We start from the raw sequence: 59,624 nt of genomic DNA, 5'->3' as shown, positions 1-59,624 counted from the left end.
GGCTGTTTCGCTTCCAAAGGCCCTGTTAACCTTGTTAGGGTGCATGGCATCATGAATGCTTTGAAATACCAGGACATTTTAAATCAAAATCTGTTGCCCTCTGCCCAAAAGCTGAAGATGGGGTGTCACTGGGTCTTTCAGCAAGACAATGACCCTAAACATATTGCCAAATCTACACAGAAATGGTTCACCAGACACAAAATCAAGCTTCTCCCACGGCCATCTCAGTCCCCAGACCTTGTTTTGTTGGCAAAAGGGGGTTGTACAAAGTATTAACACCAGGGGTGCTAATAATTGTGACACATATTATTTGAAGTCAAATAATCATTTCTTTATGTGGGATTTTTTCCCCACTGAATAAATGCACTTGTATTGAAGTTTGGATTTTTCTCTTTTTTTCCCATTAAGGTCCCATATTATTTGAATAAAAAAAATATTACAAGCTAAAAAACACATCTTAACCAGGGGTGCCAATAATTATGGAGGGCACTGCATGTGTGCACTATTTAACAATTGGAAGTGTGGTTGAGTTCAGAATCAACTAAATACCTACAAGGGTCTTTGCAAATGTCTTATGTGTATGTTTATATTCTATTGTGCAAGGAAAGGAAGACTCAAGGTACAACAAAGTTTTTTTAATTGTGCACAAGCAAGGTCTTGCTCTACTGAACACAGTTTCACTTCCCTTCCATACAATACGGTAAATATTCAATCAATACAGCATGTACAGATTTTGAGATACAGTAAGTACAGGAAATCTTCAAGTGAATCCCATTGCAGGGAAACTATGCAATCAACTAATCGGGCAAACTTGAAACCATGAAATTTCTGAACTCCTCTTTGAATGCCAGGGTTGTACCAAGTAGAATACAGTGATCCCTCAATTATTGCTGTTACCAGGGGACCGGAACCAACCACGTAAAGTGAAAATCCGCAAAGTAGTGCCGCCCCCACCATCATTTTTCACATCCATTTTTTCATGTACCGTATTATTCTGACAATAAATTGGAGCTTTTTCCATAGTTTGGCCTTGGTGCGACTCATACGGTGGAGCGACTTATGTCTGAAAATGTTTAAGACATTATTATATCATTTCACATGTTATTTTCACACTAAACCGCAAGAAGGCGCTCAAGGCCTGTGTTTCAACATTGGCGATAACTTAGAAAAACAACTGAGAAGGGCCGAACAAAAGGGCACTAAAAAGGAAATTATATTTAGCAGATTACAACCTGCAAGTAGTGAAATATGCAGGCCAAATCGGACTCGTTTTCAGTTCGTTGTTTATGCGTCATGTAACGTTAGCATACCGTTCACTTATTCAGCCTGTTGTTCTCGATTCTATTTTTATTTGAAATTGCCATTCAAGATATGTCTGTTCTTGGTGTTGGATTTGTATAAAACTCTATGAATGCAGTTTTATCATTGGAATATTATAGTTTGAAACATTTAAATAAATTTAAATGACATACATAAAATAATGTATAAATAATATAAATACGTACTGTACATTCATTGCCTCCTATGATGTGTGTGTGTGACTGTGTAAGTGTACATACATACATAGATGTAAATAAAGTGTACATAAATGTTTTTAGAACTCCTTTATGTAATACTTGTAGTACAGCCATACTACTTGTGGTGGGTTTTTGGGGCCAAGGTTTGTTAAATCGACACATAAGAAACCTCGAAATCACGGCTCCCAGCTTTTTTTTTTTTTTTTTTTTTTTAAATGTACCGTATGTTGGATGGACTTATGGAGTAGTATGACCCGGTGTTGCTAAGGTGAAAAAGTGAAAATTGGCCTTTTCTATGCTCATTATTGGAGTTTGGAATGAAATTTCCGCAGTAAATGGAGACCTACAGAGATCAAACCCATCTAAGAACATTCCCAGACACATAAAGTACAACTGCGTAAAATTTCGTCAAAATCTGAACAGCCGTTTCGGTGTCCATAAAACACGAACACACAGACACAAATTCGCCTTTGTTTAGATTACGATATCCAGCCAAAATTAATCTGTTATTAATATTCCGGAAGTACATTTGTTTTATATCTAGTGTCTTGTTGTGGAGTGCTTTAAGCCACAATGTATAATCACAGCATATTCAAATTTCTACATGAAAATGTAATTTGAAAGCCAACTGCGACATTGCAATCGCAAAAGACGCATTTTGCCCAAGAGATGGCGCTGTCGCCTCCACAATCAGGGATTTTCTATGCAAATTTTTAAAGTTTCTAATGAACACTAAATGGAGGCCTACTGAAATATTGCGTATTTGGCGCACAGAAAGAAAAAAATGAGCATTATCAGGCTAATCCTTCCCTTCAATTTTTTACGACTGCATAAAAGCAGAGTTCAAGCTAGGCGCTAACACTAATGCACAGCTACATCGCTGTCCTCCCTGCCGCTCTTGCTCTTTGCTGACGTAATTGCTGCATGAATTCCGATTTGGAAGACTTGACAGTTCAGACCGCCGCCACATTCTAGAAAAACGTGTCCCAGATCGGATTTAAATCACATACGAAAGTGACCCAGATCAGATTGGAAATGGTCCACTTGTCCTGTTCAGACGTCAAGTTAATGCCTCACTCGAGTCGGAAAAACAAATTAAGACTTGCTGTCTGAATCCGCCCATTGAGTACAACTGTGCAAAATTTAGTCCGAACAGCTGTTTCGGAGTCCATAGGGAACAAACACACACGCACACACAGATTCCATTTATAAATAAGTATTAGGGATTGATTTTTTAAAAAATCCGAGATGCACTGAGGGCACAAAAGTTGCTCCGTAAAGTAGTGAAGGTTCACTGTATTGTCTAAAGGATGACACATGTTATGGCTTCCCTTAAGAAATGATGACATCTTGGATTCTTTCTTCAGTGAGCAAATGATTTGAGATTGAATCAAAAAATCCCGCTATTTAGCCTTAATTAGGCAATCTTAGGCCTGTTGCTAAACAAATTTTAGTGTGCGATAATTTATCTCATAAATTATTGCGATATGCGATATTATTGCGCCCCCCCAATTAAAAAAAAAAAAACAATTTACAATAACAGTGAGAATACAGTATATATTAATAGATCAAGTACACCCATTTAAACGCGATAAGAAATCCCAACTAAAAACAATAGACCATGCCTCTTAAGTAAAAGACAACAATATTAATACCACACCGAAACACAGAATAAATAAAATGTGTTTTTCAAGAGAAAAAAAATACAATTGCAGTTAATAACTTAAGCATTTAGGCAAATGAAAACTTTTCCCCTCATAGCTTCTGCAATGGTGTTCCACAGGGATGCAACGACACGGTTAAGTCACGGTTCGGTACGATTTTCGATACGGGGGACACGATTTTCGATCCGATTCAATACATTTAATGCTCTGAAAAAAAAAAAAAAAAATTTTTTTTTTTTTTTTTTTTGCAAACGAGCAAAAATTAAATTGCCGTCATACAAACATGCATTTTAGTGCATAATATCTAAGGGCTTACTTCTTACTGATCCGAAGAAATTTAGTATAAAAGTGCTGAGAACAATCTTTACTGTTTGTAAAGTGAGGCGGGGCACACTGTTGATTGCGACAGCTCTCTTAGCAGCGAGGTTTACTACATGAGCAAGTTATCCTATTTTTGGTCCGAATCCATCTGTGTCACGTACTGAATTACCAATATTTGCAGCATTATCTATAGTCACTGGTATGGATTGATTTGGCCTTCTTAACTTCCATTCAGTCATTGCGGTTTATAATTCATCGATGTAGTATATGGACTACGTGTCCCACAATCACTCTGGGCTCACGTAGCCAATGGCATGGGACATAGCGCATCTAGTTTGCTATTTCATGATATCTAGTGTGTGCGCGCATTAAATTTAGCAAACGCCACATAAGCCACGTCTGCTCATTACTGCACAACAAAAGCATATGACAATCGACTTTTATAAACAGGACGAGTTTGAAGCACAGCGCTCTTAATTTGCCACTCAAATATCTGGTGTTGTGCCGAAAAATAGCCGGCCCGCATGAAATGTCATCGCTGATGGGAGCGCCCACACGTCAACAACACCGGCACGCCAGAGATGGTCCGCAGTCAATCCGGAGCTCTGATGCGGCCGGTATATGTTACACACTAGGATATAATGGGAACAATTGGATCTGGCGCTATTTTTTGCCGGACCTGGAGCGAAGATGCATTTTGTGCAGTTGGTAACAAGGAATCCGAACTTATGACAGCATGTCTGCTGCACGCGCGCACGCACGTGCACGCGAGGCAATAAATCGCAGCGGAAAAATTACCGCCTTCATTTTTATTAATCGTGCGATAAATGGAATTATTTGATATTGCGACAGGCCTAGGCAATCTACTTAAAAAAAAATCTAATAATCGATTATTACAGTATTGGCCCGAATATAAGACTGCCCTGATTATAAGAGACCCCCTCTTTTTCAATACTCAAGTTTGAAAAAATACTTTTTGAACACCAGATTAATTTTTACACAGAAAATAATTACACTACATCTGAAACAAATGATTATAACCAGGGGTGCACATAAGTGGTCCGCATGCGCGCATGTGTACTGGACGTAGACAAACGCGCTGGCCCTCAACGGGTTCCATACGCTTTTGCGTACAGATGGCTGACCACTGTATTTGCGGCGGACACGAGAAAATAACTTCTCAAAATGTCGATGAGGCAGGCCACACTGAGTAATTACTTCCGTGTTCCCCCACCCCCGTCAAAAGACAGACAGACGACAGAGACGTCACCGGAGCTACCGAAAAAAGGACTTTTGCTGAAAAGTGGCTGCAGGAGGTACCGTGGCTAGAAGTAAAGGATGCTCGCACGGAAATGCGGTACAAAATGTGCCGTGAGAATCCCAATGTCGCCGATAAGAGCAGCGCATTTTATGTAGGGTCAAAGAATTTCAGCCATCCAAACTTTGAAAAGCACGAAAAAACAGAGAGCATGTGGCAATTAAGCAAACTATCAATGTCAGACAGCACCGTACTCGCCCTATGGACAAGTGGCGGAATAAAGGTAATGAAAACAGCGCCATGCACTGACAAACGTGTTTTTGCTCGCATTTTACAAAGCTAAACATGCACGTTCAATGAGGTCTTATGAGGAGGACATCCCACTTTTAAAAAGGCTTGGAGTTAATGTGGGAGCCGCATAATGCCCTTTATTTTGAATTGGTGCGTTTATGTTTATTTCTTTACATTTCACTTCAAAGTAATGGCAATTTTGTTGTGCCAGTTGATGTTAATCAGGCATTCATTGTTAATATAATTAATTAAAGTTAATTGGCTCTAAGTAAAGGTTGTCATAAATTTATCGCAATAGGCGGGTCGGTCTCAAGCTCAATGAGGACCAAGTCACATCTCCAGGTCCTCCTCTGAGAACCTGGGCAAAAAAATTATGTGCACCCCTGATTATAACAATATATTTGAGAGAAAAGGCTTGTTATTTTGCCTCATTCAAATCTTAATATCTGAACATTTAAATATGTAAACTAAAGTGCAATCACATTTGTAAATGAATGGCTTCTGTTTTTTTAAAAAAAAATGTAAATAAACCAATCTATTGTGATAAAACAACAAAATTGCAATAACTGCATTAACCATCAAAGTGAGGTCTAACTGTAACTGTAGTCTTAAACAATTCTGAATAAGGAAAAACATTGCAATAAAATATTGCAAACTGGTTAAACTTGAGAGTAGCTGAGATCTGTCATGACAGAACATGACTCAAGTTCAGCATTCGCTTCAATGATATCTGGCGCCATCTAGCGTCGTGAATCGGTATAATGTCTAGACCCCGAATATAAGACGACTACCACTTTTTCAGTCCTATTTCAGTGCAAAAAAACACCGTCTTATATTCGGGCCAATACGGTTTATGGTTCCCTAGTGCGATTATGTTGAGTTTGTGTTATAATTTTCAGCTTGTTTTAGTTGGTTTGAAACTCATGGGCTTGGAAAAAGGTGCAAAGATGATGTCATGACTCTGAACACATTTGAACGATCATTGCCGTGCACCTTCTAGGGATAAATATTTGTATGATTCAGATACTGTATATTAAGTTTTTTTTTAGTGGTTGTTCTATTCCGGGTGGCAGGTGAATTGTAGTAAACGTACCAATGCTGACACGAAGTGAGAGGCAGGGAATACATTTTGGATGGTCACCAACCAATCGCTGACCACCTACAGACAAAAAAGCCTTCACATGGACACTTTTGCATGTCTTCAGAATTGAAAACTCATGCAAGAACAAAGAGTCCAACTCCGAACCTCAGAACTGTAAGACTAACCCTAAGGCAAAATGCAGATATTTCAATTTACACTTTGCTTCCTCTAAAGGGAATGGAAATGAAGACCACTTTCTAAAAAGTAGGCTGTCATTTCATGCAAGTGGAAGACCAAAATATTTGATCTTCGAATATCATAATGTATGAGGTCCTGAGGAAGTCCACATAGTTCTGAATACTCTTCTTGTGTCTTTCACACTTCTCCAGGCTCAACTGCAAATCTTTCACACGTGTCTGCAACTGCTTCTCCGACTAAACAGACACAGACAACAACACATGGTAGAATTTAAACGACATTAGCAGTGCAGAGGCTAGCGGGAGTTCGGTACTCACCGCCATCCTGGTCTGACGGAGAACCCTCAGCTCTTTGACGCTGGTCTCAAGGGCCACTTCTTTGGACAAAACTTTCTCATTGGCATTTTTCACCTGAAGATGTCACCATATATATTAATAAATTGGATGGATAGAAGTAATGTACAAGTATTTGAACACCCTGCTACAGTATTTTGCAAGTTCTCCCACTTAGAAAATCAAGGAGGAGTCTGAAATTTTCATCGTAGGTGCATGTCCACTGTCACAAATCCGCAAATCACAATGCAGGATTTTTTTAACAATTTATTTGTGTGATACAGCTGCAAATAAATATTTGAATACCTATCTGCTAGAATTCTGACCCTGAAAGACCTGTTAGTAGGGGTGTAAGGGTACACAAAAATCTTGGTTCGGTACGTACCTCGGTTTTGAGGTCGCGGTTCGGTTCATTTTCGGTACAGTAAGAAAACAAAATTCAAAATATAAATGTGCTAGTTGTTTATTACACACCTTTGTGCTTTCAACAATAGGAACATTAGCCTAAACAAAGCTAGAATTCTGCTCAAAAAGTAGCGGGTATTTAAAGATAATCCAACAACAATTTGCCTTTCAGACCCCACGTATTGGTCAGCTTCCTTTCTGAAAGAAAGAAGAAAAAAGAAGTCCTGTTCTAAAGAGAAAAGCAATCCCAATGACAAAGATTTTAACATGTATTTTACAAATGAAATGCCTCAATGAATCTTTTTTTTTTCTTCTTATGAACGGTTTTCAAAAGCTTTATTGGTGGATTTTCTCAAGTTAAAGCACCACACAGAAATGAATAAATTTAATTGTGTAAGCAGGATCTGTGTATTATTCTTATTATTAATTACAGGTGTTTTAGCTCATTTCAATTTATTTTATTACGTGTTTATATTTTACAAATGTGATGTAGTATTCATTTATATTGTATATTTTATGTTGTATAACTTTAGTTCCTATGTGAATATTAGTTCCTACTTGTTTTGTTGTGTTAGGAGGGTTTTGTATTGAACACGGTGCCGTTTTGGTTATTATGATAGCAGAGAAGACAGCACTAAATCAACAAAGACAAGTCAACTGTGCCCCGATCTACCACTCAAGAGACCTGATTGACTCAAAAAGTGGGTTACGATTGCATATTAGTTTGATAATCGACCAGATCCACCGTATTTTTACACGAATGACTTCCGGTCTGCCTGATCCCAGCTACCGGTATTAGTATTGACGCAGGAGGGCCGCGTCTCGCGTCAAATAATAAACTCTGCCGTTCTTTTCGCGTGCGTCATGTTGAGCTGCTTCTGGGACGCCTCTAACACACGGCCGCACTGCGACTAGTGTGCATTGGCTGATTTACTTTAATGCCCGCGTTCCACCGCGATCTTGCGGCGGCCACGTTTTTGCGCCGTTGACGTTTCTGGGTTATACTGTCCTACCGTGTTGGTCCTCATTATAGTAGAGAAGACGGAGTAAATATAATCTACACAAAGAAAATGTAACCCGATCGACTCACAGCCTCGAAAAGTAAGGGTTAAATTACGTCAGAAACTCGTACGGTACGCCAGTTCCGAACCGAGCACCACGTACCGAAACGGTTCAATACAAATACATGTACCATTACACCCTTACCTGTTAGTCCGCCAATTAAAAGTCCACCTCCATTACATGTATTACCCTGAATCAGATGCATTTGTTTGAGATCGATGGCAGCATAAAGACACCTGTCCAACCCATACAATCAGTAAGACTCAAACTTGTAACATAGTCAAGACCTAAAAGCTGTCCAAAGATACCAGAGACAAAACTGTTCACTTCCATAAGGCTGGAAAGGGCTACAGAGCAATTGCCAGGAAGCTTGGTGAGAAAAGGTCCACTGTTGGAGCAATCGTTAGAAAATGGAAGAAGCTAAACATGACAGTCAATCTCAATCAGATTGGAGCGCCATGCAAAATATCCCCCTCATGGGGTCTCAATGATCCCAAAAAAGGTGAGGAATCAGCCCAGAACTACACGACAGGAGTTGGTCAATGACCTGAAAAGAGCTGGGACCACCGTTTCCGAGGTTACTGTTGGTAATACACTAGACATCATGGTTTGAAATCATGCACGGCATGTCAAAGCCTGTCTCAAGTTTGCCTATGAGCATTTGGATGATGCAGATGAGTCATTTTTGTGGTCAGATGAGAGTAAAATCTAACTTTTTGGTAATAATTCTACTAACCATGTTTGGAGGAAGAAGAATGATGAGCACTATCTCAAGAACACCATCCCTACTGTGAAGCATGGAGGTGGTAGCATTATGCTTTGGGGGTGTTTTTCTTCGCATTGGACAGCAAGAGTGCACTGTATTAAGGAGAGGATGACTAGGGCCCTGTATTGTGAGATTTGGGGGAGCAACCTCCTTTCTTCAGTCTGAGCATTGAAGATGAGTCATGCCTGGGTCTTCCAACATGACAATGACCCGAAGCACACAGCCAGGAAAATCAAGGAGTAGCTACGTAAGAAGCAAATTAAGGTTCTAACATGGCCTAGCCCAGGGGTGGCCAACCCTGGTTCTCAAGAGTCGCAATCCAGCTTGTTTTCCATGTCTCCCTCCTTTAACACACCTGAATCAAATGATCAGCTCATCAGCAAGCTCCACAGTTGCCTGATAACAATCCTGATAATTTGATTCAGGTGTGTTGGAGGAGGGAGACATGGAAAACAAGCTGGATTGCAGCTCTCGAGGACTAGGGTTGGCCACCTCTGGCCTAGCCGGTCACCAGACCTAAACCCAATAGAAAACCTTTTGAGGCATCTCAAACTCAGTGTTTCTCAGTGTGTGCAAACCTGATGAAAAACTACAGGAAAAGTTTGACCTCTGTAATTGCAAACAAAGGCTGCTGTACCAAATATTAACATTCGTTTTCTCAGGTGTTCAAATACGTATTTGTAACTGTTTCACACAAATAAATCCTTTAAAAAAATCATACACTGTGATTTCTGGATTTTTCTTTTTAGATTATCTCTCTACCTGTGGACATGGACCTACGATAGAAATTTCAGACCCCTCCATAATTTCTAAGTGGGGGGGACTTGCCAAAAGCCAGAGTGTTCAAATACTTATTTTCTTCATTCAGCAATACTCCTGTCTTATTCAGCAGGAAGTTAAAAAATGGTTCAAACTAGTGCCGAAACGATTAATTGATTAACTCGAGTAATTTGATTAAAAAAAAGCTTCGAATCAAATTTTGCTGCTTCGAGGATTCGTTTAATTAGAGTGGCGTTGTAATGGTTTGTTTTGAAAGTGTTTGAATTTAGTTTTATTGATTTGGGTGGATATGCTGCCCTCCAGTGGCAACTGTGAATATGCCATAACTCAATAAATGTGGCTGAATCCAGCTGCGCCCCATAAAAAACATAAGGTAGGTTTTTGCTTGAGCTAATGATTGTTTATGCATTCGTTATTTAGTTTAGAAGTATATTTAGCATTTTTTTGTGGGAATATGTGTTTGAACAATTGTCCAGAATGTCTACTAGTCATAAAATATTTTCTTTTAGTTGTTTTTTAGAATATCTTAGAATGATTTCCTTACCCATGTATCGATAATTGTAGTATCGGCATATAATGTGATAGGCCTACTCGTTATCGTGAACCTTGTATCGCAGATCATATTGTATCGTGAGCTGACTAGAGATTCCCATCCTTATTTTACAATATATATCAATTTTGAGTCAGGTGTTACAGTATTGTGTACAAAATCATAATCCATGTACCTGTTCTTTCATATTCAACATGTCGGCTGAGCATTTAGCTAGTTGATCATTGAGCGATTGGCATTCAGACGCGTGTTGCTCCAGCTGGCTTTGCAGTTCCGACCGTTGCGTGCCATGTTCTTCAATTTGCTGGCTGCTGAGGCGTAGAGCTTCTTCTTTGGCCTCCAGTTTCTGTTCTAACTCCAGCTTCTCTTGACTCAGCTGGTCCAGCTTCCTAAACAACCATTTAAGATTAAGTGTTTATACTTTCACCTTAGTCAAATTTGGTCTTTGGTATTATCTTACTCTTGCAGGGTGTCCACTTGCTCTTGCAGTTTTGATTTCTGCTCCTCAGCTGATGCTTGAAGCTCACCAGCCGATCTTACCAAATTCTCTTGACTCTGCAGCTGTCTCAACATGGCGAAAGTAATTAATTTTAAGGTTTGCAATGTTAATTATTGATTACAAATTATCTGCTGATTGTTTTTAGAAGAGCAGAAAATTACAAATCATCACACTTAGCAAGATTCTCTAATATTATAATAATGATCTGTCACAATGATCTCATATTTACATTTCATTAGTAAGTCAACTTATAAAAGAATTTTGTTATATCTTATTTAGTATACCATTTTAGAAGGTTATATATTTAAAAAAATATTATTTGAAAAAATATTCTACCGTATTTTTCGGACAACTGATGTCGATGTACCCGACTTACGTGATTTTGACTTGACAACGGCAGAGTCTCGTCCGCCACTTTGTCTCCAATCTTTTTTTTTTTTTTTGGGGGGGGGGGGGTGTCACATAAACAGTACCTTATTGTACCTCACAGTATTTTATTTTATTTTTTTATTTATCTTAATGTTGAGGGGGGTTTTTTTGTTATGCATGCTTTTATTTTAGTGCAGGATGCATAGAGCAGGTAATACTTCCGCAAACAAGTAAGAACGCATGTACAGATGAAGAACAACATATCTGCGCACACGAAAAAGAGCACATGTGTACACATGAGGAAGTGTGTATATGCGCCCATGATAAAGTCACGCAGTGTAGTGAGAGAGAGAGAGAGGGGAAAGATTACTGTTTAGCTTGCTGTCTAGCTAGGACTTAGCGCCAACGTCTTGGCGACGACAGTATAATGACATATAATGCATGTTTTTGGGTAGTTATTTTGAGATTTAGGGGGTATTCAGGGGTACTTGAAGGGTTCATTCTAATTTACGTGGAAATCCGGGTTACGTTGCAAGTGTAGGAACAGAACTCGTCCGTAACTCGAACCAGCCAAAAAATGCGAATTGAAAAAAAAACCAAAAAAAAAAACAATTAAGTTGCACCGGCTTATAAGTCGCATTTTTGGGGAAAACAAATTTAATAAAATCCGTACCAAGAACAGACATGTCATCTTGAAAGGCAATTTAAAATAAAATAGAATAGAGAACAACAGGCTGAGAACTGAGAATCTGCACAGTATGTTAACGTAGAATCGCTATTAAGAGTTATTCGGACAACTATAGAATAAAGAACCAGGACGACTGACAAGTTTACCAGGTTTGCTTTTGTAAGCTACCGCCAATGTTGAAACACTGACCTTTAGAGCCCTCTTGCGGTTCAGTGTGGAAATAACATGTGAAATGATCTAATAATTTTTCAATAATGTCACACATAACTCGCTCCCCCGACCAAAGTACGAAAAAAAAAAAAAAAATTGCGGCTTATAGTCCGAAAAATACGGTACTCATTTTTCTCTTTAATGGGGAAAAAAACTTTTGGGAGATTATTTTCTATATTATAAATACATGTATTTTTAAAAATTATCCTTCCTGTATAATGATTTCTCAAATTCATCTAATTGTAGTATTCTAATTCTCATATATTCTAATATTGTGTTAAATGTTTTACATGCAAAAATACTTGCTTCTACATTTTTGCAAATCAATATGTATTTAGATATAAGCAAAAGTTTGTAAAGTTCATTAAAATAATTAATCTGCTAAAATGATATTTCTAAAAGTATTACTAGCTGTATTCAGTTTTAATTGCAATAAGATATTTAAATGTGAATCCTCTTTTAAAATTAAAATTATTATTACCCTTTTAATGTTAAATTGAAGAGAAAAAATTCTCCTTTACTTACAATATTTTTCTTCATTAACCACTAAGTTCCACTGTGACATTGCTAGTGTGTTCATTTTGAACCCTGATGTTTAACCCTTCCTGACTGCACACCTCATTCTGAAGCTTCTCTATGGCCTCTGCCTGCTCTGAGCACTTCGACTCAGAGGTTTGCAGATTCTTCTGGCATGCGAGCAGCTGCACCTCAGACTCCCTCAACGTTTCGGTCAAATTCTGCAGCTCATCGACACGGGACTGCAGCTCCTGCCTCACCTGACAGAGTGTTAGACTAATGTGTAAGCAAGCCTGACTATGGGTGTCACTTTGCATGTTGCTGGGATAAATCAAGCTTCAAAGCATCACAGAATGGGAAAGACCATTTACCTGTAGATCCTTGTTCAAACAAAGCATTAGGGGTGTGTCAATATATCGAAAAGGCGATATATTGCGGTACTTATCGATATGTTTGTTTGATTTTAAAAATGTGTCACTTTTGAAAGAAAAAAAAAGGAACCAACAGTTTGCTACCAAACTCTTCCATTAGAATAATGGCTACGTTAGCTTACTGGCTGCCATTCAAGCGCGAGACATTCAATTAATTTTGACTGGCTTGGACGTCTAGCGCTGTCAATGGCACTGAAACCAGAGCATTTTCAGCCAGTCTTTTGCGGGCATTTACAGGTCACTTCCTGTTCAGTTTATTGCATTTACAGACTACTTCCTGCTGATTTGGAGTCACTTCCTATTCATTTGGGGACATTCTTGAGTCGGCTCCTTTTCAGTAACCCAAAATCAGTGACCTGCAAATGCCCTAAAATCAACAGGAAGTGACCGAAAATCTACAGGAAATGACGTGAAATGCCCCAAAATTAACTCATTGCCAGGCATAGGCTGCCTCTGACAGCTATAGACGTCCAATCCGAAGATTCGTTCATTCACTAATATCTTTCCTACTTCAAATGGACAGGACGTCTACTAGTGATAAACTTATTCCAATTCACAGCAGAAGCATGAAAAAAGCTTGTTTTTCTGTTTATTAGTTGTTATGTAGAATATCCTAGAATGATTTCTTGACCAATGTATCGATAATTGTTCTATCGCTATATCGTGAGATATTCGTTATCGTGAGCCACAGACTTCACTATCAGTTGATGAAACAGTTCCTAAAGAAATTGTGCCACGGCTTCCCGTAGGGGGCCGGGCCAGGCAGAGCGATGAGGAAGGTTTGACTGCGATAAACTCATACACACACTGCGTTCTAACGTCAGATTTACAGTGGGGCAAATAAGTATTTAGTCAACCACCAAAAGTTGTCCTACTTGAAAAGATTAGAGAGACCAGTAATTGTATACATGGGTAAACCTCAACCATGAGAGCCAGAATGTGAAAAAAACAACAACTGAAAATCACATTGTTTGATTTTTAAAGAATTTATTTCCAAATTAGAGTGGAAAATAAGTATTTGGTCACCTACAAACAAGCAAGATTTCTGGCTGTCAAAGAGGTCTAACTTCTTCCAACGAGGTCTAATGAGGCTCCACTCGTTACCTGTATTAATGGCACCTGTTTTAACTCATTATCAGTATAAAAGACACCTGTCCACAACCTCAGTTAGTCACACTCCAAACTCCACTATGGCCAAGACCAAAGAGCTGTCAAAGGACACCAGAGACAAAATTGTAGACCTGCACCAGGCTGGGAAGACTGAATCTGCAATAGGTAAAACGCTTGGTGTAGAGAAATCAACTGTGGGAGCAATTTTGAGAAAATGGAAGACATACAAGACCACTGATAATCTCTCGATCCGGGGCTCCATGCAAGATCTCGCCCCGTGGCGTCAAAATAATAACAAGAACGGTGAGCAAAAATCCCAGAACCACACGGGATGACCTAGTGAATGACCTACAGAGAGCTGGGACCACAGTAACAAAGGCTACTATCAGTATCACAATGCGCTGCCAGGGACTCAAATCCTGCACTGCCAGTCGTGTCCCCCTGCTGAAGAAAGTACATGTCCAGGGGTGGAAACATCATGCTTTGGGGCTGTTTTTCTGCAAAGGGACCAGGACGACTGATCTGTGTAAAGGAAAGAATGAATGGGGCCATGTATCGAGAGATTTTGAGTGAAAATCTCCTTCCATCAGCAAGGGCATTGAAGATGAGACGTGGCTGGGTCTTTCAGCATGACAATGATCCCAAACACACAGCCAGGGCAAAAAAAGGGAGTCTGCATTGAGGAATGGGCCAAAATACCAGCAACAGTGTGTGAAAAGCTTGTGAAGAGTTACAGAAAACGTTTGGCCTCCGTTATTGCCAACAAAGTGTACATAACAAAGTATTGAGATGAACTTTTGGTATTGACCAAATAGTTATTTTCCACCATGATTTGCAAATAAATTCTTTAAAAATCAAACAATGTGATTTTCTGTTTTTTTTCCCCACATTCTGTCTCTCATGGTTGAGGTTTACCCATGTTGACAATTACAGGCCTCTCTAATATTTTCAAGTGGGAGAACTTGCACGATTAGTGGTTGACTAAATACTTATTTGCCCCACTGTAAATCAAGCTTCAAAGCATCACAGAATGGGAAAGACCATTTACCTGTAGATTCTTGTTCAAACAAAGCATTAGGGGTGTGTCAAAATATCGAAAAGGTCATATAGTATTGCGGTACTTATCGATATGCTTGTTTCGTTTTAAAAAGGTGTCACTTTTGAAAGAAAAAAAAAAAGAAACCAAAAGTTTGCTACCAAAATCTTCCATTAGAATAATGGCTACGTTAGCTTACTGGCTGCCATTGAAGCGCTAGACATTCAATTAACTTTGACTGGCTTGGACGTCTACCGCTGTCAATGGCACTAAAACCAGAGCATTCACAGCCAGTCTTTTGCGGGCATTCACAGGTCACTTCCTGTTCATTTTAAGGCATTTACAGGTTTCTTCATGTTTATTTTGAGTCACTTTCTATTTATTTGGGGACATTTTTGAGTCGCCTCCTTTTCAGTAACCCAAAATCAACATAAAGTGACCCGTAAATGGGCCAGAATCAACAGGAAGTGACTGAAAATCTACAGGAAATTATGTGAAATGCCCCCAAATTAACTCATTGCCTGGCACTGGCTCCCCTGACGGCCATAGATGTCCAATTCGTTTGAAGTGGGAGGGATGCCACCCTCCCAGTTCAAATGGATTGGATGTTTACTAGTGATAAAACTTATGCCAATTCACAGTAGAGGGATGAAAATATATATTTTTTCTGTTTATTAGTTGTTTTGTAGAATATCCTAGAATGATTTCCTGACCCATGTATCGATAATTGTTGTATCGCCATATCGAGAGCCTTGTATCGCAAATCGTATCGTCAATGCATATTGACGGTCTTGGGAATGATACAGAACAATGGCTATCACAAATATAAAAGAATTAATTGCATGTGTTTGATCTCGTAGTAGATAGGAACCAGAGCTAATGAGTGTAGTTGTCTATAGTTAGCTCACGTTAGCCAATTTGATGTGATCGTTAAGGCTCTTTAAGTGACTATTTTGTTATTTTGTTACTTGCGGCTGTGTCTATACAAGTCGCTACTTGCTACATCACATTAGCTAACTGTTATACTTCGTGTTAATGTATCGACATGCTATGGTGGTTGCCTACATTACTTATTTCCAGAAGTGGGTAGTAATGCGTTACATGTAGTCTGTTACATTTACTTGATAAAATTTTTGACAAAAATGTACTTCTAAGAGTAGTTTTACTCAGCCATACTTTTTACCTTTACCTGAGTAGATTTGTGAAGAAAAAAATGCTACTCTTACTCCGCTACTTTGGGCTACACAAGAGTCATTATAATTTTCCTCTTTATTCTACATATTAGATTTATTTCATTTTTGACAGTGATGCCAAGAGTCGCTCTACCAATTTCACCAAGGAGATATCGCAACAATAATCACATGCCTCCATTACACCAATCAGACGCAAGCATGCCATTCTATGACCACGGCAGCCTGTTCAATCACGTGGCGTGTTTAAAGCACTATAAAAATGGAAGTATTTGACATATAGTGCTGCCCTCAACATGACTTGAAAGAGTGGATTTAAACCTCTCTCCCAGTTTTTATTTGGCAATGACTGACTGGGCCGGGGACTGGTACCGGTCCGCGATGCATTTGCTACTGGGCCGCAATGAAATAATAAACGACAATCTGGCCTGTGCCTCTTGACACATCAATATGCTTGTCTACTTTATTGACTAATCTGGGTAGAAATTATTGGACATCGGCTTCTAGTAGTTGAACGCCATTACCGGGGTGTTTGCTAGAGGTGCACGATAATTATTGGACCGATAATTATCGGACCGATAATAGGAATTACGACGTCATCCCAGAGGTTGCGCTAGACTTTTTCGTTGTCTGTCATTTTGACTGACAGGGTCATAAAAATCCGGTCATAATCTATTTTTACCCGTCACTTAAATTTTTAAAATGACTATATCTTAAAGCAGTCACTATATGTATATACACAATAATAGAATAATACTTTATAGTATAAAGTAACTAACATTAGTGCAGTCATGGATTACAGTAAGCAGGCCAGTACTATGTTTCCATATATATTTTTATTATACAGTATTATGTATATACAGGATATATATATATATATTCCCCCCCCCCCCCCAAGTGGGACCTTCCATGATCCTAATACATTTAATAATAATAAAATATTATATAATTCCATTATATATATATATATATATATATATATATATATATACATATATATTATTATTTATTTATTTATTATTATTATTAAATAAAAATGCACGTGATACGACGCACATAAAGGCAACTTCCAATTTTAAAAAAAAATCGTTAGAAAGTGGTATGGACTTACAATCCGCTAGCTTGTTGTTTCCTGTTGTCTTCCGAAATACACCTGGGTGACGGCGTGTCAAGTGTTTGTTCATAGCCGACGTGCTACCGCGGTATGTGAGCTCAGCTTAGCAAAAAGAGTACGCAGAGGTGGCACCCTCCATATTTTCCTTGAAATAATTTTAGGCTCTGGCTAGTCTGGTCCGCTTTTTTGGCTTTATGCCGCTTTCACCATGTTACCAATTCTGCCCTTCATGGTAATTGGCGGCGTTTTCAACTGCTCGCCGCAGTGAGGAGTGAACCGGCGATTCACTTGATTCGTTGTCATCCTTCACTGCATCAGTCCCTATTTTTTTCACCTCTTTTATCAACACCATCGTCATTTTGGGGCTTTTTGAAGAAACTTCGGACACTCAGTTGCCTTGACATTTTTCCGAGTAAGGCCAACGACGTCATGCATCAACAGAGACAATAACTAATTAACATGTTTACTCGCCACCCTGTGGTCTGGGGTGTGAATTGCAACCTGTCAAAATGACAGATGGACTTCAGTTTTTTCCGTCACCGTTGTAAAAAAACGGTCAACGACGGAAAATATTCGGTTAACGCGAACCCTGCGTCATCCCAATAAATCCAATAACATAATATATTATCGGCCCTATTAATAATATTTTTGGCACAGTGTCGGATTGGGATTTGTGTGTTTGTCTCCACTCCTGTTTTTCCGGTATGCAAAGTTTTGTTACCGTCTTTGTTTTGTTCATTATAATAATGTTAATGTCATCATGAAAATTCTGGTTCGATCAAAGGCAAATCTAAGCTGAATCAACTACTAATATTTTTGACCGACAGGTGTTCAAAAACTCAGGTGAATATACATTGAAAAATTATATATATATTATTGGTTATCGTATCGGTATCGGCCTTGAGGGGCAGGAAGTTATTATCGATATCGGTTTCAAAAAATGGATATCGTGCACCCCTAGTGTTTGCACACCTATAGCAGCCCAGCGTCAGTCAATGTAAACAGTAACTTTAGCTGCTGTTGGCTGTGTGCTGCAGCATCTTTGGACAGTTTTTTTTTTTTTTTTACAGGGAAAAGGCCAACTGCTGAATCAAAAGAGGCACCTACAACGAAGTCCATTCTGCATATTATGTGGCTAAAAGCTAGCAAACAAGGCAACAAAAGCGAATGCACTGAGACCACTAAATACTTTTTTACTTTTAATTGAGTACATTTTTTGGATGACTATTTTTACTTTTACTTGAGTAATATTATTTTGAAGTAACGCTACTCTTACTTGAGTACAATTTTTGGCTACTCTACCCACCTCTGGTTATTTCATCTTTGCACAATACATAATCTGTTATCTTCTTGTTGTGAAATCATCCTCAATTTTGGACATTCTTTGCCTCTTACACACTCTTTCTTAGCATCTGTACCAACTTATTTTTGTACTGGAATGGTGATCATAGCAATATTTCAAGGCAGAAACCATTACCGTATCAGCTTTTGCAACTTCAAGTTTCACTTGATCAAGCTCCTGTGACACATTTTTGTATTGGAGCTTAACCTTGTTCAACTCCGCTTCAAGCTCTGCAACCTGAAAGGAAAACAAACAGTTCAAATTATCCATCTCTTACTTTTGTATAGCCATCATCCTGACTGAGTGTCATGGATTAGCCACCATACCAACCTGGTTTTGAAGCTGTTCAACTTTTCGGTCTTTTTCACTCGACAAAAACCTCTCTTTGTCTAACGCTGCCTCACTTTCAGCAAGCTGCCGTTCAACTTCTGGGTCCTTTTCAATCAACACACTCTTCTCTTGGACCAAAGCCGCATCATGTTCATCAAGCTGCCGTTCAAGTATTCTGTCCTTTTCATTCAACAAACTCTTCTGTTTGACCAAGGCCGCCTCGCATTCAGCAAGCTGCTTTTCCAACTTGGCAACGGACAGCTGCAACAAGCACACACATTATGTAAATATGAAACAATAAAAGAGGACATATTGATTAAAATATCATTTTTATCGTTGTATTCTGCCCAGATATGGAGTAGGGGTGTGGCAAAATATCGAAAAGGTTATTGATATGCTGCTGCCAAGAATTGATATGGCGGAAAACACAGACAAGCCTGAAAAAGCAGTTTCTGCTCTTGCACTCCTCTTTAAAAGAAACTGCTGTATTTTAAGTCAAAACAACTGTTGTGTTTGATAGAACAATATGTCTATATGGTGCCATAGCAGGTTCGTGGCGCATGAAGCCCCCAAACTATTTTTAAATTGTCCGTTTTACCCTGAAAACCCCCGTTTACAGACGTCGCGCAACCGCTGTTGTTTCAACCTAGCCATAAAAAGAAGGTAAGTAATGTTATATATTAATCAAAATGTCTGTCATTTCTAGCTTAGAATCATCAATTGATGTCTAATATTTCATTAAAAAAAAAAAAAAAAATTCACTCCTACGGATATCTACCTTATAACTATTGCTTAATTGTATTTATTTTGTGACTGTCACATTTTCTCCGATATGTTAGATGATAAATAATCGATCCAAACAAAGAAAAATTGAAAAAAAAAAAATTTTAAAGGGTAAATATATGAAAATGAAAATCTCGACCACTCCTTAATGTCTGCGATTTCTGCATCGCGACCCTTTGTTACATTACCATGTTTCACCCATAAAATCCGCAAAAAAATCCAGCTGTGGCCATTCACAGCTGTATCTTGACACTCTGTGATACATGCGACATGGAGTTTTTGGATCGAAACAAGGTAAGTACGCGATAATATCTCGTTAAAGTCATGGCGTCTGTAATTCTGCTCTCGCGTGCTTTCCACTCCAGATAGGGTTTTGCTGTTTAAAAAAAATTTTTTTTTCAAAATGCCCTCCTGTTCAACATTTTTCTTCCCCCAGAAAATTGAGATTTTAAGCTTTCCAATGATGTATCATGCATGCATATCGGACGATTTTGGAAGTTGCCCAAATTGGGGATCTCAGAGCGGAACTTCAAGTCACCTGAGTGTTTTCCGCCATATATCATTTTAAAAATGTGTCACTGTAAAAAAAAAAAGGAACCAAGTTGCTGGCAAAATCTTCCGCTAGAATAGTGTCTCTGTTAACTCAATGGCTGCCATTGACAGCGTGAGATGCCCAAACCATTTAAACTTGGAGGGGGCGAGGTTGGGGGGGACCAGAGCATTCGCAGCCAGTCTTTCCGATTTTCGGGGCATTTACAGGTGACTTTCTGTTTATTTTGGGGCGTTTACAGGTCTGTTCCTCTTGAGTTTGAGTCAGTGCCTATTCATTTGGGTAGATTCCCAGGTCTCGTCCTGTTCTGTAAGCTAAAATCAAGAAGAAATGACCCAGAAATGCCCCCAATCAACAGGATGTGACTGAAAATCAACAGCAAAAAATGCCCCAAAATTAAATTCATTGGCCAGCATTGACGGCCATTGGCGTCCAATCCGTTTGAAGTGGTAGGGTGGTAGTTATTGAACGAATGTTCATTCGCTGCTACCCTCAATTCAATTCACAGCAGAAGGATGAAAAGTTTTTCTGTTTATTACTTGCATTGTAAAATATTGTAGATTTCCTGCCCTATGTATTGACAATTGTTATATTGTAATAATGAGAGTTAATTTTTTCCCACCCATAATATCTAGTGTGAGTAAACAGAATATGACAGGTCTTTTACAATTTTGCCGTCCTCAAATACTTGTTACTTTAATTTGGCATTCCCCTAAAATTTGTAAAATAATGGTATTCCTTATTTTACATTTTCTGTTATCATATATTCAAACGACGCCGGCTCTACACAGGGGTACGATGAGGTAGTGCTCCCTAAAATAAATGTCTTGCCCCGTCATATAAAAATTTTTGAAGTTCAGAAAGCACATTTTTAATATACTCACAAAATTAATGGCGGAAAACACAAACAAGACTGAAAAAGCAGTTTCGGCTCTTGCACTCCTCTTTAAAACAAACTGCTCTATTTTAAGCCAAAAGAACTGTTGTGTTTGATAGAGCAATATGTCTATATGCTGCCATAGCAGAATCATGGAGCATTTAGCCCCCGAACTATTTTTAATTGGTCCGTTTCACCCTGGAAACCCCCGTTTACAGACGTCCCGCAACTGTTTTTGTTTCAACCCAGCCATGAAAACAAGGTAAGTGATTATGTTTATTATTCAAAATGTCTGTAATTTTTAGCTGAGAATCATTAATTAATGTCTAATATTTTGTTTAAAAAAAAAACGACTTTAAAAAATTATTCACTCGCATATTTTAAACTTTTAAACTAGGGCTGTCAAAATTATCGCGTTAACGGGCGGTAATTAATTTTTTAAATTAATCACGTTAAAATATTTGACGCAATTAACGCACATGCCCCACTCAAACAGATTAAAATGACAGCACAGTGTCATGTGACTCATGTCCACTTGTTACTTGTGTTTTTGGTGTTTTGTCGCCCTCTGCTGGCCCTTGGGTGCAACTGATTTTATGGGTTTCAGCACCATGAGCATTGTGTAATTATTGACATCAACAATGGCGAGCTACTAGTTTATTTTTTGATTGAAAAGTTTACAAATTTTATTAAAACGAAAACGTTAAGAGGGGTTTTAATATAAAATTTCTATAACTTGTACTAAAATTTATCTTTTAAGAACTACAAGTCTTTCTATCTATGGATCGCTTTAACAGAATGTTAATGCCATCTTGTTGATTTATTGTTATAATAAACAAATACAGTACTTATGTACAGTATGTTGAATGTATATATCCATCTTGTGTCTTATGTTTCCATTCCAACAATAATTTACAGAAAAATATGGCATATTTTATAGATGGTTTGAATTGCGATTAATTACAATTAATTAATTTTTAAGCTGTGACTAACTTGATTAAAACTTTTAATCGTTTGACAGTCCTATTTTAAACAAATTACGTCACAATGAAAAAAATGGCTTCTGTAAAAAAGTCACGGATATCTACCTCATAACTAGCACTAAATTGTATTTTTTGTTACTGTTGCATTTTCCCCGATATGTTAGATGATAAATAATCGATCCAAATAAAGAACATTTGAAAGGAAAAAAAAAAGGTTTAAAAGGGTAAATATATGAAAAAAGAAAATCTCGACCCCTACTTGATGTCTGCGATTTCTGCATCGCGACCCTTCTTATATTACCATGTTTCACTCATAAAATCCCCCAAAATCCAGCTGTGGACATTCACAGCTGTGTCTTGACACTCAGTGATACATGCGACATGGAGTTTTTGGATTGAAACAAGGTAAGTACGTGATATCTCGTCAAAAGTTATGGCGTCTGTAATTCTGCTCTCACTTGCTTTCCACTCCAGATAGAGTTTTGCTGTTTAAAAAAACATATATTTTTTTAAATGCCCTCCAGTTCAAAATTTTTCTTCCTGCAGAAAATTGAGATTTTAAGCTTTCCAATGATGTATCACGCATGCATATCGGACGATTTTGGAAGTTGGCCAAATTGGGGATCTCAGAGCGGTGTTTTCCGCCATATATCATTTTAAAAAGGTGTCACTGTTTAAAAAAAAAAAAAAAAAAAAAAAAAGGAACCAAGTTGCTGGCAAAATCTTCCGCTAGAATAGTGTCTCTGTTAACTCAATGGCTGTCATTGACAGCGTGAGATGCCCAAACCATTTAAACTTGGAGGGGGCGACGTTGGGGGGCACCAGAGCATTCGCAGCCAGTCTTTCCTATTTTCAAGGAATTTACAGCTCACTTTCTGTTCATTTTGGTGCGTTTACAGGTCTGTTCCTCTTGAGTTTGAGTCACTGCCTATTCATTTGGGTAGATTCTCAGGTCTCGTCCTGTTCTGTAAGCTAAAATCAACAAGAAATGACCCAGAAATGCCCCCAATCAACAGGATGTGACTGAAAATCAACAGCAAATGACTTGAAATGCTCCCAAAATTAAACTCATTGGCCGCCATTGACACCCAATCCGTTTGAAGTGGTAGGGGGGTATTTATCAAAATAATGTTCATTCGCTGCTACCCTCAATTCAATTCACAGCAGCAGGATGAAAAGTTTTTCTGTTTATTACTTGCATAGTCAAATATTGTAGAATTATTTCCTGCCCTATGTATTGATAATTGTTATATTGTGAGATAATTATTCCCACCCATAATATCTAGTGTGAGTAAACAGAATATGACAGGTCTTTTACAATAATGCCGTCTGCAAATACATGTTACTTTAATTTGGTATTCCCCTAAAATTTGTAAAATAATGGTATTCCTTATTTTACATTTTCTGTTATCATATATTCAAACGACGCCGGCTTTACACAGGGGTACGATGAGGTAGTGTTCCCTAAAATTAATGTCTTGCCCCCTCATATAAAAATTTTAGAAGTTCAGAAAGCACATTTTTAATATACTCACAAAATTAATGGCGGAAAACACAGACAAGACTGAAAAAGCAGTTTCTGCTCTTGCACTCCTCTTTAAAACAAACTGCTGTATTTTAAGCCAAAAGAACTGTTGTGTTTGATAGAACAATATGTCTATATGCTGCCATAGCAGATTCATGGAGCATTAAGCCCCCAAACTATTTTCAATTGGTCCGTTTTACCCTGGAAACCCCCGTTTACAGACGTCCCGCAACTGTTTTTGTTTCAACCCAGCCTTGAAAACAAGGTAAGTAATTATGTTTATTATTCAAAATGTCTGTCATCTTTAGCTGAGAATCATTAATTGATGTCTAATATTTTGTTTAAAAAAAAAACGACTTTAAAAAATTATTCACTCGCATATTTTAAACTTTTAAACTACAGCTGTCAAAATTATTGCGTTAACGGGCGGTGATTAATTTTTTAAATTAATCACGTTAAAATATTTTACGCATTTAACGCACATGCCCCACTCAAACAAATTAAAATGACAGCACAGTGTCATGTCCACTTGTTACTTGTGTTTTTTGGTGTTTTGTCGCCCTCTGTTGGCCCTTGGGTGCGACCGATTTTATGGTTTTCAGCACCATGAGCATTGTGTAATTATTGACATCAACAATAGTGAGCTACTAGTTTATTTTTTGATTGAAAGGTTTACAAATTTTTAGGGCTGTCAAACGATTAAAATTTTTAATCGAGTTAATTACAGCTTAAAAATTAATTAATCGTAATTAATCGCAATTAATCGCAATTCAAACCATCTATAAAATATGCCATATTTTTCTGTAAATTATTGTTGGAATGGAAAGATAAGACAAGATGGATATATACATTCAACATACAGTACATAAGGACTGTATTTGTTTATTATAACAATAAATCAACAAGATGGCATTAACATTATTAACATTCTCTTAAAGTGATCCATGTGTAACCCCTGTGTCAGTGCCGCCCCGCGTTCCGCTCCCACCTCTGACTAGGCCGGGACGCGAACCCGCGCGCCAACGACGCTTCCACTCGGCAGGCAAGATCGGTAACCACTGCACCAATAAGCTCGAGCCAACGGCACAGCCGCTAGCGTCCTTACATGAAGGAATCGGCAGGGAGGTTTCCACGCTCCACATGGACTTGCGTGTACCCGTTACACTCACCCCCCGAAACCTTCGCTGCCGATCCGGGTCCACGGCACCATTGTAACCCCTGTGTCAGCGCCGCCCCGCGTTACGCTCCCACCTCTGACTAGGCCGGGACGCGAACCCGCGCGCCAACGACGCTTCCACTCGGCAGGCAAGCTCGGTAACCACTGCACCAATGAGCTCGAGCCAATGGCACAGCCGCTAGCGTCCTTACAAGAAGGAATCGGCAGGGAGGTTTCCACGCTCCACATGGACTTGCGTGTACCAGTTACACATGGATAGAAAGACTTGTAGTTCTTAAAAAATGAATATTAGTACAAGTTATAGAAATGTTATATTAAAACGCCTCTTAATGTTTTCGTTTTAATAAAATTTGCAAAATTTTCAATCAAAAAATAAACTAGTAGCCCTATTCTGTCCTCAATGTGTGTGAGTACACAAATTGACAGATAGCGAACATAAGTTCCAAAAAGAAATCAGATGGTGTGGCAAAGTTGCATGGGCTTTACTGAAGTCATCTCTTTTTGACAGGAGCACGTTTCTTGTATTTTTGTAAAACTGAAAATAACAAGGCAATGTGTCAATAACTTGCATAAATCACAAAATAACATAAAATGTACACACACGTGTCCATTTGAGCAGTAGCACTAGCCAATTAGCTCACAAGCATCTAACAATGTAACTGCATTTCACCATATATGTGAACAAATTCAAATACACATCAACAATAACTATCTAATGCTCATGAATATAAACAAAGGAGGAATATAACTCACAAGCGATGCATGTATTAGACACAAACAGTGTGATGGGACTATGAGAACTGCCACTGAATACTGGATGCGGACGTTAGCTAGTCTGAATAGCACTTTCTATTAGTGTGAGTTCGCGTCGACATATAATCACGTCAGAAAAGCGCGCCGAAACCCAAATAATCAGCTGCACTGAATCGCCAGCAGAGGGCGACATTACGCCACATAACATATGCAAGTCACACCCAAGCGCCAGCAGAGGGCGGAAAAACTCCATAAAACACAATTAACAAGTTGGCCTTTCACTGTACTGACATTTAAATCTGTCTGAGCGGGCCTAGTGCGTTAATTGCGTCAAATTATTTAACGTGATTAATTAAAAAAATTAATTAACGCCCGTTAACGCGATAATTTTGACAGCCCAACAAATTTTATTAAAACGAAAACGTTAAGAGGGGTTTTAACATAAAATCTCTATAACTTGTACTAACATTTATCTTTTAAGAACTACAAGTCTTTCTATCCATGGATCACTTTAACAGAATGTCAATGTTAAAGCCATCTTGTTGATTTATTGTTATAATAAACAAATACAGTACTTATGTACAGTATGTCGAATGTGTATTTCCGTCTTGTGTCTTATCTTTCCATTCCAACAATAATTTACAGAAAAATATGGCATATTTTATAGAAGGTTTGAATTGCGATTAATTATTCATTCATTCATTTTTAAGCTGTGATTAACTCAATTAAAAATATTAATCGTTTGACAGCCCTTGTTTAAACAAATTACGTCACAATGAAAAAAATGGCGTCTGTAAAAAAGTCATGGATATCTACCTCATAACTAGCACTAAATTGTATTTTTTTGTTACTGTTGCGTTTTCCCCGATATGTTAGATGATAAACAATCAATCCAAACAAAGAAAATTTGAAAAAAAAAAAAAGTTTAAAAGGGTAAATATATGAAAAAGAAAATCTCGACCCCTCCTTGATGTCTGCGATTTCTGCATCGTGACCCTACTTATATTACTATGTTTCACCCATATAATCCCCAAATAATCCAGCTGTGGCCATTCACAGCTGTGTCTTGACACTCAGTGATACATGCAACATGGAGTTTTTGGATTGAAACAAGGTAAGTACGCGATGGTATCTCGTCAAAAGTTATGGCGTCTGTAATTCTGCTCTCACCTCCAGATAGGGTTTTGCTGTTTAAAAAACTTTTTTTTTTTTTTAAATGCACTCCTTTCCAAAATCTTTCTTCCCCCAGAAAAGTGAGATTTTAAGCTTTCCAATGATGTATCACACATGCATATCGGACAATTTTGAAATTTGGCCAAATTGAGGGTCTCAGAGTGGAACTTCGAGTCACCTGAGTGTTTTCCGCTAATGATAGATTAATCTGGAGTAGTGGTAAAAAATGTAGTTTCTAGTTTTATAGCAATCGTAATCAGCCATACTGGTATTTTTTTGTTTGTTTTACGTCATCTACGAACAGCCTGGCACATCCGTTTAAATTTCAAGTGTTGCTTTAGAGCTCAAACGTTTGCCCATCTTTCCTTTCGATTTACAAGGTGTACCCAAGAAGTATCAGAGTTTTACCTTGAGCGTGGCGTTACTGGCGCTGTACTGTTCCTTTTCCACTCGGAGTCTCTCGAGCTGCCTGGTCATATCATTGAGTCGCGCGTTGGTCTCATACTTCTCCTCCTTCTGGTCTTGCCACTCCACCCTTTCTGAGGTGTCTTCCATCACCTTCGCAGATCTGCCCCTGTCCCTCTCCCCAAATGTCACTTCTTCCTTCCTCTGGTCTTCCTCCATTCCAAACTCCTTGTCCTGCTCTTTCTCCTCTTGCGTCCTCTCATGCATCTTTTCTTCCCATTTCTTCACCTCTTCCTCTTTTCTTTCATACTTTTTTTCCTCCCATTTCTTCACCTCTGGCTCCTTTCTTTCATTCATCTTTTCCTCCCATCGATCCTGCTCTTCTTCTTTCCTTTCATTCATTTTTTCCTCCCATTTCCTCACCTCTGGCTCCTTTCTTTCACTCATCTTTTCCTTCCATTTCTCCTCTTCTTCCTCTTTTCTTTCATTCATCTTCTCCCATTTCTTCACCTCTGGCTCCTTTCTTTCATTCATCTTTTCCTCCCATTTCTTCACCTCTGGCTCCTTTCTTTCATTCATCTTTTCCTCCCATCTATCCTGCTCTTCTTCTTTCCTTTCATTCATTTTTTCCTCCCATTTCCTCACCTCTGGCTCCTTTCTTTCACTCATCTTTTCCTTCCATTTCTCCTCTTCTTCCTCTTTTCTTTCATTCATCTTCTCCCATTTCTTCACCTCTGGCTCCTTTCTTTCATTCATCTTTTCCTCCCATTTCTTCACCTCTGGCTCCTTTCTTTCATTCATCTTTTCCTTCCATTTCTCCTCCTCTTCCTCTTTCCTTTCATTCATTTTTTCCTCCCATTTCCTCACCTCTGGCTCCTTTCTTTCACTCATCTTTTCCTTCCATTTCTCCTCTTCTTCCTCTTTTCTTTCATTCACCAATTTTCTCACCTCTGGCTCCTTTCTTTCACTCATCTTTTCCTTCCATTTCTCTTCTTCCTCTTTTCTTTCATTCATCTTCTCCCATTTCTTCACCTCTGGCTCCTTTCTTTCATTCTTTTCCTTCCATCTCTCCTCTTCCTCTCTCCTTTCATTCATCCTATCCTCCCATTTCTTCACCTCTGGCTCCTTTCTTTCATTCTTTTCCTTCCATTTCTCTTCTTCCTCTTTCCTTTGCTTCATCTTTTCCTCCCGTTTCTTCACCTCTGGCTCCTTTCTTTCATGTATATTTTCCTCCCAATCATCCTCCTCTTCCTCTTTTCTTTCATTCTTTTCCTTCCATTTCTCTTCTTCCTCTTCCCTGTCATTCATCTTTTCCTCCCGTTTCTTCACCTCTGGCTCCTTTCTTTCATGTAACTTTTCCTCCCATTTATCCTCCTCTTCCTCTTTTCTTTCATTCGTCTTTTCCTCCCATTCCTCCTCCTCTTTCCTTTCACGCATCTTTTCCTCCCATTTATCCTCCTCTTCCTCTTTCCTTTCGTTTGTCTTTTCCTCCCATTTCTTGACCTCTGGCTCCTTTCTTTCATTCATCTTTTCCTCCCATTCCTCCTCCTCTTTCCTTTCACGCATCTTTTCCTCCCATTTCTTCACCTCTTCCCTTTCATTCATCTTTTCCTCCCATTTCTTCACCTCTGGCTCCTTCCTTTCATTCATCTTTTCCTCCCACTTTTCCTCTTCTTCCTCTTTCCTTTCATTCATCTTTTCCTCCCATTTCTTCATCTCCTGTGTCTTCCTTTCACTCGTTTTTTCCTCCCATTTTTTCACCTCTTGCTCCTTTCTTTCTTTCATCTTTTCCTCCCATTTCTCATCCACTTCCTCTTTCCTTTCATTCTTCTTTTCCTCCCGTTTCTTCACCTCTGGCTCCTTTCTTCCTCTCATCTTTTCCTCCCATTTCTCCTCCTCGTCCTCTTTTCTTTCATTCATCTTTTCCTCCCGTTTCTTCACCTCTGGCTCCTTTCTTCCTCTCATCTTTTCCTCCCATTTCTCCTCCTCGTCCTCTTTTCTTTCATTCATCTTTTCCTCCCGTTTCTTCACCTCTGGCTCCTTTCTTCCTCTCATCTTTTCCTCCCATTTCTCCTCCTCGTCCTCTTTTCTTTCATTCATCTTTTCCTCCCATTCCCTCTCCCATTCCTTCTCCCAATCACTCTCCTTCACCGTTGTCGTCTGCCGCTCCATCTCCTTCTGCCGCTTCACCAGGATAACAGTTAACTGCCTTTAAATATAAAAAAAATAAAAGGAGAAACATTATTATAAGTATTCAAACGAATTGGACGTTGGCTTTGGACGGTGATATCGGTAAGTGAACAACAGCCGCTAACACTGAACGTTTATATTCGCGATCACCGTGAACAAAGCCCGATTCGTCTTTCTATCCATGGATTGCTTTAACAGAATGTTAATAATGTTAATGCCATCTTGTTGATTTATTGTTATAATAAACAAATACTTATGTACCGTATGTTGAATGTATATATCCATCTTGTGTCTTATCTTTCCATTCCAATAATAATTTACAGAAAAATATGGCATATTTTATAGATGGTTTGAATCGCGATTAATTGCGATTAATTACGATTAATTAATTTTTAAGCTGTAATTAACTCGAATTAAATTTTTAATCGTTTGACAGCCCTAATATATACATTCAACATACTGTACATAAGTACTGTATTTGTTTATTATAACAATAAATCAACAAGATGGCATTAACATTATTAACATTCTGTTAAAGCGATTCATGGATAGAAAGAAAGAAAGTAGTTCTTAAAAGATAAATGCTAGTACAAGTTATAGAAATTTTATATTAAAACCCCTCTTAATGTTTTCGTTTTAATAAAATTTGTAAAATTTTCAATTAAAAAAAAACTAGTAGCTCGCCATTGTTGATGTCAATAATTACACAATGCTTAAACCCATAAAATCAGTTGCACCCAAGCGCCAGCAGAGGGCGACAAGACTCCAAAAAACACAAGTAACAAGTGGCCAATGGCACTGTGCTGTCATTTTAATCTGTTTGTGCGGGGCATGTGCGTTAATTGCGTCAAATATTTTAACGCGATTAATTAAAAAATTAATTACCGCCCGTTAACGCGATAATTTTGACAGCCCTAACTGCAACATTTGACCTGGACCTGGGACAGCGAGACCTGCTTAATGCCATCTATGGCATGGGTCTACAAAGTATTTATGTTGATCTCTGCACACTGCTACGCATATTCTTGTCTTTGCCAGTGACTGTGGCTGGAGGAGAGTGAGCCTTCAGTCAAATGAAAATAATAAAAAACTACCGACGCCCCACCATATCACAGGGCAGTCTTAACAACCTAGCCATGCTCTTCATTGAGCGTGAGCTTGCTCAAAAACAGGATTTTACTGATGTTATACACTCACCGGCCACTTTATCAGGTACACCTGTCCAACTGCTCGTTAACACTTAATTTCTAATCAGCCAATCACATGGCGGCAACTTAGTGCATTTAGGCATGTAGACAGGGTTTAAGACAATCTCCTGCAATTCAAACCGAGCATCAGTATGGGGAAAAAGGTGATTTGAGTGACTATGAACGTGGCATGGTTGTTGGTGCCAGAAGGGCTGGTCTGAGTATTTCAGAAACTGCTGCTCTACTGGGATTTTCACACACAACCATCTCTAGGGTTTACAGAGAATGGTCCGAAAACGAAAAAAATATCCAGTGAATGGCAGTTCTGTTGGCGGAAATGCCTTGTTGATGCCAGAGGTCAGATGAGAATGGCCAGACTGGTTCGAGCTGATACAAAGGCAACAGTGACTCAAATAACCACCCGTTACAACCAAGGTAGGCAGAAGAGCATCTCTGAACGCACAGTACGTCAAACTTTGAGGCAGATGGGCTACAGCGGCAGAAGACCACGCCGGGTGCCACTCATTTCAGCTAAGAACAGGAAACTGAGGCTACAATTTGCCCAAGCTCATCGAAATTGGACAATAGAAGATTGGAAAAACGTTGCCTGGTCTGATGAGTCTCGGTTTCTGCTGCGTCATTTGGATGGTAGGGTCAGAATTTGGCGTCAAAAACATGAAAACATGGATCCATCCTGCCTTGTATCAACGGTTCAGGCTGGTGGTGGTGGTGTAATGGTGTTGCGAATATTTTCTTGGCACTCTTTGGGCCCCTTGGTACCAATTGAGCATCGTTGGAATGCCACAGCCTACCTGAGTATTGTTGCTGACCATGTCCATCCCTTTATGTCCACAATTTACCCAACTTCTGATGGCTACTTTCAGCAGGATATTGCGCCACGTCATAACGCCGGAATCATCTCAGGCTGGGTTCTTGAATATGACAATGAGTTCACTGCACTCAAATGGCCTCCACAGTCACCAGATCTTAATCCAATAGAGCATCTTTGGGATGTGGTGGAACGGGAGATTCGCATCATGGATGTGCAGCCGACAAATCTGCACCAACTGTGTGATACCATCATGTCAATATGGACCAAACTCTCTGAGGAATGCTTCCAGCACCTTGTTGAATCTATGCCACGAAGAATTGAGACAGTTCTGAAGGCAAAAGGGGGTCCAACCCGTTACTAGCAGGGTGTACCTAATACAGTGGCTGGTGAGTGTAAATGACTTTGGTGTCAAAAAATCTGGGCGCGTCACTGTTTGAGGGCTTGATAACCCCAGGGATGTGGAGGAGGCAGGAACAGGATGTTTAGTTATACTATTTTGTTGCCTAGCAGGCAGCCATAGCACTCTCAGTTGTATTGTATTGTAACCTACCGACAATAGATGGAAATTGTTTGTTTATATTGTGTCACATCACATTAAAGTCTGTTAAATTTAACTGTCCATCTCAAATTAAATAATTTGAAAATGTACACTGTCATTGCTTGCATGCGTTAAAAGTACTGAGTAGTGATAGCATGCTGTTTGGTGGATGAAGACAAAACATCACGGTCGAGGAAACCTCAATAAATGTACTTTCCTGAAGTTTCGGACACTCAAAACATTTCTCTCACACCTCCAATTGCTAAGCTAAATGATATCCCAATGTACGTTTGTGTGGAACTGCCGTTCACAACATCAACAAACCCGATTCCGTTCTCGCTGAAACTAGTAAAGCTCTTTAAAAGGCTATTACAATATCTCCTACTTCTTGAAATAAGAAAAGTGGCTGTTTCTTGTGTAACAAGGGGAATCGATCAAGAGTCAGGTAAGTAGGCCGAGTCCTAGCGGCAACGAAGCCGAGTGTGGCAGCTGCTAGTCGGATTAAACAGTGACCGGCAAAGTGTGGAAGTTGCGAAAAAAAATGTGACAAAAAGAGGAACTGGTCGGACAATAAAAGCATTGTACTAAACCACAGAAAATGCACATGTATGCATTTAAATACTTCTTTATTTGTATACTGTTCATTTAATTTAATTAATCACTCACGCACTCAAATGCACTGTACTCGATGCAATGCGGTGCATCCAGGGAAAGCAACTTCAGAACGAGCATGTAGCAGCGATGAAGCAAATTTATTGGATGATCCTTCATTTAATCATTTATACTGCTTGACGGGGTCCTTAGAAATAATACAAGGACTTGACGCAAAATTCAAGCATTTTTAAACCCTGAAAAGACCACTGTAAAATCAAAGCATTCATGTCCCATTTAACATTAATAGGAATCTGTGCCTGAAATGTACACATTTGTAGACAACCTACTTCTGCAGGAACTCCACTTGAGCTTTTAGTTTGGAATTTTCCTGAGTAAGCTGCTCCTTCTCCAGCTTCCATGATTCTTTGTTTTCTTGTAGTGTTGACAGCAGGGTCTCCTGAATTGGGACAAAAAGTTTCTCGATATCTCTGACAATAAATCAAATCGATGGATTCTGGTCGCACCTTTTCCTTTAGCTCGCTGGAGCACTTGTTGACGGCGGCCTCCAATCGCTCGGCTTTTTGCTTGTGCGCCCTCGAGGCCTTCTTGAGGGCCTCCTTTTCCTGCGAGGTCTGCTCCGTCAGAGCGGCCAGGAATGATTTCAAGTCGTCTACCTCGGCCTTTTGTTGAGTCACGGTTCGATCTAGAGTCTAGACAAGGAGAATGTGTTAGAACATGACGTATTTAGGGCGCACTCATTTGACAGCAGGGCTGATTCAGGGGTGGCTTACCCGCACTTGTACAGTCAGTCGATTGTTTTCTGCCTCCTTGTTGCGTAGCTGGCCCTGTATACGGGCTCGGGTGCCCTCTGCAGACTTTGCTATGTTCAGAGCACTTTTGATGTTTTCCTGCAGTCATTGGGGAATAAAATTGCCCTTTTAACAAGGGGTGGGAACCTCTGGTTACCTCATGATTTGCAATAAAAGGCTCACGATAACGATTTTACGCCTCTGAACCAGCTGGATGCCATGAAGATGCTAGGCAATAGCCAATGACGGCACTACTTCGTGGTTTTTCACTTGTCGCAGCGGGTTCTGGTCTCCATTAACTGAGAAAAACGAGGGATCACTGTGTCACCTTTTCGATATATTGTCACCCTTCTAGTTTAACTCTGCCCGTAAAATTCAAGATTTTTTTTTTTTTTTTTAAACGTATTGGTCCGAATATAAAATGGTGTTTTTTGCATTGAAATAAGACTAAAAAAGTGGGGGTTGTCTTATATTCGCGGTGTAGACATTATACCCATTCACGACGCTGGATGGCGCCAGATATCATTGAAGCGAACGCTGAACTTGAGGAGTAATGTTCAGTCATGACAGATCTCAGCTACTCTCAAGTTTAACCAGTTTGCATTATTTTATTGCAATGTTTTTCCTTATTCAGATTTGTTTCATGACTAGAGTTAGTTATTTCTCACTTTGACGGTTAATGCAGTTATTGCAATTTTGTTGTTTTATCACAATTGATTGGTTTATTTACATCAGTATCTCTCTCCTTTTTTTCTGTCCCCCATAACCCCGTCCAAGTTTGCTGCTTTCTCTTAATAAACAAAACACACTGAATAATCACAATGGGAGTATGTCATAGTCCTATGTGATACATTAAAATCGTTCAGACCAACAGGACACTCTGATTCCCATTCTCTGTGTCAAGCAGCTTGAAACGGACATGTTAAAAAAAAAGAATAGAGTGAGCCCCTTATCCTAACAACAGGGTGAAAGTGGCTAGAATTTCTTGCCGGAACTCTCCAACGTGAAGGTCGCCACAGAGCCAGAAATTTTAAGTATTTATTCATTTCATTTTTATGTGTGTGGGGCACAGTTACTTCTATAACGCATACAAAAACTGATTTACATTCAAAATTGTATTTTTTCAATGATTTGCACAATAAAACAGCAATAACCCCAACCTCCATCTCGTATTTTTTATTTTCCCTCATTTCCTCACATACTAAATGCCAAATCTCAATTTTAACTACCGTAATTTTCGGACTATAAGCCGCTACTTTTTCCCTTCATTTTAAATCCTGCGGCTTATAGTCCAGTGCGGCTTATTTGGGTTAATAGGCAACACATGCCTCCTAGCATGCATTGCAGCGCTACAGATGAGAATAACAATCAAAATTCATGTTCTGTGCTAATTATTTATTGTTACTGTTGTAGTTGTTTTATTCATTGCTTGTTATGGTATTTCGTAACACTTTATTTGACAGTGATGTCATAAGACTGTCATAGGACGGTCATATTTATGACATGACACTATCATGGGCATTACTGAATGCTTATGACATTGTGAAGTGTCATCCGGCAAATTGTCATGAACGCCATTTATGTCCAGTTTGGATCTTTTACATCCATTCAAAAGTGAGATAATTTGCCGAATAACACTAATGACATCTGTTATAAGCGTTCATTAATGCTTATGACAGTGTCATATCATAGTTATGATTGTCTAATGACAGTCTTATGGTGCCAATGTCAAATAAAACCTTACAAAATAACATAATAAATGAAACAACTGGAACAGTAACTGAAGAAATATTTAGCACAGACCATGAATTTTGATTGTTATTTACATCTGGAGCGCTGCAATGCATGCTAGGAGGCATGTTGGACGACAACAGTGTTGACAGCAGGTGGCAGAAGAGGTTGACTCTCCCCCAAAGGAGCACTGATGGCCAAATGAAGCTTCTTGAAGCAAGCTTTGCAACCAATTGGCTCAAATTGTCATGGTGGTTCATTTGGTCTTATGACAGTCGTATGATGCCGCTGTCAAATAAAGCATTACCGGTTAATATCGTTTGGTGTAAATATCCCATAATACAGTGAGGACAGCTGCGGCTTATAGTCCAATGCGGCTTATCTATGAACAAATGCCATTTTCGTGTCACATTTGGTGGGTGGCGGCTTATAGTCTGGTACGCCTTATAGTGCGAAAATTATGGTACTTAAGAACATAGGATGTATCTTAAAATTGAAGTGAATGTAAACATTTACTTTTAAATCATAAGGAAATGAATAAATAGCCTACGTCATTCAAGAAAGGTTTCGGGCAAGTGCCTATTTTTGGTTATGAAAAAAAAAACATTTAAATATATATATATATAGTACTGTGCAAAAGTTTTAGGCAGGTGTCCTGCCTAAAACTTTTGCACAGTACTGTATGTCCAAAGTGTACACTGACGGCTAAGATGTTCTGCACCTCTCCATCAGAGCAAATAAAACTAAATCTGATAAATAAGCCTCTTCAACTCCTTCGTTGCTCTAAAAGATTTGATCCATTTTACGTTGCATTGCCCTTTTTTTGTCGCATCAATTCAATTTTTTTTTTTGCTGTTCCAGAAAACATCCACATTACAACCAATCAGAGCTACAGTGCCTTCAAAAGTATTCGGCCCCCTTGAACCTTGCAACCTTTCGTCACATTTCAGGCTTCAAACATAAAGATGTAAAATTTAAATTTTTTGTCAAGAATCAACAACAAGTGGGACACAATCGTGAAGTGGAACAAAATTTATTGGATAATTTAAACTTTTTTAACAAATAAAAAACTGAAAAGTGGGGCGTGCAATATTATTCGGCCCCCTTGCGTTAATACTTTGTAGCGCCACCTTTTGCTCCAATTACGGCTGCAAGTCGCTTGGGGTATGTTTCTATCAGTTTTGCACATCAAGAGACTGACATTCTTGCCCATTCTTCCTTGCAAAACAGCTCGAGCTCAGTGAGGTTGGATGGAGAGTGTTTGTGAACAGCAGTCTTCAGCTCTTTCCACAGATTCTCGATTGGATTCAGGTCTGGACTTTGACTTGGCCATTCTAACACCTGGATACGTTTATTTTTTAACCATTCCATTGTAGATTTGGCTTTATGTTTTGGATCATTGTCCTGTTGGAAGATAAATCTCCGTCCCAGTCTCAGGTCTTGTGCAGATACCAACAGGTTTTCTTCCAGAATGTTCCTGTATTTGGCTGCATCCATCTTCCCGTCAATTTTAACCATCTTCCCTGTCCCTGCTGAAGAAAAGCAGGCCCAAACCATGATGCTGCCACCACCATGTTTGACAGTGGGGATGGTGTGTTCAGGGTGATGAGCTGTGTTGCTTTTACGCCAAACATATCGTTTTGCATTGTGGCCAAAAAGTTCAATTTTGGTTTCATCTGACCAGAGCACCTTCTTCCACATGTTTGGTGTGTCTCCCAGGTGGCTTGTGGCAAACTTTAAACGAGACTTTTTATGGATATCTTTGAGAAATGGCTTTCTTCTTGCCACTCTTCCATAAAGGCCAGATTTGTGCAGTGTACGACTGATTGTTGTCCTATGGACAGACTCTCCCACCTCAGCTGTAGATCTCTGCAGTTTATCCAGAGTGATCATGGGCCTCTTGGCTGCATCTCAGTTTTCTCCTTGTTTGAGAAGAAAGTTTGGAAGGACGGCCGGGTCTTGGTAGATTTGCAGTGGTCTGATGCTCCTTCCATTTCAATATGATGGCTTGCATAGTGCTCCTTGAGATGTTTAAAGCTTGGGAAATCTTTTTGTATCCAAATCCGGCTTTAAACTTCTCCACAACAGTATCTCGGACCTGCCTGGTGTGTTCCTTGGTTTTCATAATGCTCTCTGCACTTTAAACAGAACCCTGAGACTATCACAGAGCAGGTGCATTTATACGGAGACTTGATTACACACAGGTGGATTCTATTTATCATCATCGGTCATTTAGGACAACATTGGATCATTCAGAGATCCTCACTGAACTTCTGGAGTGAGTTTGCTGCACTGAAAGTAAAGGGGCCGAATAATATTGCACGCCCCACTTTTCAGTTTTTTATTTGTTAAAAAAGTTTAAATTATCCAATAAATGTTGTTCCACTTCACGATTGTGTCCCACTTGTTGTTGATTCTTGACAAAAAAATTAAATTTCATATCTTTATGTTTGAAGCCTGAAATGTGGCGAAAGGTTGATTCAAGGGGGCCGAATACTTTTGCAAGGCACTGTAACTACCTCTGCTGATCACATGTCAGTATGTCAGCCAATTGAACACATAAATGAGTCCAGGCTTTTGCTTTGCTGCGTGCATTCGCACATTGACGTGACTCATCATCGTCAGACTCATAACTGCAGCAGCTGGGGAAACCTCCATGCCGTCCATGGAATAAAATAATTAATAAAAATTGGTGAAAACGGATTACGCTACACAAGCACTTTATTATGATTTTTGTTAATACTTGGTAGATTGTTTTCTTCTTGGGTATGAAATACATGTGTGACAGCTAAGCATTTTTTTTTTTTTTTTTTTACATAACGTTTTGACAGTTGTCGTCATATGTTCGGAATCAAAGCACCGTGTACCGGAACAGCATTCCGGCCCTGAATCTTATACCGGAACTGCGTTCTGGCCCTGAATCTCATACCGGAACTGCGTTCCTGACCGTTCAGGCCCACTTTCACCCTGCCCAACAATCAAGTTGACTATCACAATTTGCTCTATGTGAAAATCTGAAATCTTCTGGTGAAGACTTGACTAACATGTCACATATACTCGCCTGCTCTTTTTGCTGCAGATACATGAGCTCCTCTGCTCGTCTTTCTGTTACACCAAGGTCACCTTTTAGGAGCTGAAGAATAATAATTAGTTCAGTGGTTATTATACACTAGGTCGTTACACCTAAACTAAGTGTGTTTGTAATAGTTTAAAGTAAGCAAGTAAGTAATTGTGCATTATTCACGTAACACACCTCATTTTCACGTTCCATTTGCAGAAGCTTAGTCAGCAAAGCATCAATCTTGGTGCTTGCATCAATCCGATCAGTCTGGTTAAAAGGAAAACACTCAGACTTTCCATTCAAGGCTTAAGATCACATGTATGACAACCAACCTCCTCATCCATAAGCTGGTTCAGCCTTTCTCGCACAACCTGGTTAACATTGCGAAAGACCTCCATTCTCTGTAGCAAGACTCCTTTCTGCTTAACCATACGCTGTCTGTTGGTTGCAAACCATTTTGCATCCTTTGAACAGAAGTGGAAAAATGAGTGGTTCGTGATATTCTACACACGACTTGAGTTAAGACCTACCTTCACAGCGTCTTGGAACGACACGAGCTGCGCCGCTGCAACGACGATGGCGCCTTCAGCATCCATCAGTCTCTTCACGAACGATCCAAACCCTTTGTCGTTGTCGTCAACATTACATGGACTGCGCGGTGATACAACAGTGAGCAGAATTACTCATTTTTTTGTGCTGTTTGAGCCGTTTGAGTACACGTGCTGTCTTTACCAATGGATTTCAACTTGAGGGGTTATGTTAAGTCCAGTGCTGGTCCAGATGGTCTTTGAGACTTCATGAGAGCCATCCAGATCCCCACAAGTCAGAGTCAGACCCAGCTTGGCTGAGGAGCTGCAGCCAAGAGGTTGACTCTGCCGTTCATCCTCAGGACACATAATACCTGTCATTGGTGCAATAATATTAGAGACGTTCCTAACATACTAAATAGCATTTTAATTACATCCATGAGTTATAGTTTAGCGTCCTTCGGCGCCATATAAGCTATATATCAAATAATATATGCATATACGTTTTTTTTTTTATTTTTGCTTGATTTAGCATTTGTTGTCAAGGTGCGTTGTCAGGGAAGCGTGGCACAAACGCCCTCTTTATGACGTTTATAATTTCGTTTCTATCTCGCACAGGACTAAAAGCACACACATTTAAGCGACAGCGCCGGGTCAATTACAAACGGAAGATTCAATATGTTTTTAATTTGTTAAAAAAAAAAACATTACTCACTGATTTGGTTTTGTTTCGTCCGACGAACACCCCATAACACCCGCCCACTCGCTCAATCTCAGTGATTTTATGATGATTGGCTAGTTTCGTAGACTATCTTGACGTCACAATGTTATCTTGCCATCGATTCGCTATATTGAAGGTAAAGTAGGCGGGTTTTCCGGTGATTAAATCCGGTAACAGCCAATGAACTAAAAGGAAGATGGCCATTGGCTGCAACCATAGAAACTAAACGGAAGTTTATAGCTGTAAACTTCGCTAACAAACGACCTCACCAAGATTTATGAGTACGTTTTTAACTCTATATATATTACCCAACCGCTTTTAAAATACCCCTGTAAATCAACATATTGGAGTATAACACGAACTGACGACTGACTTGCCCAAGCTAACGTGCATTCATGGTTTATCGCTGAGTTAGCTTGACAGCTAACATCGCTAAAGCCTTATCACTACGATGTTCAAAGCTAAAATACTACTAATCGGTCCAAATGAGGTGAGTAAATATGGACACATCATGTAAAAGTGTAGTATTTTAACATAGCATTAAGGTTCAAACACGTGTTAAGTTAAGACGAATTGACAATTCAACACTGTTCGATGTTTACTGTTCTTCTCACAGTTGTTTAGTCGTAATACATACCTATTTCAGAGTGGGAAAACCGTCCTAGCAAATTTTCTCTCGGACGCAACAGAAAATGTGGGAGGTGAATACAGACCAACTCAAGCAGTCAGGTACGATCCACCAGACAATCCTGGAAATCACACACAAAAAAAGATTGCATTCATGCTGACATGCTAGTAAACAAGAATCCAGTGTCACCTTGTCATTATGTATTTTTGGGGGATTGCTTGCAGGATACTAGAATATGAATCACAACTGGATGGCTGTGGTGACGTGAAATCATGTGAGGTTGAGCTCTGGGACTGCTCCGGCGACTTCAAGTTTGTTTGATCAAAGCTCATTTTTCCCCACTTTATTTTCGCCATTGAGATGCATTTTTATCTTCTTCATCCTCCAGGTTTGAGTCATGCTGGCCTGCCCTCATGAAGGACTGCAGCGGTGTTGTCATTGTTTTTAATCCCGACATTCCCAGTCAATTGAAAGAAATCGAGACCTGGCATTCGATGTTCATTGCCTCACAAAGCTTGCAGGACAGCCAGTGTCTACTCATTGCGCATCATAAACCTGGCAGCGCAATGGAGGAAGGCCGACTTTCTTTAGGTGATATTTTAAAGCTCTTTAATGTGATAAATGAACTACACTTTACTTTTTTTTTTTTTTTTTTTTTTTAAATCTAGCTTCGCAGCTAAACAGATTTACACTTATCCATTCTGAAATGGAGGAAGAGCCTGAGGACCTGAGGAGAGCTTTCTGCAGATACTTGGGAAAAGTTGTAAATACACTTTCGGAAAGCCGGGAGCAAGAGGAGATGTCCATCATCACGTAGCGGCAAGACCTTTAAAATATGTGCAGGTAGTGCTGTACGATATGACGATCTAACCAAAATGGAGAGACAGCGAGAACCAAAAGTGGTATTTGCCATGTGGCAAAATGGATTTTGCCATGTAGCATTTTTGGATTTTCTGGTCAGTAAGTCTAGCGGTTGTTAAACACCCGGACAACTGAATTTTTGTTTTTTGTTTTTTCACATACACTTCATGCCTTATTGGTAGGTTTAATTGAAAATAATGTACTGCTTTTCCGACTGAGTGTGTGGTATCATCACAAAGTTGGCGTTGTCGTTGTAGACCAGGGGTGTCCAAACCCGTCCTCAAGGGGCGCTGTAGGTGCTGGTTTTTGTTCCTACCAATCGAGCACAGACAGTTTAACCAATTACGTCCTTCTAAAACAAGCAGCACCTGAGTGCAAGCAACTGATTACGCTTGTAAGACACCAGATTGGGGAAAAGGTGTCGTCTTGTTTTGTTGGAATGAAACCCAGCACCCACTGCAGCCCTATGTGGAATAGTTTGGACACCCCTTTTGTAGACGCTTCCATATGTGCTCGTCTTTGTGTTCTTTCAAAATTGTTGGAAACCTTTTATTAATTTTTGGACTAAAACTCAATTTTTATTCTGCCTTTTGGTAAATTTTGCAGATGGGTTTTTTGTGCTGTCCAACAGCGGACTCTTGTGGTCGCTTTGCGACATGGTTTTTGTTGTTTTCTTGCCAATTCAATATGGCTGCGCGACGTCTCAGGCTGAAGCCTATGTTGTAATGTTGTGCTTATATGATCCTTGGACAAGATTTGTCCGTAAGTATGGATGTTGTAACAAATGTACATATTATGTTAAACTGGAAATGTTATACTTTTTGTATGAGACGCTTTTTGTTTATGTTTAGTGAACTTGTCTAGCATGCTAAGCTAACGTTGTTGCTAATGCAGTTGCTTGTGTAGTTTTTTTGTAGTTTTACGACGGTCTAAAGAGGACAATGGTTTGAGGCCATTCTATTAATAAATCAGATAAAAAAAGGTAGAAGTCTGATTATTCAGGCGTCGTTCACTTGCTGTCTAGCTTTGGAAAAAGTAGACGCTTCGGAGTGAGGACAGCATAATTTTAATTTTCCAGACGACAACATTTTGAGACCGTCAACTAAAACGAGAAAATATTTGTATGAGATTTTGCCGACTAAAACTAAACGAAGACAAAAACATTGTGGAACGACTAAAATATGAGTAAGACTATAAGTATTATTGTCCAAAAGACTAAGACAAAAATTAAAAGGGCTGCCAAAAACAACACTGATACACACATACACATGACACACTCCCGCTTACATAAAATGAGCCAGCAATCTGCCTCGCAGGCATCATTTAGTTTAGTGTAAGAAACAAGGTCGAGTTTTAACCTCGTTTATAAATTTCTGCATTTCAAACACTTATTTATTCAGTTTCAGTAATTATGTTATTCCTCCAGTCTGGTCTTTCTCTTTCAGTGACCCATTAGCTCTAAGCATATATATTCTTAACACAAGAAATAATTCTAGAGAGGTTTGAAGGGAATAGGTACCTTTCTCGCAGACACCATATAACTGTCTCCATTAGTCTAACACATTCATTATAGTAAAGCAGTTAGGGAGATGTTACTACATGCCATTTGACACAGTAAAGTTGATTGGCTAATCAGCCCTCGCCTGATAAGCAAAGAAAAAAACGTCATCAGTTCTCCGGTGAGGTCAGGACGCTCCTGTCCTGCCGGGACAACATGTTCATAGCGCCGCGCCCTCGACGTCAAGACATGCGTCGGTTGCCGTGGCAACCACGTCCCAGCCACAAAGGATGACGCACGAACCTGACCGATCAAACCTGCCACAGAGCAAGGATCCCAAGACAACACCCAGGCACGCCTTCCGCCCAGCCCACTCCATCGCAGCTTTCAAAAGACTGAACTTTTAGTGAACAAGGGTCGCTTCTCGGGGACATTCCGATGTATCCGTTGTTTTGCGGACCTTGGATCTAACATTGCCTCTCAGTCGTCTGTTTTGCCTTGTTCTTTGACCATTGTCGACGAATTAATTGTCAACATGTTTTCGGTGAGCCTTCTTTAAACCGTTCAAAATGGAGTCAGTACAAAGGGTTAACACCGGAGCGAACGCACGGGATTTGGCCTCGCCGGCCTTGTATGAGTACTGTAAATTGTCATATACGCACTGTTGTGCTCGGTTATATTACCACTACATCACTACTATCTGGAAGTCACTTATTTACTTTATTCCCAATCTGTGCACACTGCAACCAGGGTCGGCCATGGGTAACTAGATGCCCCAGTCGAAGATTTAGTTACCCCCCCCCCCCAACCCCCCAAATGACAATATATATATGTAGTCCCTGACAAAAGTCTTGTCGCTTATCCATTTTGTAGAAACAATTGCTAATAACCTGACTTTTAATTATTCAATTGGTTGCAGAAATGGCTCATATGAAAGCTAAGACCCTCCCAAATGATGTTGAATGTACAAAAATATATGTTTCACTGAAAAAAGATTTATCATTTAATGAAGACATAAAGGTCAAATTTTGGCAAGATGAAAGTTTTGTCGCCTACAGAAAGTAGTGTGAAAATTGAACAAAAGATGTACTTCAAATACAAAAATATGTTGCATAACATAAGCGAATTAAGCAGTGGTGCTGTGAGACCCAAATTTAATATTTTGTATGACTTCCATGGGCTTCGGCAAGGATTCATACAATTTATTGATCATCAGGAACATCAACGAAAGCAGTCTTGCATGCCTCCCAGAGTTCATCACAATTCTTGGGTTTCGTCTTCCATGCTTCCTCTTTCATCCTACCCCAGACATGCTCAATAATGTTCATGTCTGGTGACTGGGCTGGCCAGTCCTGGAGGATCTTGATCTTCTTGTATGAATCCTTGCCAAACCGCATTGATGCAGTCATTCAAGCCCATGAAGTCAGACAAAATATTAAATTTGGATCTCGCAGCACCACTACTCTATTATGTTATGTAACATATTTTTGTATTTGAAGTACATTTTTTGTTCAATTTTTACACTACTTTCTGTAGGCGACAAAACTTTTGTCTTGCCAAAATTTGACCTTTATGTCTTCATTAAATGATAAATGTTTTTTTCAGTGAAAAAAAAATATTTTTGTACATTCAACATAATTTGAGAGGGTCTTAGCTTTCATATGAGCCATTTCTGAAACCAATTGAATGATTAAAAGTCAGGTTATTAGCTATTGTTTCTACAAAATGGATAAGCGACAAGACTTTTGTCAGGGACTGTATATATATTTTTAGATATTATATATTTTGTAAATATTGTATTTTAAAAAGTTCAGCGGTGTAAATCCGCCACTGTTTATGGGTCACCTGAAATGAGTGAATAACCGTACCACCCCCTACATTAAAGTCCCATTAAAGTTCCCATTTTTCCTCTGCCTCCTTTCATCACTTTCTTAAAGCAGCACCTAAGAGCTTGGACCTTTTCATATTAAAAGTTTTTAATGTCTTATTAAAAGCAACAGAAGTGAGACATTCATTTTTCAAAGCACTAGCCGCTAACACAGTGGGGTGATTCGCAACTCCTGCCCCATTAATTTGTTAGAAAATGATGGGGAAGCGCAACATGAGAATTTTTTCCCCACCAATGCAATTTGGCGCCTCCACCACTAGATGGAGCCCTCGGCAATCGCCTAGCTCGCCTATGCCCAGGGCCTGAGGGTAACCTGTGTTTTTAAATTAGCCTTATTGTACTCTTGCTTTTGTTTTATGTGGTACAAATTATGGGAAAGTTTTACTTCTCGTGGTACTCAATAATAAAATGATAAAAAGGGCTTTCTAAACTATTCTATTTTACTCTATTAACATGGAGTGAATTCAATTCAATTTTATTTGTATAGCCCTATATCACAACAAGGTTGTCTCAGAGGGCTTTACAGAGTCAATTTGATTCACAGTCAGATACAGTAGATGAATGAGATGAGTTCATGTCCTGGGCAAGCCCAATCTTAGAACCTCAATGGCGGCAAGGAAAAACTACCAAAAACCCAGCGGGAAAAAAAACCTTAGGGAGAACCACACTGAGGAGAGATCCATTCTCAGGATGGACAGGCTATAGATGGACCAGGACTGATGATGGGTATTAGCAGAAGGAGTTCCAGTTTGTAGAGATGCAATGGGGTGAGGGAACATGAGGGGGTCCGTCTAGCCAGATGAGACGGGGGCGGGGGGAACGGGGACACCGGGTGACTGGTGATGAAGTGACTAGTCAACTAGATATTAGAATGAGAAAAGAGAAATAAAGTAAAGTCAAGTGGTAGGTAGAGTGAAAAACGGGGGATAGGACACAGTGGCTGTACTTCCCCAAGCATTATAGCTCCAAGGGCAGCTTAGACTGAACTGTGAGTCCAGTCTGTTTTCAACTAGCCTGACCACAAGCTTTGTCAAATAGGAAGGTTTTTAGTCTAATCTTAAATGTACAGACTGTGTCGGCCTCTTTAATATTAGCTGGAAGCTGATTCCATAAGACAGGAGCTTGGTAACTAAAGGCTCTAGCTCCCACTGTACTTTTAGAGACCCTGGGAACTACCAGTAGACCTGCATTCTGAGAACAAAGTGTTCTGTTGGGGCGGTAGGGAACCAGAACATCTGTGAGATAAGATGGCCCCAAACCATTAATAGTCTTAAATGTAAGAAGGAGGATTTTAAATTTAATTCTAAACTTGACTGGAAGCCAGTGAAGGGCTTGGAGCACAGGGGTGATGTGCTCTCTTCTATTAGTTCCTGTTAAAAGTCTTGCTGCTGCGTTCTGGACTAGCTGAAAACCTTTTAGGGAACTTGTAGAACAAGCTGCGAGTAAGGAGTTACAGTAATCCCATCTAGATGTAACAAACGTGAATTAATTTTTCTGCATCATTTTTAGACAGAATATTTCTAATTTTGGCTATGTTGCGCAGGTGAAAAAATGCTGTTCTGCAGTTTTTTTTTTAAAAAATATGAGCTCTAAATGATAGGTCTGGGTGAAATAGTACTCCTAGGTTTTTAACTGTGGTGCTGCAGGCTACAATCACATTGTCCAGAGTGACTATCTGGGCAGTTAGAGAGTCCCTCACACTTTTAGGGCCTATTATAAGGACTTCTGTCTTTTCAGGGTTAAGTAAAGGATAATTAGTGTTCATCCAGGCATTCACATCTCGGACGCAGGTACTTAGTTTATTCAATATTTAATTGATAAATACAATTGTGTGTCGTCAGCGTAACAATGAAAATGAATGTAATGTTTTCTGATGATATTGCCTAAAGGCAGCACATACAGCGCAAACAAGTTGGGCCCGAGGACTGACCCTTGCGGCACACCATAACTGACTCTGGTATACGGTATTTACATCTCGGACACAGGTACTTAGTTTATCCAATATTTAATTGATAAATACAATTGTGTGTCGCCAGCGTAACAATGAAAATTAATGCTATGTTTTCTGATTATATTGCCTAAAGGCAGCATATACAGCATAAACAAGTTGGGCCCGAGGACCGACCCTTGCGGCACACCATAACTGACTCTGGTATACGGTATTTACATCTCGGACACAGGTACTTAGTTTATCCAATATTTAATTGATAAATACAATTGTGTGTCGTCAGCGTAACAATGAAAATGAATGCTATGTTTACTGATGATATTGCCTAAAGGCAGCATATACAGCGTAAACAAGTTGGGCCCGAGGACCGACCCTTGCGGCACACCATAACTGACTCTGGTATACGATATTTACATTTCGGACGGAGGTACTTAGCTTATCCAATATTTAATTGATAAATACAATTGTGTGTCGCCAGCGTAACAATGAAAATTAATGCTATGTTTTCTGATTATATTGCCTAAAGGCAGCATATACAGCATAAACAAGTTGGGCCCGAGGACCGACCCTTGCGGCACACCATAACTGACTCTGGTATACGGTGACGATTGCTGGTTTACATTGGCAAACTGGTACCTATTAGATGAATAGGATTTAAACCAGCAGAGGGCTGCTCCTCTAATGCCTATGTCCCATTCTAGTCTCTGCAATAAGATATTATGTGAATGAGGTAGCGTTTAAAAACATTGAGTGTTTTGTAAGTGAGCCAGTTTATAAATTCAACTGGAGATTAAAGCATTTTTTTATCCCCATTGTAAATAACAAGGCATCCCTCTAATTTTCCCACTAATTATACACCAAGGAAAATTGAAGTTTGAATGGATTTTATTGCCATATAAAATACAAATATACATTAGTGTTTAAATGAAAGAAACAGTGATCATAAATCATATAGTACATTTTTTAGCATGTTAGTGTTACGTTGAGAAAACAACTGGAAAAAACTCTGCTCCTGTGATCTTGTCATAAAATCAAACTAACAGAGGCAGATTTCCTCCATTTTGGCTCCCACTGTGAGAGCAGCGAAAACACTTATCATGTTTCAAATGATAGTGAGCGGGTCTTTTGCCGTTTTGAGAAGGCCTAACTCCAGTTCCTGCTGAACTGAGCCAGTGCTCGATGAACATCCAACTGTTATCAGCTCAATAGGCACAGGAGGTTGAGCCCAGGCAGCCGCGCCCCACCCTGTGCTAAACAGAATAGAAAGCCTTTCTTGTCATTGTGCAGAGTAGATTTAAAGGGTCGCCATAGTGTAATGTATTGTCTTTTATGATGCTCCTTGCCCTTCCTAGGCTGTGAGAGCCGATAATGACCTTTTGTGCTGTTTTCATCACCCTTTGCAGTTTTCTCCTGTCTGTTTCTGTGCAGCTTGTGTGCCACACTGATACCACCACAGGGGGAGAAATAGAACACATAAAAGCAAAACCTTTGGAGTGGTTAACTTTTTAGTCTTTTCTCGAAATTGCCTTTAAATCAAAGACTATTTTTAATTATTTTTTCCTTAATCATCTTTTTATTTGATGTCTTCATAGTTTTATGAAATGGTTAAGGTTTTATGATTGCACCAGTTTGACCTAAGGGGGAAAAAATGCTGTACTTGATGATTTGTCTAGTAGTAAATCTAACCAAAGCTCTGGTGAATTTTTCTGTTCTCATTTGTGTTTTGAAGTTGGTTATTTAAGTTTTTTAACCCTTTATTGCCGAATGTATCACATTTGATACACCTAATAATTCATGATTTTGAGACCAATTCAGAATTTAGACATTTCTTTTTGGGAAAAAAAAAAGATGGATGCAAGTTAACACATGCATCTGCAGGTTCCATGAGAGAAGATATTACAGCGCTTATTACACATATTCATTTTGACTTCTGTTTTTACAAATTTGAAAAAAGGTTTCGTTAAGGACCTTATTTTTCAAATTTTGGGATTCTCTGATAATTGCTTCATGTTGCAGGTATTTAAGGGTAATTTTTTTTAAATTATCTTTTTTGCCTCACTAACTAAACAGATCTCATATGAAAGCTGCGTTCATGAATTTGTTGTCAGTTGGTATTACAATTTCAGATATTAATTGTTAGCAGAATTAGTATCACTGTATTGCTATCAGCAAACAAATGGAGGAAAAAAAGTGGGGTATGTGTGCTACAGTGAAGTGTAGAAAATTAGCTTACTGTATATTATTCCCTAATATAATGATATGTATGGATGTTCAAAGGTTTTTTGGAATAATATTCTTCTTAGACTCAATTCTCTTTCATCTCGTATTTGGTTTTGTCTTAGAATGTAATATTTGGTCTTGTTTGTATATTTTTTCTAATATAGCATATTGTTTATGATATGCTGTGAACAGTAATGATTAGTTTTCTCTCTTTATATAGATTATTACCGTATTGGTCCGAGTATAAGACAGCGTTTTTTGCATCGAAATAATACAGAAAAAGATGGGGTCGTCTTATATTCGCGGTCTAGACATTATACCCATTCACAACGCTAGATGGCGCCAGTTATCATTGAAGCGATGTTCTGTCATGACAGATATCAGCTACTCTCCCCATTCACGACGCTAGATGGCGCCAGATATCATTGAAGCGATGTTCTGTCATGACAGATCTCAGCTACTGTCAAGTTTAACCAGTTTGCATTATTTTATTGCAATGTTTTTCCTTATTCAGATTTGTTTCAAGACTTCAGATACAGTTAGACTTCACTTTGATGGTTAATGCAGTTATTGCAATTTTGTTGTTTTATCACAATAGATTGGTTTATTTACATTTCAAAAACCAGAAGCCATTCATTTACGAATGTGATTGCACTTTAGTTTACAGATTTAAATGTTCAGATACTAAGATTTGAATGAGGCAAAATAACATGCTTTTTCTCTCAAATATATTGCTATAATAATTTGTTTCGGATGTACTGTAATTATTTTCTGTATAAAAATTAATTTGGTGTTCAAAAAGTATTTTATCAAACTTGAGTCTTGAAAAAGAGGGGGGTCATCTTATAATCAGGGCCGTCTTATATTTGGGCCAATACGGTCATATCTTCCACTGTTTTTTGTTTGTAATTAGTCCAATATTTCTATCCTTTAAAAAAACTGTCTGGTATTTACGCATTTTCTTTCAGTAGTAATTTTCCGATTTAAAAAAATATATATATTTATGTGTGCTATATTATGTTCCATAATCTAATTTTGTAATAACCTACACTGCTCGCCAACGGCACCCCTGAAATTCTGTCATATAATGCTGAATTTCTCCCAGAAAATGATTCAAATTATAAATGCTTTCATAGTAATATCCTCATTTTATTTTGGTTGCAATGAAAAAACACAAAAGAGAATGAAAAAACAAATCATTATCATTTTACACAAAACTCCAAAAATGAGCCGTACAAAAGTGTCGGCACCCTCAGCCTAATAATAGGGAGCACAACCTTTAGACAAAATAACTGCGAACAACCGCTTCCGGTATCCATCAGTGAGATTCTTACAATGCTCTGCTGGAATTTTAGTTCATTCTTCTTTGGCCAACTGCTCCAGGTCTCTGAGATTTGAAGGATGCCTTCTCCAAACTGCCATTTTCAGATCTCTCCACATGTGTTCTATGGGATTCAGGTCTGAACTCATTGCTGGCCACTTTAGAAGTCTCCAGTGCTTTCTGGGTCATTGTCATGCTGGAAGACCCATGACCTCTGAGGGAGACCCAGCTTTCTCACACTGGGCCCTACATTATGCTGCAAAATTTGTTGGTGGTCTTCAGACTTCATAATGTCATGCATACGGTCAAGCAGTCCAGTGCCAGAGGTAGCAAAGCAACCCCAAAACATCAGGGAACCACTGCCAAGTTTGACTGTTGAGACCGTGTTCTTTTATTTGAAGGCCTTGTTTTTTTCCTGTAAACTCTGTTGATGCCTTTTCCCAAAAAGCTCTACTTTTGTCTCATCTGACCAGAGAACATTCTTCCAAAACGTTTTTGGCTCTCTCAGGTAAGTTTTGACAAACTCCAGCCTGGCTTTTTTATGTCTCTGGGTCAGAAGTGAGGTCTCCCTGGGTATCCTACCATAGAGTCCCTTTTCATCCAGACGCCGACTGATAGTGCGGGTTGACACTGTTGTACTCTCGGACTGCAGTACAGCTTGAACTTATTTGGATGTTAGACGAGGTTCTTTATCCACCATCTGCACAATCTTTCGTTGAAATCTCTCGTCAATTTTTCTTTTCTGTTCACATCTAGGGAGGTTAGAAACAGTGCCATAGGCGTTACACTTATTGATGACACTGCGCACGGTAGACACAGGAATATTCAGGTCTTTTGGAGATGGACTTGTAGACTGGAGATTGCCCATGCTTCCTCTCAACTTTGCTTCTCAAGTCGTCAGACAGTTCTTTGGTCTTCTTTTTCTCCATGCACAATGTGGTACACACAAGGACACGGAACAGAAGTTGAGTCAACTTTAATCCATTTTAACTGGCTGCAAGTGTAATTTCGTTACTGCCACCACCTGTTATGTGCCACAGGTAAGCAACAGATGCTGTAAATTACACAAAAAACAGAAGCACACATGATTTTTCAAAGGGTGCCAAAACTTTTGTCCGGCCCATTTTTGTGTTTGTGTAAAATTATAATGATTTTATTTTTTTTCCGTTCTCTTTTGTGTTTTGTCACGACCAAAGCATTTGTAATTGCAATCATTTTCTGGGAGAAATTGAGCATTATCTGACAGAATTACAGGCAAGGCAAGGCAAATTTATTTATATAGCACAATTCAACACAAGGCAATTCAAAGTGCTTTACATCACATGAAGATCATAAAAATCACATTTAAATCAATACAACGTAAAAACCAAGACAAAAGATCGCATTTAATCACAAATAGAATAAAAATAAATAAATAGAAATAAAACAAAAATAAAACAAAAACTACTACTACTAATAATAATTGAAATCAGCAATGGGTATAAGCACAAGAGGAATAGAAAGCAAGTAGATTGAAATATATAGACAGTTATGGATATGCAGTGCTAAACAAAGCGTTTTTAGCCCTGATTTAAAAGAGCTAACAGTTTGAGCATACTTCAGACGTTCGGGTAACTTGTTCCAGAGGTGAGGAGCATAATAACTAAATGCTGCCTCACCCTGCTTGGTTCTTGTTCTTGGAACATACAGAAGACCGGTTCCAGACGACCTTAGGGGTCTAGATGTCTCATAGGACTCTAACAAGTCAAGCATGTATTTTGGTCCAAGGCCATTAAGTGTTTAGTAGACGAGCAGTAGTATTTTATAGTCTATCCTTTGACTCACTGGAAGCCAGTGTAGCGATTTCAAAACTGGTGTAATGTGGTCCAGCTTCCTTGTATTTGTGAGGACTCTTGACTCTGGACTCTTCTGTACTAGCTGCAGCTTCCTGACTGATTTTTTATCAAGACCTGTAAATATACAGTTGCAATAGTCCAATCTGCTGAAAATGAATGCATGCATAAGTTTTTCCATGTCTTGCTGAGTCAGAAGCCCCTTAATTCTGGTTATATTTTTTCGGTGGTAATAAGCGGATTTAGTGACGGACTTTAGATGGCTATCAAATTTTAGGTCTGAGTCAATAATTACGCCAAGGTTTCTGACTTGATTTGTAGCTGTAAGTGACAAAGTGCTTAGTTGCCTGCTTATCTTTGACCTTTTCTTTTTTGGGCCAAAAATGATCACCTCTGTCTTCTCCACATTTAACTGGAGAAAATTCTGGCACATCCATTACAGGGGTGCCAACACTTTTGACCAGCAGTGTATGTATTTTTTTCCAAAGTTTATGGCATTTATTAACTTTCCATAACACTCATTCTAATAAGAGGGATGGCAGTATAGACCCTACCCACGTGACGTCACAACTCCTTCCTCCTGACTGGTGCCGCCCAATTGTCCGTCAACACATCATGTTTCCCTGTTACGGCTACGTACATTCCTCCTATTTACGACGTGTTTTTCTGCTCGTTAACATTAATAATCAAAATGGTGATGGCGTGTGTGGCGGTCGGTTGCAATAACAGAGAAGATAGACGGAGAAGACGGAGAGACGAAGTTCTACCGGATTCCGAGAGACCCGGAGAGAAGAGAGCGAGATGGGCTGCTGCAATTCGACGAGAAAACTGGGCTCCAAACGATTACCAAAGATTATTTAGTAGTCATTTTATATCTGGTAAGATGCATTTAATATATATTTAGAGGGTTTTGGGCTGACAACCACAATTAAGATCATTGCTAGGCTAATCGCCGACAACATACACGTATGTATGTAGTGAGAGTGCTATCGCTAAACCATATAAACATTAAAAGCCCTAACTCCATTGACAAACGACATGAAATACATTAGACTTGACAGTGGATGTTAGCAATAACAAAAGATTTTGAATTGAAAATTTCGTAACTCACCTTTCCAAGCACAAGATAGATTCCTGCCGAATTTTCGTGGACGAGGACCTGTTTCACCCAACCAGCAACAAAGTATTTATAAGCCTCCAAGCTCTTAGTTTTTCAAACTTTCGTGAGAATAGGCTGATTTTGTGTGGAAAAGATAGTTGTACAGTTCAGGGTAGCTAGCAGATGTCAGGCAAATACGGCGGAGACAGCAGGTCGAAAAACATCGATTTAGGCATCAAATATGGATCTGGCGAATGGATAAACTGAAGGTTTTCCACATAACGCCTTTTATGCAACGCATCAAGTGAGTTTACGGCATCCGAAAGCACCGGGTCTTCCATGAAATGCATTATAAATTGCTCGATCAATTGAGACCATTGATAATACAGACACAAAATGACGGACAAGTGGGCGGAACCATACAGCAAGCACGTGATTTTGTGACGTCGGTGGGTAGGGTCTATACACCCTAAAAATTTTCAGCCAATCGCAGGGCAGGTGTATATACAGTGGGGAGAACAAGTATTTGATACACTGCCAATGGGTTTTCCCATTGACTGTGTATCTAATACTTGTTCTCCCCACTGTATTTATTAATGTATTGTAAATATTTTTCTTATATATTTAATTGTTTTCCTCAAATATCTAATTTAGGATTTCGTTTTTGCAACAATTTGCACATCGTTTCAACACAAACATACAGATTTCCATTGTTTTTAATTGATAACTTTGGTCATTTCCTTCACTCTAATTATGCAGTTAGAATGTTATCACTTTCCTTCTGTATACGATACAAATCCAATGAATGAAAGACATAAACGTCGATTCTTCGTGATCATATGGCTTGAATTTCCCTCAGTTGCCTTGATACCTTCATGACAAATTTGTTACATAAGAGTCTTCTAGTAGTGTTGCAGTCCAAGCAGGATGCTTAAATCCTTCCATTCACAGACATGTCCAACACACAGACATGCACACACATAGGGATACAGCTTCCGTTGTTGGCCACCCAAACAGTAATTGCACTTAAAGTTCACAATTACATCGCTACTTGTTTTCCCCCCGATGAGACATTTCCTGTATTTCCTTCCTGTGTGTGAGTAAGCCCTCCCTTGCCCCCCCACTATTCTCTGTTCTAAAGAGTTTTTCAGTCAACATTAACAATGCCCTGAAGAAGCCTCTTAATAACCTTATATGGGGAAAAGGAACACTATGGAGATTGTTTTATCCAACCAAATGGCATGTATTGTACGCAAAAAATGATTTACATACTGATCTATTCTTTTGCATCTCTGCACACTGGCCATATCATTAGGTACAATTGCACTAATAGTCGTGAGGTAATTTTTACTGAACTGAGCTATACAAAACATAATGCACATAATTACTGTCACAATTAGAGTCGTCCGACTTTTTAACCGATATTTTAATATTGTCAACAACAAAAATCCGATACCGATATATTCGGTCATAACATATTCATTATTTTTCAATCAGTTCTTCATTTAGGTTTTTGCACCAGGCACACAAATGGTCTGATCGTATAATAAATCCAAAGTGTTTTAGTTTGGAGACCTCTAATGGTCACTAAGCATAACTGCTATGCTAAGCTGTGACCAGCCCTTGTACAAACGCAGAAGGCCTCTACATTAACTTTGAAGGCAGCATTGCCTATTGGAACAAAACCAAAAATTAAACCTGATATCAATATCATCCAATATCTTTTTAAAATGCTTTTATCAGCCGATATTTTCGTGACGACTCTAGTCACTTCCTTTAAAGTGCATGTGACACGAAAAAGCATGTTTATTTCATAATACACACGGTATTTTATGCTCCTGAATGATATGGACAGCTTGAATGTGTGTGGAAGCGATCGCTATATTTATTTAGTTTTTTGAATCCCGCGCCATGAAAATGAGTGACTTCCGGCTTCGGTCTTGCATTGAGGAGGAGGGCGCTGTGACGTGTACGGTAGAAGACGTCCTCTTCACTGTACAGCGTACTGTTGTGTATGAGGACGAAGGATTCAGCTGATTTTGCGGATTAATACGTTTATTTTTCGCATCACGCCAGCCAAACTGCTGCAGAAAAATCTTGCTTTATGAGGGAGAGGCGTGTGCGCCTTTTTGGAGTTTCAAAAGGTTCCCATTCACCGTGGATATTGGCCAAAACAAGCCCTACTACTGTGGGACCATTGGACTTACGAGGGAGTAAACATCTTGTTTTGTATTATGTCAAATACGAATACAGCGATTACAAAGTAAACACTACAAACTTTCTTTTAATAAAGGACTACTTACGTTTGATCATTGATAGGCATATAAAAAGCTCTCCTCATACACAATAACTGCACGTTAGCTGCACAACAACTGCAGCCGCCCCCCTCCGGGGAACGAGCTGGAAATTGCTCTCCGCCGGGCGGTTTGCCGATCCGCGAAGACACTTGACAGCCCAGTCGTCATGTCAAATAATCCGGGCTAGTTATGTGTGATTTTCCGCTTCGAAGACTGTGAAACATCACTCTGTTTGGGTTAGCATGTCGGCTAGCTGTCACGCCTCTTGGTTTGTTTACATTCTCCGAAGCCGGGGAAGGGAAATGACATATGTCCGATTTAGGTGTCATAAAATATCGTTCGGGAGGTGCGACAGTAAAGGTGAAGTCGACAGTTTTAACCATTATGGAGTAATTTTGCCATGTCGTCCTGAATAAGTGCACTTTTATTATTTCATATTCCATTTAGCACAAGACTGTTATTTGTCATGACCATGCCATTTACTTAGCAATTAGTGAAAATACTTGTATAAAAAGAATATCCTGTAAAAATATTGAAGTAGAGAGACTGAAACAATGACATTTTGCAGCTCTCTTCGTCACGTTTTCCTCGTTGTGAATAGTTCCCCCTCGACGGGCTGACTGGTCTTTCTCAAGCCATTTATTTAGCTATTGGGGAAAAAAATACTTGAATAAAAAGAATATCCTGTAAAATATTGGAATAAAGAGACTGAAACAATTACATTTTGCGGCTCTCTTCATCGCGTTTTCCTCGTTCTGAATGATTCCCCCTCAATGGGCTGAATAGTAAAACCGATGAGGCCAGTCTCCCACTGACGTCATCCGCCTGTTGGGGACGCTAGAGCCCTATAATGGTAGGCGTGGCTAACCGGCAGATTAAAAGACTAATTTCTCGTCATCTGCGCTTTGCAAATTGTTGTATATAGTCCAATTGTCTCAAAATATGGTTCTAATTCACATAATAATGCTATTTAAGACTTCTTTTCTCCTGTCGTATGCTCTTTAAAACTAAATAAAAAATAGGGCTTTCAAACGATTAAAATTTTTAATTGAGTTAATCACAGCTTAAAAATTAATTAATCGTAATTAATCGCAATTCAAACCATCTATAAGATATGCCATATTTTTCTGTAAATTATTGTTGGAATGCAAAGATAAGACACAAGACGGATATATACATTCAACATACGGTACATAAGGACTGTATTTATTATAACAATAAATGAACAAGATGGCATTAACATTATTAACATTCTGTTAAAGCAATCCATGGATAGAAAGACTTGTAGTTCTTAAAAGATAAATGTTAGTACAAGTTATAGAAAGTTTATATTAAAACCCCTCTTAATGTTTTCGTTTTAATAAAATTGGTAAAATTTTCAAAAAAACAAAAATAAAAAAAAACCTAATAGCTCGCCATTTTTGATGTCAATAATTACACAATGCTCATGGTGCTTAAACCCATAAAATCCGTCGCACCAAAGCGTCAGCAGAAGGAGACAAAAAAACAAGTAACAAGTGGACATGACACTGTGCTGTCATTTTAATCTGTTTGAGCGGGGCATGCGTGTTAATTGCGTCAAATATTTTAACGTGATTAATTTAAAAAATTAATTACTGCCCGTTAACGCGATAATTTAGACAGCCCTGATAAAAAATAATATAGATTTTAAAAATAAATAACTTAAAAAAAATCGACACATTGGGTATTTTCAAAACTTGGCATAATTCGCTTACTCAGCGCATCCCCCCTTTAACCATACACATTCATTCATCTTCACCGCTTGTCCTGTTCAGGGTGGTGAGGTGCTGGGGGAAAGGCTGAGCCTGAACAAGAAGTGGGAACCACTGGGTACCTCGCGATGCCAATTTGTGATTCAAGGCTCACGATAACGATGATCTCACGATATGGCGAAACAATGATTATCGATACATTGGTCATGAAATCATACTAGGATATTCTACAAAACAACTAATAAACAGAAAAACAAGCTGTTTTAATCATTCTGTTGTGAATTGGAATGTGTTTATTATTAATAGACGTCCATTCCATTTGAACTAGTTTAGTTCATTCGCTGCCATCCCTCCCACTTCAGACAGATTGGATGTCTATGGCCATCAGTGGATGCCAGCTCCAGGCAATGAGTTCATTTTGGGGCATTTACAGTTTACCTTGCTTTTTTGGGACTTTTACGGATCACAAAAATGTCCCCAAATGAATAGGACCCGACTCAAAATCAACAGGAAGTAACATGTAAATGCCCTAAAATGAACAGGAAGTGACCTGTAAACGCCCAGAAGACTAGCTGGGAAAGCTCTGGTTTCAGTGCCATTAGCGGCGCTAGACGTTGATGGTTGAGGTTTACCCATGTTGACAATTACAGGCCTCTCTAATATTTTCAAGTGGGAGAACTTGCGCAATTAGTGGTTGACTAAGTACTTATTTGCCCCACTCTACCTTTTCAATATATTGTCACACCCCACCCTGAACTGGTTGATAGTCAGTCACAGGACACGTAGAAACTGATTTTTTTTTTTTTTTCCCTTAAAATAAGAGTCCTTTGGATATGTTTTGATAAGTCTTTATGAAAAATGTCAAGCCATGCAACCCTCATATTTGAGACAGATTTGGTACACACCTACATATCCACAGACACCCCTATAAACCAAGTACAGTGCCTTGCAAAAGTATTCGGCCCCCTTGAACCTTGCAACCTTTGGCCACATTTCAGGCTTCAAACATAAAGATATCAAATTTGAATTTTTTGTCAAGAATCAACAACAAGTGGGACACAATCGTGAAGTGGAACAAAATTTATTGGATAATTTAAACTTTTTTTAACAAATAAAAAACTGAAAAGTGGGGCGTGCAATATTATTTGGCCCCCTTGCGTTAATACTTTGTAGCGCCACGTTTTGCTCCAATTACAGCTCCAAGTCGCTTGGGGTATGTTTCTATCAGTTTTGCACATCGAGAGACTGACATTCTTGCCCATTCTTCCTTGCAAAACAGCTCGAGCTCAGTGAGGTTGGATGGAGAGTGTTTGTGAACAGCAGTCTTCAGCTCTTTCCACAGATTCTCGATTGGATTCAGGTCTGGACTTTGACTTGGCCATTCTAACACCTGGATACGTTTATTTTTTAACCATTCCATTGTAGATTTGGCTTTATGTTTTGGATCATTGTCCTGTTGGAAGATAAATCTCCGTCCCAGTCTCAGGTCTTGTGCAGATACCAACAGGTTTTCTTCCAGATTGTTCCTGTATTTGGCTGCATCCATCTTCCCGTCAATTTTAACCATCTTCCCTGTCCCTGCTGAAGAAAAGCAGGCCCAAACCATGATGCTGCCACCACCATGTTTGACAGTGGGGATGGTGTGTTCAGGGTGATGAGCTGTGTTTCTTTTACGCCAAACATATCGTTTTGCATTGTGGCCAAAAAGTTCAATGAGGTTTCATCTGACCAGAGCACCTTCTTCCACATGTTTGGTGTGTCTCCCAGGTGGCTTGTGGCAAACTTTAAACGAGACTTTTTATGGATATCTTTGAGAAATGGCTTTCTTCTTGCCACTATTCCATAAAGGCCAGATTTGTGCAGTGTACGACTGATTGTTGTCCTATGGACAGACTCTCCCACCTCAGCTGTAGATCTCTGCAGTTCATCCAGAGTGATCATGGGCCTCTTGGCTGCACCTCTGATCAGTTTTCTCCTTGATTGAGAAGAAAGTTTGGAAGGACGGCCGGGTCTTGGTAGATTTGCAGTGGTCTGATGCTCCTTCCATTTCAATATGATGGCTTGCACAGTGCTCCTCGAGATGTTTAAAGCTTGGGAAATCTTTTTGTATCCAAATCCGGCTTTAAACTTCTCCACAACAGTATCTCGGACCTGCCTGGTGTGTTCCTTGGTTTTCATAATGCTCTCTGCACTTTAAACCGAACCCTGAGACTATGACAGAGCAGGTGCATTTATATGGAGACTTGATTACACACAGGTGGATGCTATCTATCATCATCAGTCATTTCGGACAACATTGGATCATTCAGAGATCCTCACTGAACTTCTGGAGTGAGTTTGCTGCACTGAAAGTAAAGGGGCCGAATAATATTGCACACCCCACTTTTCAGTTTTTTATTTGTTAAAAAAGTTTAAATTATCCAATAAATGTTGTTCCACTTCACGATTGTGTCCCACTTGTTGTTGATTCTTGACAAAAAAAATTAATTTCATATCTTTATGTTTGAAGCCTGAAATGTGGGGAAAGGTTGCAAGATTCAAGGGGGCCGAATACTTTTGCAAGGCACTGTACATTTAAGCAAAAAAAATTGTTTTTGTCTTTACAAAACTATAATGCAAACATGCTCAATATGTGACAAAATAATCAATTCACCGTTCAGAACAGTGGGAAAATTTGCAGCTATACCAAATAAACGGGATGTAGGTATCAACGCATTGTTATTGCAAAGAAAACCTTTCTTTCTTATCTCCTGTTTTTCCTCTGCAGTATTTAATGACTGGGCTGCGTAGTGCATAACTTCATAATAGTTAAACCCACGTTGA

The 59,624-nt window shown here is 39.1% G+C and overlaps 2 protein-coding genes across 9 annotated transcripts; one reads left to right on the top strand and one right to left on the bottom strand.

Moving 5' to 3' along the window:
* Positions 1–620: 620 nt before the first annotated feature.
* LOC130930195 (golgin subfamily A member 6-like protein 25) lies at positions 621–40,605 on the bottom strand. 6 transcript variants are annotated; one of them, XM_057857972.1, is made up of 18 exons: positions 40,294–40,605; positions 40,114–40,225; positions 38,961–39,129; positions 38,759–38,879; positions 38,561–38,692; positions 38,421–38,495; positions 38,229–38,300; positions 33,419–33,535; positions 33,152–33,337; positions 32,975–33,084; positions 27,290–29,495; positions 19,061–19,321; positions 18,866–18,967; positions 12,609–12,767; positions 10,686–10,786; positions 10,401–10,614; positions 6,648–6,740; positions 621–6,566 (listed from the first exon to the last, which is right to left on the bottom strand). In XM_057857972.1, the coding sequence occupies exons 3-18, from the start codon at positions 39,122–39,124 to the stop codon at positions 6,405–6,407; spliced, it is 4,275 nt and encodes a 1,424-aa protein (XP_057713955.1). In that variant the 5' UTR covers positions 39,125–39,129; positions 40,114–40,225; positions 40,294–40,605; the 3' UTR covers positions 621–6,404. The 6 variants fall into 6 exon arrangements, with proteins under 6 accessions (XP_057713955.1, XP_057713959.1, XP_057713957.1 ...); XM_057857976.1 differs by lacking the exons at positions 40,114–40,225; positions 40,294–40,605 and adding an exon at positions 39,471–39,580 and having other exon boundaries at positions 27,290–27,619; positions 27,797–29,495; XM_057857974.1 differs by lacking the exons at positions 40,114–40,225; positions 40,294–40,605 and adding an exon at positions 39,471–39,580 and having other exon boundaries at positions 27,290–28,003; positions 28,046–29,495.
* Positions 39,611–43,278, top strand: ift22 (intraflagellar transport 22 homolog (Chlamydomonas)). Of its 3 annotated transcripts, none has more exons than XM_057857989.1 (5): positions 39,611–39,966; positions 40,093–40,205; positions 40,329–40,415; positions 40,493–40,695; positions 40,773–43,278. In XM_057857989.1, the coding sequence occupies exons 1-5, from the start codon at positions 39,928–39,930 to the stop codon at positions 40,919–40,921; spliced, it is 591 nt and encodes a 196-aa protein (XP_057713972.1). In that variant the 5' UTR covers positions 39,611–39,927; the 3' UTR covers positions 40,922–43,278. The 3 variants fall into 3 exon arrangements, with proteins under 3 accessions (XP_057713972.1, XP_057713973.1, XP_057713974.1); XM_057857990.1 differs by having other exon boundaries at positions 39,626–39,966; positions 40,123–40,205; XM_057857991.1 differs by having other exon boundaries at positions 39,704–39,757; positions 40,123–40,205.
* The last annotated feature ends 16,346 nt before the right edge of the window (positions 43,279–59,624 follow it).

Source organism: Corythoichthys intestinalis, chromosome 14 (assembly GCF_030265065.1).
Source record: "Corythoichthys intestinalis isolate RoL2023-P3 chromosome 14, ASM3026506v1, whole genome shotgun sequence".
In the NCBI taxonomy this organism is placed as follows: Eukaryota; Metazoa; Chordata; class Actinopteri; order Syngnathiformes; family Syngnathidae; genus Corythoichthys; species Corythoichthys intestinalis.
Note: the sequence above shows the minus strand (reverse complement) of the source record. Positions and strands in the feature narration are given on the sequence as shown.

Coding starts and splice junctions, on each gene's coding strand:
- LOC130930195 (XM_057857972.1), bottom strand. CDS start 39,124: ATGTGTCCTGAGGATGAACGGCAGAGTCAACCTCTTGGCTGCAGCTCC. Junction 33,536..38,228: donor ATCTGCAGCAAAAAGAGCAG/GCGAGTATATGT, acceptor CAATGACTGCAG/GAAAACATCAAAAGTGCTCT. Junction 18,968..19,060: donor TTGAACAGCTTCAAAACCAG/GTTGGTATGGTG, acceptor TTTTCCTTTCAG/GTTGCAGAGCTTGAAGCGGA.
- ift22 (XM_057857989.1), top strand. CDS start 39,928: ATGTTCAAAGCTAAAATACTACTAATCGGTCCAAATGAG. Junction 40,206..40,328: donor AGACCAACTCAAGCAGTCAG/GTACGATCCACC, acceptor GATTGCTTGCAG/GATACTAGAATATGAATCAC. Junction 40,416..40,492: donor GACTGCTCCGGCGACTTCAA/GTTTGTTTGATC, acceptor TTCATCCTCCAG/GTTTGAGTCATGCTGGCCTG.